At 45.5% G+C, this 72,089-nt stretch overlaps 1 protein-coding gene across 1 annotated transcript; it reads left to right on the forward strand.

Moving 5' to 3' along the window:
* Positions 1–34,680: 34,680 nt before the first annotated feature.
* LOC136454862 (large ribosomal subunit protein uL6m-like) lies at positions 34,681–34,992 on the forward strand. The gene has a single exon (XM_066455115.1). It carries the CDS (start codon positions 34,681–34,683, stop codon positions 34,990–34,992), a length of 312 nt encoding a protein of 103 aa, XP_066311212.1.
* The last annotated feature ends 37,097 nt before the right edge of the window (positions 34,993–72,089 follow it).

The raw sequence follows: 72,089 nt of genomic DNA on the forward strand, positions 1-72,089 counted from the left end.
AACTCAACAACACAAATCAGAGACAAACTTGCACGGCACAATGAGGCTATAGGACAGGGAATATATGACGATGTATATTTTTTTGGCTTTTTGTGGACTATAGGTAATGCAAAAACGGTAATAATCTAAAGGGGGAAACAAAGTTATACCTAACGGGCAACAAGGTCTCTGATACCACTTGATGTGGACTAGGCCCGATCTTCCAAAAGGTATGATAGCATCGATTGGTGGAGACTCGACGTTCATGATCTAGGCTTCGAACCAAGATTGATTCAGACCCCCACAACCGTTACACCACTGCTCCGTTGGTTATCAACCACGCGAACGCGATTGACCTCGCCGAGAAGGCTTTCTTGCAAGCGAATCGAGAACACATGCAAGAACAGGATGATCGCAATCTGAAATTGCAAATAAATATGAGGCTTATGAAAACGAGAAAGAGTTCAAGTCTTTATTCGAAAGGACTAATCGCCACAGGCGAACAAGATCTAGAACTAGGGCCCTGGTTCACAGCAAGCGGCCTTGGCGGCGACAGTTGTAGCAAAACGATGTCTGTTTCCCGAGGAATTCAAGAACTAAACAAAACCCAAACCCTAAGGAGAGCGACGACTGCTATTTATAGAGTCTTGGGTGTCACCCCCTGGACGTGCCCCTAATGGGCCCAAACACGATACACGGTCCAACGGACCAAAAGACGGTGTCGCAGCACCCTGGCAGATTCTGGATGCAGACTTGTTTCGATGATTCCTGTTGATTCCGTAGGTCTTTTGATGTGAAACAAATTGGGTTGGCTTCCTTATCCAATTAGCTTTCCATCCATATGTGGATCATTGAAAACGGAGTCCAGATGCGTCTTGGGTGACCAATTTATGGCAGACTGGTCCTAGAACCCGAGACAGACTCGAACTTGAGTTGCTTTGGGCCTCCACCTCGGGGACTCGAACCGAATTAGCCTCGGACCTCCTTCTTGACTTGGACACCCTCGCTGATCTCCTTGGTCTCCATATGGTTCTCCAAGCATGGTCATATGTATGGAGGTCATGTCCTCATCAAGAGGTACATTGACTTACGTTGCATAAGAAATCACTTAGCAAACGGAAAGTGAGTGTGCGTTTTGCTAAAATTTTGCGAATGCCGCTATATTCCAGCCGGAGTGAACATATAAGCCGATGCATGCATCATGATAATAGAATTTTGCTAAAAACTAAATCCCCCTACACGTATAATTTAGATTAGTAAATTGATAGGATAAATTAAAAGAATGCTTTAATAAATGTCTTGTCTTTTCTCTAATCCCTTGCTTCTGATCTAGAAGGTTGTCCTAAGTGGTTGGTTCCTATCTCTTACAGATGAATCTGAGGTCCAGACGCAGGAGCACCAATGCTGGGGCGGGCCATGGTCTTGGCGAAGGCCAAGGTAAAAGTGGTCGGGCCAATGAGCACGGTGGGGAGAGCCATGAGGCTCCACTTCTGGCTCCTCCTCCACCACCACCACCACCTCCGATGACTCATGCAGAGATGATGGCGGAGCTATTGGCTACTTGTCGTGAGTCAGCCCATGCCATGGAGCTACTAGCACAAGCTGTCGGTGGCTTCGCCTATGGTGGTCATGGGGGCAATGGTGGGAATGGGGGTGGTGCCTGCGGTCATGAGGGACCCTGCTCGTATCAGGATTTTCTAAATATGCACCCACCCACATTCACACCATTGGCTGAGCCCCTAGATGCGGAGCATTAGCTTTGCATTCTGGAGCAAAAGTTTCTGTTGCTCACTGTGACTGATGAGCAGAAAGTGCGCTTTGCAGCACAATAGTTGTTGGGGTTCATGAGTGCATGGTGGGATACCTTCAATGCCATGCAGCAACCAGATCACCGGGTGACCTAGCAGGAGTTCACCGCAATATTCAGAGAATTTTATATTCCTGCTGGTGTCCTCAACAGGAAGCTGACTAAGTTCCTAGACCTTTGGTAAGGTAGTATGTTAGTGATGGACTACGTCAATAAGTTCAATCACTTGTCCCAGTATGCTGGAACTTATGTGGATATAGATGAGAAGAAGAGGGACCGCTTCTATCGTGGCCTCTCTTGTAGCCTTCAGAAGGAATTGTATATTAAGAACTATTAGACCTTTGGGGCAATGATGAATGCTGCCATCACCATGGAGGGCTTGCAGAATGGAAGTGGAAGCGGGTGGTTACTAGGTCTTCTAGCCACCCCCATACTCAGAAAGTACTAATTGTTAGGCGGGTGCCCTATCAATCATTAGGCGGGCATTCATTTCGATAGCCCCAGCAGACTTTTTAGGCTCCTTCCACGTAGTACCGTGCACCTACTTAATAGGTGCAACATAAGCACCCCAAGGATAGTAGTCCCCACCTCGTCTAGGACATGGAAACAAGCTAGGTGCTTGTTTCAAATGTGGCAAGGATGGCCACTATGCCTGTGAGTGTCCTCAAAACCAGCCAACCCAGTCTGCTCAACCATTGGCTAACTCTAGGCTAGTCAAGCGGACAGTGATCAAGAATAAAGTGCTAGTCAGCCGATCGGGACAGGTAAATTTCACAGAGACTGAGCAGATATTGCAAAATGAACCAATGATGGTTGGTATGTTCACCATTGATTCCCATCCAGCTTATGTGTTGTTTGATTATGGTGCATCACATTCATTTATGAGCATGGGATTTGTAGACCGACACAATATACCTATTATGGCTATACCGTTTGCCTATAGAATCTATACTCCGGGTGCGCAGATGTGCATCAATACTCTGACGGACATAGTGAGCTTAGTATTAGCCACTCACACCTACTGTCTCCAGTTCATGGTGCTGCTTGGGCAAGGCATTGATGCAATTCTTGGGATGAACTAGTTGTGGGTGTATGGGGTAGTCTTGGATCTGAAGCAAAGAGTTGTGGAGTTACGACTTCCTTCTTCTGAGGATATGATGTCTCTTCTTGTACTCTTAGATCCAGTCTTACCTATTGCTACTCATGCTGAAGCCTCTCCTAATCTTATCTCTATTCCGATAGTATGTGAGTTCCCAGATGTCTTTCTTGTAGATCTACCTAGGTTGCCACCAGAGAGAGAGGTGGAATTCTCCATTGAGTTAGAGCCTGGTACTGCTCCTATCTCCCAACACCCATACCACATGGCTCTGAAGGAATTGGCTGAAATGAAGAAGCGGTTGGAAGAATTATTAGAAAAAGGCTTCATCCGTCCTAGCTCTTCACCATGGGGTTGTCTAGCCATTTTTTGTGAAGAAGAATGATGACACTCTTCGGATGTGTGTAGATTACCGCCCTCTTAATGTGATAACCATTAAGAATAAGTATTTGTTGCCCCACATAGATACTTTGTTCGATCAACTAGCCAGTGCCAAGGTGTTCTTCAAGATTGACCTTCGTTCAGGCTATCATCAGATTAAGATTAGACCATAAGATATCCCAAAGATAGCTTTTCTACTAGATATGGGCTATATGAATACCTAGTCATGTCCTTTGGTCTCACCAATGCTCCTGCATTCTTCATGTACTTGATGAATTTAGTCTTTATGCCGGAGTTGGACAAGTTTATTATGGTATTCATTGATGATATCCTGATATATTCCAAGAATGATGAAGAGCATGCCCAACACCTTCGGATAGTACTGGCTCGATTAAGGGAACATAAGTTGTATGCTAAATTCAGCAAGTGTGAATTCTGGTTAGATTGAGTGTAGTTTTTGGGGCATGTTTTGACACCTGATGGTATCTCTGTTGACCCTAGCAAGGTGCAAGATGTGCTAAATTAAAAGTCTCCCAAGTTAGTGCACCAGATTCGTTAGTTCCTTGGTCTAGCTAGGTACTATCGGTGTTTCATTCCAGATTTCTCCAAGATAGCTTAGTCGATGACCAAGCTGCTCCAAAAAAAAGCCAAGTTTGATTGGAGCCCAGCCTATGAAGAAGCCTTCCAAGTTTTGAAGACATTTCTGACCACTGCTCCTATCTTGGCCCAACTAGATATTGACTGACCCTTTGATGTATATTGTGATGCCTCGAAGATGGCGTTGGGATGTGTGCTGATGCAGGATGGACGTGTGATAGCTTATGCTTCGCGCCAGCTAAAAAAGCATGAAATAAATTACCCCACTCATGATTTAGAGCTGGCTACTATGGTCCACGCTCTAAAAATTTGGAGGCATTATTTGTTGGGCAACAAAGTACATATTTTTACAGATCATAAGAGCCTCAAATATATTTTTACTCAGTCTGAGTTAAACATGAGGCAAAGGAGATAGTTGGAATTGATCAAAGATTATAGCTTGGAGGTACATTATCACCCCAGAAAGGCCAATGTGGTAGCTAATGCCTTGAGCCAAAAGTCATTAGGTTGAAGAAGTACCTTTGTCTCTCAACCATGTAGAGGTGCTGGCTCACATTGCTTTGACCTCAGAATTGCTGGAGCAGATTATTTTGAAGCAAAGGCAAGATACTTTAGAAGTTCCTCACATCAGGAAATTTATTGCTGAAGGGCGTGGCCCTCAGTTTAGTATTGATGAGCAAGATGTTGTGAGGTACAAGGATAGATTGGTGGTTCCATGAAATGAGGAGCTGAAAAGGAAGATTTTGAATGAAGCTCATCTTTCAAAATTGTCTATCCATCCGGGCAGCAACAAGATGTACCATGATTTGCGCCACTTGTACTGGTGGTCCAACATGAAGCAGGACATCACCTAGTACATCGCGGAGTATGACAATTGTGGGAGAGTTAAAGCAGATCATATGTGTACTCCGAGATATTTGCAGCCATTGCCTATTCCTGTTTGGAAATGAGAAGATATCTCCATGGATTTTGTGGTGGGTTTGCCCCACACATCCAAGGGCTATAATTCTATTTGGGTCATTGTGGACCGTCTAACTAAGTTTGCTCATTTTATCTCGGTGGACACCAGATATGTAGCCAGGAAGTATGCTTAGATATATTTTGACCGCATTGTGACCCTGCACGGAGTTCCCCTTACTATCATCTTTGATAGAGGGTCAGTCTTTGTCTCTCATTTTTGGGACCAACTACAACAATGTCTTGGTACTCGTCTCCTCAGAAGCTCAACATATCATCCACAAACTGATGGCCAAATAGAAAGGGGGTGCTCGAGGACATGTTGAGAGCTTATGCCATTTCTTTCCCTAAAAAGTGGGATGAATGCCTGAAGTTCGCTGAGTTTTCTTACAACAACAGCTATTAGGAGAGCATTCGTATGGCACCCTTTGAAGCTCTATATGGAAAGAAATATAGGACACCACTCAACTAGGTTGAAGTGGGAGACCATGGGTACTTTGGACCTAATTTCATCAAAGAGGCTCGAGAGCAAGTAAGCATTATTCAGAGTCACTTGAAGGCAACTCAAAGCCGACATAAAGCTTATACAGACAAGCGAAGAAGGCCCTTGTAGTTTGCAGTTGGGGATTATGTGTACCTCAAGGTGTCTCCTATGAGAGGGGTGCATCGGTTTGGTGTCCATGGCAAGCCAGCCCCTCGATATGTGTGTCCATACAAGGTGTTGGAGCAGTGTGGCCCAGTTGCTTATCGTCTCTAGCTTCCCGATATTTTATCTGTGGTACACAATGTGTTTCATGTATAGCAATTGAAGAAATGTTTGTGGGTTCCAGATGAGGCTGTGGAAATTGAAGGGCTTCCCCTCTAGCCTGATTTGACTTATATTGAGCACCCTGTAAAAATCTTGGATGAAAAGGAAACAGTGACAAGGAACAATGTGGTGAAGTTCTACAAGGTGCGGTGGCAAAACCACTCAGAGGATGAGGCCATGTGGGAACAAGAGAGCTATATATTGAAGCATTATCCCCACCTTCTCTTTGGTCCTGATAGGTAGTTACGTTGAAATGTATTTCCAATCTCCTTCCCACACTAGGCACATGAAATCTTGGGTCGAGATTTTGTTTTAGGGGGGTAGACTTGTAACACCTTCGGTGTTACACTATATAGTCTTTTGCTAAAACACTACATGAGCATCATACTTATGTGTAAATGTATGAAATATAATGTGTAAATCAATTCCCGTGACTCGAAACGTTCATCAGAAACACAAAACGAATGTTATAGTTCATGTCGCGTTATGTCACTTAGGGTTCTAAATGAATTTTTATTGAACGAGAATGCTATAGAGCACATATTTGGCACTTTAATAAAGTTTGTAGCGTAAACTTCATAGGTGGCGGTGAAATACTTGCGGCCGAGAATGGGGTTCGCTAGATGGCTTACTTAATAGCTTGGAAATTGCATTCGACGTGAAACCGTTTAAGACTTAGCCGAAATTCCTAAGTCAGACAGCGCTTTGACGAAGCTAGATTTGAGAATTTTTGTAGGCGAATTGGATTAAGAAGTAGTGTAATTTCATGGTTGGTTTTAGTAGTTTGACATACTATCTCGAGCGTAAAATAGGTGGTGTAGCTATTGGATCATCGGGTTTGATTTTTAAGCATCTTTAAAAAGCGTGCAAGTCACGTTTTTGAATGATGCCAGCGCCTAGGCGCGGTCACCCTGATCGGCTCTCGATGTTGCTGCGCCGGCCGCCTGATGCACATGTGCACACATGCCCGTGTGTGTGGCTCTGCACTGCTGGCCACAGCCTCTTGCTACCACGCTCTGGCACACGACTCGTGCGCACACTAGAGTCCAACGAGCCTGGCCGCTCTGCCCACCATCGTGTCCGCCTGAGCTTTCTGCTCGCCATCGCCATCGTGTCGAGCTACGTCCACGATCGCGCTGCACTCCAACCGCCGCTCACACAATCACTGTTGTCACTGACCTTCATGGCTACATGTACGTGGGCTTGCCCCACCTGCCTTTGCCATCACGTCCGTGCTCGTGCATCGCCACGTTGCTGCCTCCTCGGACCGGCGTCAGTCACTATGGTGCACAGTGCCTAGCCGCTGTCGTCTTGCGGGTCATGGCGCTACGGTCGCATGTCACCGTGCCAGACTTTTATGTGCACGTGGAGCCTTCACCGTCGTATTGCCATCCTTCCTCAATCAGTGGCTGCGCTACGCCAAGCTCCTCGTCATGTCGCCTTGAATGTCGTCGCACTAGCCGACCAAGCCACGACAAGGCAAACCCACAGAGATAGCCCCATCTTCATAATTGCGTGCGTCTAAAGTTTGATTTGGAGTCTAGCATCGCTCCAAGACTGCCACTGTTGCGGCCGTACGATGTTGGGGTGTCAATTTGAGTTTTCCCCATCGCCGGCTGCCATAAGATCGAGTTGAATTGTCCATCAAATTAGCTTGGTGTAGTCCACCTCTTTCCAATTAACTGTGCACCTAGCTAGCCCTGTTAGTTAGCCAACGATTGGGGTCATCCTGGCGATCTTCCATCCTACAGTGAGGTAATGCGGAGCATTCTCCTCACGGCAGTCCACCATGGTCGTCGAGGCGGGTGCTCGGCCAAGGCGTCGCTCCGTGCTCCATTGTTTCAATTGAGCGGTGCATTTGCGTCGTGTTGACTTGGTTGCCTCACCCATGTAACAATTTCATTGGCGGAGCAGCGGGTCACCAGGGACACCATCGCCATGCTGGCCATGAACTAGAGCCACCCCACGCTCGTGGCCAACCACTTTGCCGAGCCCTGCGACTTCGTCCAGGCCATCCTTCACGTATCTGGTGAGGCACTTTAGCTCCTAGGGTAGCGGTAGAGTCGTTGGGCTAGGTTAATTTGCCAGTGCTGGTGTCACCATGGCCAAATCCCTTCATGGTGCGTGGCCACACCTCTGTGCAGCACCAATCATGGTGTTTATTACCTCTATCGAATGCGCTTGTGATGAGGAGTGTCATGGTGGTAAGAATCAAGGCCATGGAGGTGCGTGCTCGCCGGCGTTAGGCTAGAGGGGCCACAGCCTCTGTTAAGTTGTAGCCAGGGATTTTGTAATGTGAATTTGAAGCAAGCTGAGGGGTTAGTGAGAGTGTCAGTGAGAGGGAATAAGTAGTAAGGGCTGCAGGTTCATTTAGTTGAAAGTCGGGGGCTCTTTTTCATAAACATCGGCGCGCGCGGGTCTTCCCTTCGTGGGCCGAGCCGCGTTGGGCCACGCTGGTGCGTCGCGTGCACGCGCGTGCTATGCTAGAGTGGGCCAAGCCGCTCGCGCCCTGGGCCACGCGGTAGATTAGGTTTTCTATTTTCTAGTGAAATTATGAATGTTTATTCAATTTAGTTTTGAGCTGAACTTTGAAAAATAATAGTAAATTCTATAGATGTCCAAAAATGGTGAAACAAAATTTGTTAGATTCACAAAAATGATATCTATCTATTGATATAGTTAGTTTATAGTTAGCTATGATAATGATAGGTTCATAAATTCAAATTAGAAAGCTTAGTATTATGTAGCTTAATATTTGTAGGAATTTTTGTGGCAAATTGATGGTAGCTTTAGCCATGAAATTTTTATAGTAGGTTCATTAGATTATTATATACTCACTGTAATTTTTGTAGCCCTAGAGTAGGTGGATAAATAGTGTAGCTAGTACTCCTTGTTTTAGCATATATAGAGTAAATTGATATTAAGAGTAAGAATACCTTTAGTTGTTAAGATAGCATATGTCATGCTTCATACTTGTTAATGGTAACTTAGCACCTTAGTCGGTAGACTCGCTTAGTAGCTTGCTAGATGTATTTTTATTTTAAGAGTTGTTGTTGCCGTATTACTAAGTGTTCCATCATCATTTCATGCATGTAGATCATGAGTTGGTAGAGTTCATGCCTACGGACGAACAGGACTATGAAGAGGTCATTGAGGAATATGAGGAGAAGATCCTCGTGCAGGAGGGAGCCCTAGAACCTTTTGGTGCTGACTTTGTTGACCCACCGCCTACCCAAGGCAAGCCCCAGTGCATAATCCCTATGTTTGAATAATCAGTGAATATATATGATGTGCATTTATGTTATAGGCATTTTATGGAAACTACATACATAGATATAACTACCTATGAGTCCTACTAGTATAGGGCGAGTAGCTGCTATGCTCAGGATTTCGGTAGCGTGAGTAACCTGCCGTTCCTCACAACAGGTGAAAATTATGATCACTCATGATAAAATGGTGGAAAGAAAAAATGGTGATCGGGTAGGGATATGGTTTGGATATCGGTGGGTGTAAGAGGTTGTGTCCTGCGGCCAATAGGGCATAGCTTGGTTATAGTTTTTCCCTGTCTGTGTTGATTAAGGATTGGCCGTTGCATTGGGCTCTAGGTAAATCACAGATTTATTATCCCGAGCACATACTTGGGTATGGGTGCAGGAAAGACTTGTTGCTCTCTTGTCATAGATTCCGGCTCTTTCTAGACTGACTGATTGAAGGTGGGGATGGTGGAGGTCCTTGCACCGCACTAAGTCCGGGACTCAGGAGCGGGGGCTTAGAGTCCAAGTTTGGACTGGGACATAGACCCCATGATAGGAGGGTGATGGTTGGTCCTGCTTGTGCCTGGGGTACAAGCGAGGCGTGTATTTTTGAGGTACCCAGCTAGGAGCATTGATTCGTGAATCACCGACGTTCCGATATGGCTTGTCTATGGCCTAGCACCGTAGTAAGAACTAAAAGTTGGAAGGTGATGAAATGAAACTGATTGCTCAACTCTTGCTTAAAAGTAGAACATGTGCTTACGTAGAATGGCTAGATAATAAATTAATCATGGCTACTAATAATAACATAAATAAGGACTCACTATTAGTATTGCTTTCTGCAAAAAGAAACCCAGCAAACCATAAAGCTTTGCATAATCCTTGGAGTCAGGAAATTATTCCCACTAGTCGAGTAAGTCTTGCGAGTACATTGTGTACTCAGGGTTTATTTACCCCTGTTGCAGGTTAAACTTGAGGAGTACCCGTTGTGTGAAGGATTCTTCTGGTGGGCATAGATGGATCCTTGTTCATTATCGCTAGATGTTTATTATCATTCCACTGTTTAATATTCCGCACTCTGGATTTTGCAATGTAATAATGAATTTCTAAGAACTCTATATGTATGAAATAGATTAAGTATTGTAACTCATTCTCATTATTGGATCCTTGGGGGAAAATGTGGATCTTTTGGGCTCTCCCTTGGGGTGTGCCTGATAGAACCCGCTCGCTATAACTTGCTTTTAGGGTGCTTAGTGTCTGGTGGAAGACGAGCCCCTCCATAAGTGCGTTATTTCAGGCGGTTCTGCCACATCCCAGAATAGATCAAAGTTATCCTTCACACTATCCTTCTGGAGTAGATTCTCGACAAGGTGTCGAGTACACCAATGATGGTGCAAAGATGCATACCCCTCTATCTGCTCTCGCATGACATTAAGTATACCCTAGTGCCTATTAGATATGATGCCAACCTCCCTGTTAGGGCCAACCACATGTATCCGGACTAGCCTCAATAATCATCCCCAACTGTCATTGTTCTCCTTCTCAACCAAAGCAAATGCCAAAGGAACCAACTTGTTGTTCACGTCATAGGATATGGCTATAAGAAGTGTGCCCTGGTATTTGCCAATCAAGAATAGACCTTCAATAGAGAAGATGGGACGACAGTGCCTAAAGGCCTCGACACACTGAGGGAAGCACTGGAAAGCATGAAAGAATATCTGCCTCCCATCTTTCCATGCATTTGGTTTTGGGATGTACTCATAATGCATACCTAGATTCACCACTTTGATTGCATTGAAAAGTACTGGCAGCTGCTCATACCCTTCCTCCTAGTCCCCATGTATCATCTTCCACGCTCGCTGCTTAGCCTTCCAAGCTTTACCATAAGTTATCACATAACCTCCATACAATGCCTCAATGGTCTTGATAATTGTCCTAACCTTCATGTTGGGTTCTCCCTGCAATGAGGGTAGATGTCAACTGTCGATGCTTCAGTGTTAGCACAAGGTTAGCACAATTGTGTGGCCCAACAACTTTTGTGATCTTTCACTTTTCGGTGATCTTTTGCTTCCTTGCACAAACTCTCCATGAGCAGCATTCCTTGTCACACACAACTGTGTAACGACGCTCCACATATGAATGCAAGACCTTGTAAGGTCTCTTTCGTATCACTTCAAACGCCTGCAACCACCTCTTCAATGTAGGGAGGTCCTTGAAATACCCTACCCTTCTCAATTACCATGTTAGGGCCGGCCTTAGGAGCTTCTAGGAGCTCATCATCATGTCCTTCTGCACATGCCTGATCGGAATGAGCAAGATCACTGAACTCGTGAACTCTTAGATCATGGTAGCCTAGAAAGATATGCCTCAGCATCTCAACATCACTTTCTATTAGCTCTCCAACAAGACGATCATCATTAGAATCAAGAGCCCTTGCCATCTCATATGGCTCCAAATCATTCATTATTTCAACACTATTGGAGCCACAGAATCCATCTCCACAGTGCACTTGCGTAGCAACAGTGGGCACATCCACATTGTCAGGAATGTCTCCTGCAACATAAGTAGAAAAATGAGGAAAGAATGAGGAAGGGGGTAAGCTCCTAATAACCATGCGGATAATACACTTACTCGAATGATTCTGTGTCAAAGGGATCTCATGAGGAGGATTTGCCACAATATCATAAGTCTGACAAGCATCTCCAACTAGCTCATTAGGGGCAGATTGAGCATCAGGAACCATAGGTGCAACCTCTACATCCATATCAGGTTCTAGGACGGGAGGGTTGAAGTGTGCCTACTGACCCATTGGTGGGGAAAACCCATGAGGGATGGGATCAACTAACACCCGATGCACAACCATGTCCAAACTTTGGAACTGGCACTTCATAGCCGATCTCACATAGTTCTCCCACTGGTCTGCACACCCAATTGGGATCATCTTCCTTAGGATGTTGGGAGGGGAACCTAGGTGAAGTACACCCTCCACTGCGATGCCATCATCATCATCAGCTCCATGGAAATGTAGCTCCTCACAAGCCCTTGCAACCAACTCACTATCGGTGCAGGACCCATGGGATACCCCGCAAGGAAGGGGGAAGATCTAGTCTAACTAGGATTCTTCCCCTATAATCTTAGTAGTAGTATTATTCTGTAATCCTACTAGGAACTCTCATTGTAAACTGACTAGGATTCTGACCTCCTGGCTATATAAAGGAGGGCAGGGTTCCTAGGGACAAAAACAACACAACACTTTACAATCAATCCAATGCAAAGGCTAACGCCGACTGGACGTAGGGCTATTACTCAAACAACGATCGAGGGTCCGAACCAGGATAAATCGACTGTCTCTTGTGTTAACCATCGAGTTCTGTATACGTTGAAGCCTGAACATACTGCCCTAGGTACCCCCATGGTAGGCTATCAGTGGTCAAACATCGACAGCTGGCGCGCCAGGTAGGGGCTTTCGATGACTTTGTATCCGAGAGCTCGATGGACCTTGACAACATGATCTTCTCGATAGGATCAACCTTCATCTTCGGCTCATGGATCTGCGAGGCGGATGACAATGGCAAGCTCCAAAGCCATCTCTTCAAAGATTCGAATTACTATGAAGACCTCTCTATTTTGGTGACTACGATAGATCAGCTTGCTGGAAGATTCACGCAGCTCGCGATGTCCGATCTAACTCAGATTTCACGGCTTCACGCAGCCGATTCAAACTCAGGCTTCGCTTTCGAGACGGAGTCTTATCCGAGTTCTTTTGGAAAACCGAGTTCTTTTTTGATAAGGCTCCGGAACACGACATCAACCTATCAAGAATACAACTCAGAGTACACTTAGAGTACTTTAAAGAAGACGGGTCCTTTTCTGTTCGGTCTCGACAACATGGCAACATCTTATCGGGCATAGCTCGAAAGATCCCTTAATCCAATGCTTGGAATACCACTGACAGGAGCTCAGGAAGGTCTCATACTAACCGTAACATCTCAAGACTGCATCATCCACTGGCCAGGTTCTGTTCCTGAGGATAGCAGTACCTAGCTAGTTGACACAACAACGACAATAGCTCTACCCTACCAAGAAGGACACTCAATCTATGACCTTGAAGCCTCTACTGAAGTTATCAACAACTTTGATAGTACGGAAACCAATGCCGATGATAGAACAACTCACGCTCGAGAAGTATTCATGATTCGCCGTCCTAGATCACCATTGGTCCCCCTAGAAGCGCCTGACATTAGGTCTTTAGATGAATCTGAGTCCAACATATCACCATTTACCCAAGGGCACGATGGTGAGACCGAGAGTCAGAGGCAAGCCAGAGAGAGAAAGAACAAATTGAAACAAGGACATCAACATCGTGCTAAGCAGCGTAAGGAAGCTTGGATCAGATATGAGTCAGACCTAGCTAAGTATAATAGAAGAAAATCAGAGCGAGAGGTCGAAGAAGGACGAGCGACGAATACACCCTACGATAAGATCCGAGAAGCACTAGAAGAACTTAGGGCGACTTCACATCCTAATGAAAAACAAGAACAGCTCCGGGACTTCCTCCGATCAACAGTCCTAAGGACGCACGACGGAAGGGCCCGCTCAAGACTACCTGATAGGTCAACATCTCATGAGCAGGAAGATCAAAATCAAAGGAAGTCTGCTTTCGATAGACTTGGACCAAGTGGAAGTCACAACAGAAAAAGTAAAAGAAACCATAGTCAAAACGACCGAGTCGAACAACCAAGAAAGGCCAGAAGCAAAGCACCTACTCGAACAGCCATGCAAAACTACTCTCACCAAGACAACAGTTGGCAAGAAGGGGGCGCTGAATCAAAATACACAGAAGCCAGAACGCATGATAGATTCCCCTGTTTTGCAAACATACTTGCTTTAATACGACTACCTCACAAGTTCAAGCCATCCAACCACTCCAAGTATGATGGCAAGACCGAACCAAGGCAGTGGCTCAGGATTTACTCGCAATCTATTGAATTGGCCAGAGGAGACAATGACATCAAGACCTTGTTCTTTCCCATGGCCCTAGAAACCATGCCCCTTCAATGATTTGACAAATTGAATCTAGGATCAATCAGAAATTGGGAGGACATGCAAAGAGCTTTCTATGAAAATTTCATGGGTATCATTACACACCCAATCACCCACACAGAGTTAAAAGGACTCAAGCAGAAAGGAGGTGAAAGTCTCAGAAATTACTATCGATGATTTGGTGAACTACGAGCTCAAGTACATGACATCACCCAACGAGAAGTAATCGAAGTTTTTTCTCACGGAATCATGGCTAGGTGGCAATTTCAAGACTTCTGCAAAGAAAACCCAATAAACAATGAAGAATTCAGATGAACAGTGGAAAAGATGATTACTGCAGAGGAAAAGACACGAGAAAGATTCCTAGATAGAAATAACCAAGACAACCCGGACAAGCAAAATCATCGAAACAACAGACATCAGGAAAGAAAATGTGGACCAGACAACATCATAGCAGTGACTAACAAATCAAGGAAGTTTTCCAAGCCTAGAAGGTATGACGACATTGAAAACATGCGTTGCATCTTGCACCCCAAAGGAAATCACACCATCAGAGATTGCACACCTTCAAAGATCGATACACAAGAAAAGATAGTAAGAAGAATACCAAAGAAGGCAATCAGAAAAAAGAAGAAGACAACCATGAAGACAAGGGATTCCAAAAATCCAGGGGGACAGTAGCAGTAATCTTTGCCGGGGTTCCAGATTCTAGAAGCAAACATCAAGAAAAGCTAGCATTACGAACCATCATGGCAGCAGAATCGGCTACACCAAGATATCTCAATTGGTCACAGTATCCAATCTAATTTTCAAGAGAAGACTAATGGACTAGTGTAGGAAACACAGGCCATTACCCACTGGTTCTAGATCCAACTATTGCCGGTATGACTGTCATGAAAGTACTAATCGATGGGGGAGCCGGACTCAACATCATTTTTTTAGAAACTCTAAGGAAGATGGGACTACAACTCACCGGGATGACTACACCAACAAGCATGCCTTTTTATGGCATAGTACCCGGCAAGGCAGCAATGCCACTTAGACAAATCACTCTATCGGTTACTTTTGGGACTCCCTCGAACTACCGTACAGAGTTCACCAAGTTTGAAGTTGCAGACTTTGATTCATCATATCATGTAATCCTCGGGCGCCCAGCACTAGCAAAATTCATGGCGATACCACATTATCCGTACCTATTGCTTAAGATGCCAGGACCTAACGGTGTCCTTTCTCTTCAGAGTGATTTGAAGCGTGCTTTTGACTGCGACGTTCAGGCAATCCAAATTGCAGCAAAAGCACAGGCTACCGATGGAAGAAAAGAAATAGCCATTGTTGCAGCAGAAATGACCCCAGAAGAGCTAGAGATACCGGCTAAAAACCCAGCATCCTAGCACCACCAAAAGAAGCTGACGTCAAGCAAATCGACCTAGGCACCGGTGATCCCTCCAAAACGACAACCATCAGCACCCACCTGTCGGCAAAATAGGAACTCGCGCTCACCAACTTTATTCAGGACAACAAAGATATATTCGCTTGGAAGCCGGCCGACATGCCAGGTGTCCCAAGAGAGTTGGCTGAGCACAGAATTGATATCAATGAAGGCTCCAGGCCTACGAAGCAATGACTACGACGATTCTCACCCAACAAGAAGGCAACAATTAAAAAAGAAATCACAAAGCTAATGGTAGCCGAATTCATCAGAGAAATCCTCCATCCAGATTGGCTAGCAAACCCAGTTCTAGTACAGAAAAAGAATATGGACGAGTGGCGCATGTGTGTCGACTACACTGATATCAACAAACACTGCCTGAAAGATCCATTTGGGCTATGACGCATTGATCAGATAGTTGATTCAACAGCAGGATCTGCCCTATTATCCTTCCTTGATTGCTATTCAGGATATCACCAAATCGCATTAAAGGAACAAGACCAGAGCAAGACATCTTTCATCACTCTATTTGGTGCCTACTGCTACAAAACCATGTCATTTGGACTCAAGAATGCTGGTGCCACATACCAAAGAGCTATCCAAACGTGCCTTGGTGATCAAATCGACGAAAACGTAGAGGCATATGTGGATGATGTAGTAGTAAAGACAAAGAACCCAGATACACTAATTGAAGACTTAAGGCAAACCTTTGAAAACCTAAAAAGATGGAGGTGGAAATTGAACCCAAACAAGTGTGTATTCGGAGTTCTTTCAGGACAACTGCTTGGATTCTTGGTCAGTCATCGTGGAATCGAAGCGAGCGCCGAACAAATTCGAGCCATAACAGAGATGGGCCCTCCTCGAAGTGTCAAAGATGTGCAAAAGCTAACAGGCTACATGGCGGCCCTTAATCGTTTCATATCAAGACTCAGCGAAAAAGGGTTACCTTTCTTTAAACTACTAAAGAAGATAGACAAGTTCGAGTGGACAGAAGAAGCCAATGAAGCTTTCAAGAAGCTCAAGGCATACCTCACTTCCTCACCTATTCTCACACCTCCAAAGAAATACGAAGACATGATGCTGTACATTGCGGCAACTTCTACTATGATCAGCACAGCGATTGTCGTAGAAAGAGAAGAAGAAGGGTGTGTATATAAAGTACAATGCCCCGTATACTACATCAGCGAAGTACTATCAGAATCAAAATTCTGGTACCCGCATATGCAAAAACTACTCTACGCCCTCCTGATCACTTCACGCAAGCTTCGCCACTATTTTGAAAGCCACAAGATTATCGTGGTGATAGATTTCCCACTCAGAGACATCCTACACAACAGAGACACAATAGGGCGCATATCTAAGTGGGCAGTTGAACTTTGTGCTCTCAATATCGATTTCACCCCACGGAAGGCAATTAAATCTCAAGCCCTAGCTGATTTTGTTGTCGAGTGGACAGAAATTCAACAACCTATGTCAAATACCATCCTTGATCATTGGAAGATGTACTTTGATGGATCACTCAAGCTAGGCGGAGCCGGTGTAGGCGTTCTCCTCATTTCTCTAGACGGAAAACAACTCAAGTACGTCCTTCAGATATTATGGCAAGCTACAAACAATGAAACAGAATACGAAGCCCTCATCCATGGGCTACGAGTGGCAATTACCCTCAGAATCAAGCGTTTACTCGTTTACGACAATTCAGCAGTAGTCATCAATCAAGTCAATAAAGATTGGGACTACACCAAAGAAAACATGGGCGCTTACAGTGCTGAAATACGAAAGCTCGAAAAACATTTTCAAGGATTAGAAATTCTACACGTCCTGCATGATTCTAATATTGCGGCAGACGTCCTCGCCAAGCTTGGATCGGACAGGGCAAAGGTCCCACCCAGTGTATTCATAGAGGAGTTATCAGCTCCCTCTATCAAACAATCCAGTGAGATAACCCCTGAAATCTCAGCTAAAGGTACCTAGATTTTGGTAATCACCACTTCATGGACCTAGGTTTTTATTGATTACATCAAAGAGAATAAGTTGCCAGCGGAAAAAGAAGAAGCTACCTGAGTTGTTCATAGAAGCAAGAACTACATCCTAGTGGGAAACAAACTCTACATAAGAGCCGTATCATCAGGAGTACTCCTAAAATGTGTCTCATTTGAAGAGGGCAAAGAGATCCTAAACGAAATACACTCAGGTTACTGTGGAAATCATGCCTCTTCAAGAACACTAGTCGACAAAGCATTCCGCACCGAATTCTACTGGCCAACCGCTTTGAAAGACATAGAAGAACTTGTCAGAAGATGCAAAGGTTGTCAAATGTTCGCAAGACAAGCTCATGTGCCAGCTCACAATCTCATCTGCATCCCACCCGCTTGGCCTTTCTCCTGCTAGGGGCTGGATCAAGTAGGACGTCTCAAGAAAGCAAAAGGCGGTTTCAAGTACATCTTCGTAGCAATTGACAAGTTCACCAAGTGGATTGAATACAAACCACTCGCAAAATACAGCGCAGCCAAAGCAGTCGAGTTCATCCAAGACATTATGCACCGCTTCGGCATGCCCAATCGAATCATCATAGATTTGGGTTCTCCCTTCACAGCCACAGAATTCCAAAGTTGGGCATAGGACTACGGCTTCAGAATAGATTACGCATCAGTCGCACATCCAGAGGCCAACGGACAGGTAGAAAGGGCTAATAGACTCATACTAGCCGGATTAAAACCAAGATTGTATGAAGAACTAGTGGACTATGGATCAAAATGGATTGAAGAATTACCCAAGGTCGTATGGGGGCTATGGACTCAAATAAGCAGAGCCACCAGATACTCACCTTTTTTCCTAGTTTACGAATCAGAAGTCGTACTACCTGTTGACTTGATCTGGACGTCACCAAGGATAGAACAATATGACAAAGAAGAAGCAGAACAAACCCGAAGATTAGAGCTCGACAATACAGAAGAAGTCAGAGTAAATGCTACCCTTCAATCAGCAAGATACCTCCAAGGATTAAGACACCACTACAACAAGAATACCCAGCCTCGATCATTAAAAGTCGGAGACCTAGTACTAAGAAGAATACAAAAAAATGACGGACGCCATAAACTACTCAGTCCATGGGAAGGTCCTTTTATCGTCACAAAAGTCACCGGACCAGGCACATACAAGTTGATAACTGAAGATGGAAAAGAAGTCAACAATACATGGCACATCAGCCAGCTAAGAAGATTCTACGCATGAAAATAACTCAAGGAAGAATATATATACAAGCCACAAGACATCAATGTTCATGATCAATAAAGATGGTGCTCCTCGACAACATATGTACTATTATGACTTATCAATGTTCTTGATCAATAAAGAAGGTTCTTTCTCGACAACATATGTCTTATTATGGCTTTCCCCGAGTTGTTTCCAATGAGCATACTGGCCGAGAGCAAAAGAGCTAAAAAGATCTTGAGCCCGCCGATGAGGGTAGCTAATAAGCTAACACCCGAACCAAAAAGCAAAATGGCTGAAAATACGCCTGAGCATACCAGCCAAGAGCAAAAGAGCAGAAAAGATGCTTGAGCCCGCCGATGAGGGTAGCTAATAAGCTAACCCTGAACCAAAAAACAAAATGGCTGAAAATACGCCTAAGCATACTGGCCGAGAGCAAAAGAGCCAAAAAGATGCTTGAGCCCGCCGATGAGGGTAGCTAATAAGCTAACACCCGAACCAAAAAGCAAAATGGCTGAAAATACGCCTGAGCATACCGGTCGAGAGCAAAAGAGCTGAAAAGATGCTTGAGCCCGCCGATGAGGGTAGCTAATAAGCTAACACCCGAACCAAAAAGCAAAATGGCTGAAAATACGCCTGAGCATACCGGCCGAGAGCAAAAGAGCTGAAAAGATGCTTGAGCCTGCCGATGAGGGTAGCTAGTAAGCTAACACCCAAACCAAAAAAGCAAAATGGCTAAAAATATGCCTGAGCATACCGACCGAGAGCAAAAGAGCTGAAAAGATGCTTGAGCCCGCCGATGAGGTTAGCTAATAAGCTGATACCCAAACCAAAAAGGAAAATGACTAAAATTAAGCCTGAGCAAGACCCTCCAGCTCCTTGTTCCAAATACCAAGAGGCTCAGGGGCCACACTCATAAGATCCCAAGAAGCGCTACACGGTTTCGCTCAGGAAAGCACTCAGACAACGTTTGTACCTACTCGGCAGAACCTGAAGGAACAAGATGAGGCTTCCAGAACTCAACCATGAAGTGCTCGGGGGCTGATTGTTGATCCTAGGATGTTTTTTGCAACCAGGGAAAGGACCAAATGATGACCACATCCTGAGTTAAGCCAAAAAGAAGAAGCTGAAGATACTTGAGATCGCCGGTCCTAAGTCTTTTCAACACTAACAAGAACACAAAGATCTATACTAAGTTGTTTACACGGCACAAACGAAAGCCAAAAAAGCACTCAACAGATCAAGAAAGTTTGTCAAGACAATGATCTACCTAAACTAGATTGTTTACAAGACAAAGAAATACAGGCAAAGTTGCTTACAAGTCATAGACAAAAGCCAGACAAGCACTCATCAAATCAAGAAAGTTTGTCAAAACAACGACCTACATATACCGAGTTTTTTCATGGCACAAATGAAAGCCATAGAAGCACTCGACAGATCAAGAAGACATCAACAAAAAATAAAGAATCTTCATTCAATCTTCATTCAAAAAGAAGTTTAGTGTTCTATTACAGAAGCTGGAGCACAAAGGTCAATTACATCAAGCATTGTCATCAGGAGAAGAGATATCAATGTTAAGATTATCAACAATCCTCCTGGCTAAATCTTCGTCCTCGGGCTCCACCTTCTCAACAGCATCTAGGTATTCTTGACTCTCGGCTTCATCAGCAACCTTAGATAAAGGAAACTTCGGAGAAATAACCTGGACCTAGGCAAGAACATTCCTGGTACACAGTTGGGCGCACCTCTTCACAAACTCCTAGAAATGGGTCGACACTTGGGGAATAAACTGAGCCCAAGATTGACCATCATCCGCGGAAGTTCGGAGAAGACCGGCTACTGACCGAAAGGATTTCCACAAAGCATTCTAGTTCTTAGTAGCCGTCGCCAGCTTGCTAGTCAAGGCTTCGATAGTTTTTTAGGCCTACACAAGATCTCTGTCAGCTCCACACCTAATCAACTTAGCAAGCATGAGTTCTTCTTCAGCTCGAGTAATTACCTCCTCAGCCTTATTGTGGTTAGTACGAACAAGTGTCTTTATCTCCTCGATACCCTCCGAGAGCTTCTGCTTTTCAACTCAGAGAACTAGGCCAGGCAATAAAAAAACAAGTCAGCAGAAAGGCAAGTTTGAATACAAAAGGAAACAAAAAAGAACTCGCAATACCAGTGCACTCTTTCTTCATGGTCTCCACGTTTTTCAAGGCCTCTTGGATAGCTGCATCCCTCTGCTTTTTTGCCTCAATTACCTAGTCATGGAGAGCCTTCTCCTCCTTCTGATGCGTCTGACGCTCGATCTCCAACTCAGCCCGACAGAGGTCAAGCTCTGCCTTTAGGGTACTCACCTCAGAAGACAACTTTTTCTTGTTTTCAGACGAGAAAAAGAAGTCGGTATGATCATAAGAAAAAGACTGAGCAAAAAGAGAGAGAAAAACAAGACATAAGGACAGAAGAAAAATGAACATCCAAAGAAAGAACTTTAGAAAAACTTACCTGGAGCTTTCCCCAAAAGAAGTCACAAGGGTCGATAGGCTTCCCCAGGCGGCGGTTAGCTCTAACAACCGATGAGTAGCATCAAATTGATGCAACACATCATCATCCAAACACGGAGCACCGGTACCAAGAGAGGCAGAAGGAGAAGCCGGCACAGGCAAAGAAGGAAGAACCAGGGCCATATCCTAGGAAGCCCCGGCTACCTCCTCAGATGGATCCACTCCCATGGCCACGGTCACCCCCGGAGTTAGCAGATCCAAAGCAGCAAGATCACCAGGGGGCCCCGTCTTCCTCACGACCACCTCACCAACCATACTTTTCGAGTCCTTTGACTCAGTACGTGGGGGCACACCAGAGGGCTGACAAGAGGGCGGCTGAGGAATAAGAGAAGGCGAGGGTCTGCAAGATGATAAGAAAACTCAACGATAAGAATATGAGTCAGGAAAAAGAAAATAGAAGCAAAGAAGCATGACAAGGAATCACTCACTCAGCTACCCTCTTCTTCAAAAAACCAACAGAGGACCTAAGAGGGGGAACTATAGCGGCAAAAACATCACCACCACCCTACGACGAGAGCGGCACGGCCAGTACTGGAGCCCCAGAAGAACTCGAACCCGATGATCGCTTACTACAAGAGAACAAGACCAAAGTCAAAACAAAAAGAGGGGTTCAACAATAGGAAAACAAGAAAAGAACTCATCGACGAGTAACGAGGGCAGCATCATCATCCTCTTCTTCCTCACTCTTGACCAAGGCAACCATAGCACCAGCTAAAAAAGGACAAAAGTACTCAGTCAAAGATAAAAACAAACAACAAAAGGATAGAGCGTATTAATATGCTCACCTAAGAGCATGCTAGCTACAACTAGAGTACCTAGATGAGTACTCGACTGGCGAGACTTCTTGGTAGCAGATGGAGCAGAAGAAGAACTATCCGCTCGCCCCCTCTTTCCAAAAGTACGAGGAGCTCGAGGAACTGGACGAGGAACATACTCTACATATACATCAAGGTTTACGGAAGAAACGCTAGGAAATATTGTGGTGGTCTAAAACTTACTGGTCAAGGACGCCCCTAGCAAGACTACCCCCAGCCTCCACATTTGCAGGGAAATCATCAAGGGGAATTGGATCAGTAAAATTACGCCCCAATTCCTATAAAAGAGTAAAACAACAAGACAAGGAAGATTAAGCAAAAAGTGGATACAACAAAAGACATTCAAAAGTACCCACATAAGAAAAGAACAACTCACAATAGGGGGCGGGTTGTTAGCACTGTACTCAAGGACAGCAAGCAGGACGACGCTTACTCCTTTCAGCATCTTCTAAAGACGCTCGAACACCTCCTCATCAGTCAACTCAAGGGCAGGGACCATACGAGAAGGGTCCTCTGCCCCAGAGTACTCAAAACCATAGTTTTCTCGCTCCTTCAGAGGTTGAACTCGGCGGCGAAGAAAACTAGAAATAATCCCAAAGCCGGTCAAGCCTCGTTGTTTCAGAGTACAAATCCTCTCAAGAAACAGCTTGATCACCTAGACCTCAGTCGTCGTCACATGGTTCTTTTCCCATCGGTCATTAACCAAGGGACCAGATCCAGAATGAACGGAAAGAGGAGGAATCAAGTTGGCGGCATAAAACCAGTTAGCACGCCAATCCCTCATAGAATCAACCAAGTTATAGTCAAAGAATTTGCTCTTAAGACCCTAGCGAAACTGAATCCCACAGCCACCAAGAACATTGGTGTCATCGCGGTGGGGTTGTGGCTTCAGGCGAAAGAAGTAACGAAAGAGACAAAGAGAAGGAGGAATTTCAAGGAAAGTTTCACAAAGATGAACGAAAACAGAAAGATGAAGGACATCATTGGGAGCAAGATGGTTTGGGCTAATCCCAAAATAGTTGAGAAATCGGTGAAGAAAAGCAGAAGCAGGAAGGCAGAGACCGGCATGGATAAAGCAGACAAAAAGAATAATCTCACCAGGACCTAGAGTAGGGACCCGATGCTCGCCTGGAGCTCTCCAATCAGCAATATCCTTGCTCTGAATCAGACCATCGCTAATGAGCTCGCGAAGCTGATCTTCAGTCGTTGTTGGAGTGGGCCAGACCTTCTGAACAGCCCTCATGGCCATGAATTCTTGATTTTCAATAACGGAGAGCGATGCTTCCTCGTCGACAAAGGTCGCCTAGGACTTACTCGCCGACTTCTTCCTGCCCATATACTAGCAAAAGCAATGGGGCACTAAGAATCGAGAAGACTCAGACGGCAGCGCTCAGATGACGGCAATAATGACGGCGATGGAAGTTTGAGGACTAGGGTTTCAAAGGAAAATTAGGGCAGTGAGGAAGAAGAAGAGGAAAGGCCCTTAAATAGATTTTACACAAGTAAAAACATGGCCCACCAGGCCTGTTTTAACACAGCATGAGGACACAGCGGTCCATTTACTAACACAGCTAAAATGATGGACGACACAAATCTACACAACGGTACAGTTCAACGGGCAGATTTTAGACTTATCCATTCAGCACCATGGCGGAGTTATCATATTGCTACAAAAAGAACTCATCAACCATGAAGTAAAGAAGGGTTACCTCACAAAGAACGCAATAACCCGGTCCTTATAGAAAGAACTCAGGAATCTCATAAACAACCGGGACTTCAGGAGGATAAAGAATAACAACTCAGAAGACAAGATTCTTTCCATTATAAATGGTTTCAAAAAATAGAAGATTACACATCTTATAAGACCCAACGAACTCGGTACTACGACAAGCAAGGTAGTAAAGAGGAACCCGGATACGGCTAGGCTCTGGAATGACTACGTGTTCCAAATCGCTACTCGGTAGAACAGACCGCTCTCGGCTACACTATTTTCTTCAAAGGACGGACGTAGTGCATCTAAGGCGGAAATCAGCAGCACGGCGGGACAACATGGAGCAGAGAAGGCTGGCAGGCATCTGTCTACCCAAGTCCGATGTGATGCTAGATATGGTGTTGATCTGCACCGGACAGTCTTAGGGTAGGCGATGAGGATCAACCCAGAACTATCAGATGAAGGAACGCATCCCACATCACAAGACTCCCTCCGACTACCGCCACGGACTTCCAAGTACAATGTTGCTGTGGGATTAGCCTACCTCTAATCCCTATCACAAGACTCCCTCCAGCTATGGCAACATACACAAGAAATGCAAAATACACCCGGAGGCTGCTCTACTTTACAAACTACCATATTCATGACTATGGAGACTTCAGACCACGCAACAGAATGCTCGATGAATCAAAACAGCACACAAGGAGGATATTTATAGGCCAAAAGAAGCGGTGCACATGGACTAGGAGCACCAACAGAACAAACCTAATAAAGGACACAGTGAAAAGATATAATTCAATAAAAGAGGACTCAGGCGTGAAGGAACAGTACTCAAGAACGAGCATATTCTGAAGAATATACCAACACTGTACAACTTGTGAACAAACAACATTTACTATCACCCACCACCATATAACTACATCTGACAACAGTAGACTACCAGAGAACATGCCAAGAACCTATATCCAAGTTCTTTTTGGATAAAAGAACCCAGCAAGAGGCTCGGGGGCTACACTCAGTGAGTGCACTTTTTCCTTCAAAAAAGCGCACATCACTCAGAAGACTTCCTCAAGACAGTAGTTTTTCAAACAACATAAGATTCAAGACCCTTCAACTTTTTATTCCAAATAGCAAGAGGCTCGGGGGCTACACTCAGTGAGTGCACTTTTTCCTTCAAAAAAGTGCACATCACTCAGAAGACTTCTTCAAGACAGACCACTTCAAGACCACACGACAAAAAGAACCCGGACATGGCTATATCCGAGCTCTTTTTGATAAAGAACCCGGGTATATGCTCAGGAGCCCTTCGATAAAGAATCAGAGCGATTTCAAGAGAAGACCCTCCAGCTCCTTGTGCCAAACAGCAAGAGGCTCGGGGGCTACACCCAAATGAGAGTACTTTTTTCTTTAAAAAGGTACACACCACGCGAAGATCTTACGAAGCGCTACACGGTTTCGCTCAAGAAAGCACTCGGACGATGCTTGTTCCTGCTCGACGAGACCTGAAGGAACAAGATGAGGCTTTCAGAGCTCAACCATGAAGTGCTCGGGAGCTTATCGGTGCGGGACCCATGGGATACCTCGCAAGGAAGGGGGAAGATATAGTCTAACTAGGATTCTTCCCCTGTAATCTTAGTAGTAGTATTATTCTGTAATCCTACTAGGAACTCTCATTGTAAACCGACTAGGATTCTGACCTCCTGATTATATAAAGGAGGACAGGGTTCCTAGGGACAAAAACAACACAACACTTTACAATCAATCCAACGTAAAGGCTAACGCCGACTAGACGTAGGGCTATTACTCGATCAACGATTAAGGGTCCGAACCAGGATAAATCGACTGTCTCTTGCGTTAACCGTCGAGTTCCGCATATGCTGAAGCCCGAACATACTGCCCCGGGTACCCCCGTGGCAGGCTATCGGTGGTCAAACATCAACACTCACTAAATGGTGGCTTCACATTGAATAACACAGGCACACTTTACATCTCAACAAACTCAACATATACATAGCGATCTCTTTCCATGGTGTCTCCATGATATATGCTCACTAGGTTGTTCATCTAATAGTTCAAACAAAAATTGAAATACAGTTCTTTTAGTCCAAAGTAGCTGCTATATAGTACCTCTCTAATAGATACTAACCAACTACACCCTAAATAACTATGTCACTAGCTATCTAACTATATTTATCTAACTATATTTATCTCACTAACTAAATCAACTAGCTATCTAATAACTATATCTATGTACATATGTCACTAGCTATTTAACTATATCTATCTCACTAACTAAATCAACTACCTACATCATCAAATTTACTAGAAACTACCAAATAATTAAAGTAGCACCACAATTCAAGCTAACTAAGTACCTACATTGCATATTTAAAAATTTTATCTGTCCAAGTCAATGCAACGACGGCGAGGTCGCGTTGCACTGGGAGCAGGGGCCGTGTCTCGGCCGGGGTTGTCGGAGGTAGCGCCTATGCACGCGGCGGACGTGGCAAGCCGAGACGGATGAGGCCACGCGGGCCGGGAGGGACGGCGCGCGGTGGGCGCGGGACGGACGGCGCTCCGCGCGGCGAGGCGGCGCGAGCGGGCTGGGGCCGCGGGCGACCGGCACGGCGGGGGCCGGTGCGGGCGCGGGGGCCGGCACGGGCGCGGTGGCCGGCGGGAGCGGGCGGCTGGGGCTACGCACGGCGACGGGCGCGACGGTGCGGCAGCGCTGGCTCGGGAGCGGTATAGAGAGAGGAAGAGATAAAGGAAGGGAGGGCCCATACGTAAGACGGGGCTCGACGTCCATAACCACGGCGTCAAGCTCGGCGTCAAGATCTATGGCGTCAATCTCGGCGCCAAGCTGCCTGCCAAGTCACCTCCACATCTGCGTCGAGCCTAAGACCTAGACGCCAGAATCTATGGTGGCGAGACGTGTAAGCTTGGCGTCACCAACGATGACGCCGAGCTAAGAGTTTAGATTTTGAAATCATATCTTCGGGGATACATATGTAAAAAAAATTTTAAATAAAGGACTAAAAAACAAAAAAATCGGCCGTTTGGAACCCAGCCACGGGCTAACGGCCCCTGCTGTCACGTCACCACGTGTTGCACCATAAGCACACCTGGATGTAAACGGGACGCCTTCGAGCCTTTCGGGACGACGACGCTTGGCCGCTGCACAAGAGTGAAGAGGCGGCCCGGCGCCCCGGCGCTGGCGGCTGTCCATTTGCCTCCGCCAGGGCAATGCTGACGCCTGACGACAACGACCAGGTGTGTGTACCAACTTCAGTCATGCAAATGGAGTGGAGTACTCAACTAAAAAAACGAAAAAAAAAAATTCAGTGTGCTAGCCTGCTTGGACACAAGCCCAAGTTCTCCTTTTACTAGATCGATCACCAACACATCGAAGGATTTCATACTAAAAAAATAAATGCTGAAGCTTCACAACTAGCAGTCACAGCAACGCCAACCACACCAGCTTGTTTCAAGCGCGAAGATGGCTGGCAATTCTTTTGGCTCCGGGCGAGCCACTGTGTTCGGTTATTGAGCGATGGTTGGTTGGTGCGTTCTGCTCCGGACGGTTACCGACCCAACGCCGCGGAATCGCCTTTCCCGTGGCCGTGGCTACCCCAACCACAACTACACGCGGATTTCACAGAAAAAGCTTATTAAGTTTAGAAAATACATAGGAAAGCTCTGCGTTTAGCATTTGCCATAGCCATACGTTTCAACAGCAAATCTGCAAATGGGACCGAGTTTAAGAAATATACTATATGTAGTCAAGGTCTCAAGGAGCTTAAGTCAAGACAACTTGACTTTTGACAATTTCATCGCGCGGACTAAAACCGTTGAGAGCTTTAGGGAGTGCAATTTTGGCAAATAATCTAAAAGGCGAGAGTTTTAGTCAAAAGCTTTCGCTATGTCACCCACTCTTTAAAAATTAGCAAAAGATCACATCACTCTGAGTCACACACACACAAAAAAAAGATCACATCACTCTGGACTTATTTCAACAGCTCAAGTGTTCAACGCATACTACTCTTTTTTTTTTCCAACGCTCCAAAATCTAACATCAGCACAGAAAAGTAGCAATAACTCTGGAACTTGGAAGGCACGTCTCTACTTCGGTGCTCCCCAATTATCTGCAGGGAGTTACATCGAAAGATGGTTTGCCTTTATTTACTACTATTACTATCTCGGTCCCAAATTATAAATCATTCCAACATTTTGAAAAGTAAAAGCATCTCAAGTTTCACTAAATTTATATAATTAAATAATAACATTTATAATACCAAATAAGTATTATTAGATCCTTTATTAATTATATTTTATAGTATATCTATTTGATGTCAAACTTGAGATGTTTTGACTCTCAAAAAAAAGTTAGAATGATTTATAATTTGAGATAGAGGGAGTACGTATTTCTCTTAACACACGAAAGTGATAATTTTAGTCGATTAAACATTTTCAGCAGCTTGACACCTAATAATAAGAAAAAAGATGCAACTTTTTTTTGTTAGGTTGCTGAGATGCAGAATTTAGGGCCTGTTTCATTGAAGTACCGGGTGAGTTGTGTGGCAAAAACTGTTGTCTGATAGTTTAGAAAAAATATGTGTGGTTAGATGCATGTGCCTGACTACGCTAACCAAACTAAAGTGACTTTGTATTATATATATAAGACCAATCTACATTGTTATAGTCTGCATATGGAGATGAATTATTTGTTTTAGTCTTTTTTTCTAAGTTCATAGCATTATTTAAATAATTAATTTTGTTATATTTAACTAGAGTGGAGCATGAAAGGTTAAAGGAAATAATTGTTTTTTGGCAAGTTGTCTCGTCGAGTCCATATGACTATGTACATCTATACCTAATCTATATCTATATCTCTATATATATATATACCTCTATACTTAATAATAAAGAGGTAAAATTTTTAGTTATTTTTTTCGTCCACCTCTCCCTAACTACCTTCGTCCATCTCACCCTAACTACCGGTAATTGAGAGTTTCTTCCGTCTAGACTTAAATGACCGTAGATAGTTAGGGCAAAATAGATCTCTCCGAGCCAGAATAAACTGAATAGGAATAGGAATCTTAATTCATATAGAAAATAAATTATACAAAATCTTATTTTACTTTCTATATAGCAAAGCGTCTCTTTCAACCCGACTTTTTACTTCCCATACATAATACGTCCATGTTACATTAATGCCCGTACAAGAATACGAATACGACTCAAGCTCGTTGTGCAATCAATTATTACGTACATAATTTGCCTGTCCGTCCGGCCGCTCGTGTGGGTGAAATGAAAAAGGGTAAAGAAAATAAGAAAAAAAGTATTTATGTATTTTAGTGTTTTCCATAGCCCGGATAAGTTGCTTTACCTCCTTGTTCCATTCTGACAAACACCAAGTCCTTCCGACATAATTGCCTAGGACACTAGCAGCAACACTCTTGCCTGTCTGCTGGATCGAGCACTGAATTCAGTTTTTCAAAACAACTTAAACTTATAAAATACATAATAATAAATCACAAATATACTAAAAAAAGTAAACCAATTTTATTTGGTTTTTACAAACTAGATCCATACGATACGTGTGATAAAAATCATGAAACTGGCTTCATATTTTTGTGCAATTAGATATGTAGATTTCATAATATGTACGTCTAAACCGCAAACCCATGTAGGTCACCGTAGACAAACTAGATCCATATGATACGTGTGATAAAAATCATGAAACATGTTTCATATTTTTATGTAATTAGATTTGTAGATTTCATAATACGTACGTCTAAGCCTAGTGAAAACCGTGCAACGCATGGGCACATATCTAACTTTGAATCAATCAATAATAAGCAAAACAATCCAAATCACATCACACCAAAAAGAAAAAAGAGAAGTGAGCAAACTGCACGGCTAAGAAGAGAGAGGCAGCGCTAGCACCTGCGCCGGTTGTGCTAGGCATGCCGGGCGTGCGCATGCACGTTCGACGAGTTAGAATAATGTCGGTTACTCGCAAAAAAAAGACTAATGACATGTTTGACTTATCTTAAAGCAAACTATTTGAGCTACCGCTGCTGCTGCTACAAGGTTGACATAAAAAAAATACTATAGGTACAGTGCTTTTCAGCAACTGTAGCCTAGCAAGAAGCAATTGTTGCGCTAGCATTGAACGTCTCAAGCTCACCATAGCCGTCGCGAGCGTTGCCCCAACCATACATATATTCTTCAACAAAAACAACGATCAAATCGAAGGCTCGTCCGGACTAGGTATGCTCTTTTTTTTCACGCGTCCCTGTTCGAACTGGTTTCGTCCGTTCTTTTTCTAAACTTTATAAGCATCCACTTCAATCGTCAGTTTTCAACTTCTTATTCGAATTTAGTCGTTCCCCGTAAATATCAATAATAATGTAATAAAAAATATAATAATATTATATGTCTTTAAGCCCTTGACCTCTTCTTTAAGAAATATATTTTTTTCATCACCAAACTATTGGTGGTACAGTTCTAATTAAAAATAAAATGTATCTTATTGTTACAACCTTGCTTAGCCGATATGGTTCATTCAATCAAACCGTGGACTGAAATCTTAAGTTAGTTGTTCAGTTTAGTCTAACAAATATCTTTCCAAGCATAATTCTAGACGAAATTTTATACAGAGTAAAATATAAAGATGTATGTATTATTTCAGTCCTTGTTTTTCTTAAATGTCGTTTGGTACTTTTTTCTCCCGTCACAACGCATGAGCATATTTGCTAGTAATAACAAAGCGACAAAATTTCTGTCTTTTTTTTTGTCCTATTAGGTCTGCAAATATGCTGAAATAAATTTAAGAGCATTTCTGTCTTAAATGTCCTAGTAATAACGCATGAGCATATTCTTAGTGTATACCTATAAATTTAAAATAAGAGCATTTTTAGGTCTGCAATTTAATTGTAATGCTGCTGCAATTTTCAGGTAGACAGGTACTAACCCCTTCAATCCCGCTCTAATTTCTTTCACAACCAGAAGAGCTTGATGTCAAAGATAGGATCCTTGTAGCCATCTTCTGTAAAGCTGGTGTTTCAGTTCTATACAGCCGCCATCATGATGCTGAAATAAATAAAAACACCTCTATTAGTTAGTAGCCACTTATTGTTAGATGAAAACAACAAACAATCATGTTGTAATCAAATTTATTGTAAATCCCTACTTGCATCACTTTGTCACAGAGTTTGCACTTCACCTTGTCCTTGTTGTTAGCATCAACAAGAACCCCATATTCCCATCCCACATCATCTGAATTCCTTCTCAGTAGATTCGCTCCCTCAGTGTTCGCTAGGCATACATTCAGATTCAGAGCACTGATCAGGCTCTCTAACATTCAGTCATTTAGAGTAGTCATTCAGAGCATTCAGGCATCTAGAGTATTCAGCTTCAGAGCAGGGGGAGGGGAGCAGCGAGCAGGGGAGGGGACTGACCTTGGGGCTACTGCTTAGGGAGGACCAGAGGACACCATCGGGGAGGGATGCGCTTGCGGGAGTGTCGACAAAAGATGCTCGGCAGTCCTCCGAGGGGTATCCCACGAAGGTAGATTGATCGGTGAAGGTACGCGTAATCAGGAACCGGATGGTGACACAAGGCACAGAGACAGCGATTTAGACAGGTTCGAGCCGTCTGATCGACGTAATACCGTACGCCCTATGTCTTTGGTGTATTGTATTGAATATGAGATCTATAGAGATGTCGACTAGGGGACCCCTGCCTCTCCTTATATACTCTGGAGGGGTAGGGTTACAAGAAAAGTATCATATTTGGTACTATACAATATCTTGCGGTGCACATCGACCAGTGCTGTGCACGCCTTGATCTTGTGGGCTAGGCCACCTCCGATGGTATGTCCCATGTCTTGTCTTGTGGATACCGGGGGCCATACCCCCCACAGCTAGTCCCCGAGCCTGACAGTAGGTGACGTAGTCACGTGGTGCTAGGGTCAGAAAGTAGAAGAAAGGCAGAAGACCGGCCGAGCAGGCAACCAGTCCATGGGCGGACCCTGAATTGAAAAGCACACATTCACCGCAAGGTGAAGTGTGCCCACTTAGTCTCCGAGCCTGCTAAAAGATGAAGAATGAATCTTGTAGCAGGATCAAAGAAAAAGAAGTCTGAAAGCTTGTCGACGCCGTCTGACATGCGCGTATCAAGACCCCAGACGTGCTACCCAAGATCAGCACCCTAATCCGAACAGCATAGAATAGCTTGATAGCACACCGATGAGACGTAGAAAGATCCGACCACCAAGGGAGTTCTTGGCGTAGCTGGCGATGTCCGAGCACCGAGGAGTTCCCAGCGTAGCTGGCGATGCCTAAGCACCGAGGAGTCCTCGGCATAGCTGGCGATGTCCGAGCACTGAGGAGTTCTCGGCGTAGCTAGCAATGTCCGAGCACCGAGGAGTCCCCGGCGTAGCTGGCGATGTCCGAGCACCGAGGAGCCCCCGACATAGCTGGCGATGTCCGAGCACCGAGGAGTCCCCGGCGTACCTGGTGATGTCCGAGCACCGAAGAGTTCCCAACGTAGCTAGCGATGTTCGAGCATCGAGGAGTCCTCGGCGTAGCTGGCGATGTCCGAGCGCCGAGGAGTAACCGACGTGGCTGGCGGCATCCGAGCACCGAGGAGTTCCCGGCGTAGCTAGCGACGTCCGAGCACCGAGGAGCCCTCGGCGTAGCTGGCGATGTCTGAGCACCGAGGAGTCCCCGGCGTAGCTAGCGATGTCCGAGCACCGAGGAGCCCCCGGCGTAGCTGGTGATGAAACACGAGCGATGAACAGTCTGGTCAACTGGTTGGCGGCGAAGTGAGCATTGAGTAGAAGCGACCGACGAACAGTCCAATCAACTGGTCGGCGACGAAGTCCATGAACCTAGTGGTCCGACCAGTTGATCGGTGGAGAAGTCCGAGCACTAGGTGGTCCGATCACCTGGACGATGATCCTGCAATACAAATATGTAGCACGGGTAGTACATGATGTAAAAATATATGAACTCCGGAGAAAAATCAGCAATGGCGATAAAATAGCGTATGTAGCTCGACGATCAGTTAGTGTGAATACTTAGTGTTATTCTGAAGATGTATTTATATTTAATATAAACCGTCTGACCAGTTAGTGTGTAGCTAAGTCTCCATCCCTAGCTAGCTTGTTAACCATAACGCGGAGCGCGGAGCCCGTGTGCGTGTAGGAAGAACAAAACGTCACTAAGGAGCCGCTGCCGACCACCCATAACGTAGAGGGCAGACGCTCGTGCACGTGTAGGGAGGAGCCGGAGACAAGGCCGTCTCTAGGGACATCCGAGCGTCAACATGACTGTTCGGGGGTTCGCCTTAGGCTTAGCTGTATGTCATCTTTAAAATGGTATACATGAAAGAAAATCGTTTGGAGAGCAAACATGGAGAAAACAGCTCAGAGAAATATTATAACGATATACGAAGATTGGAGAATATTTAGAAGAATATTAAAGGTGTGACTTAGCTTGATTCATGACCGAGTTGAGGAGTTGTTGAGCCGTAGTATCCAAGTAAAAGGATGTGGGCTCGATGGCTCGCTTGATGGGTTTAGACGGTTTGACGTAGTTGGACGAGTGCGCGAAGTCATAGTCGGGCGAGTACGTAGAGTCCTCGTCGGACGAGTGTGTGGTCGAGGCAGAGTCGGCGAGAGCTAGGACCTGGGAATCGGGGTTGTACTTGACAGGACGGAGTCGGTCGGGGCTGGACAGTGCTGATGTGCACATCGATCCGCCGAGATGCTGTCGCGTGTCGATGTACTTGCAAAACGCTGCACACCAGCACCTGAGCGATTTGTGCCATCTTGTTGCATGCCCGCATGCAGCCACGTCTAGATGCAAGTTTCATCTTGATTAGTTTGCGTGGCCTGTACACGCGCTCCTTGTTGGTCACGACAAATGATCCTTGATCACCGAGACCCCGAATTGGAAATTCTTGGTGCGGTTGAGGTCGTCATGCTCCATGTCGTTTCCATGTTGAACGCTGCCGCCGATTCGTTGTAGGTGTTGTTGAAGGAGGCCGTCGCAGCAAGATGAGTTGCCGCAAACGACGTTGGTCTTGAGGTACGCCATCTGGTTCGTCATAGATCGGCACGCACAGCCCCTACCTGGCGCGTCAACTGTCGACAAAAGATGCTCGGTAGTTCTCCAAGGGGTATCCTACGAAGGTAGATTGATCGGTGGAGGTGTGCGTAATCAGGAATTGGATGGTGACACAAGGCGCAGAGACAACGATTTAGACAAGTTCGGGCCGTCTGATCGACGTAATACCTTACGTCATGTGTCTTTGGTGTATTGTATTGAATATGAGATCTATGGAGATGTCGACTAGGGGACCCTGCCTCTCCTTATATACTCCGGAGGGGTAGGGTTATAAGGAAAGTATCATATTTGGTACTATATAATATCTTGCGATGCACGTCGACCAGTGCCGTGCACGTCTTGATCTTGTGAGCTGGGCCACCATTGATGGTGCGGCCTATGTCTTGTCTTGTGGATAACGGGGGCCATACCCCCACAGAGAAGGGTGCGCCGACGGAAAGACGAGACCAGCAGGGAGGCGCTTCCAGGCGAGGTGCAGTGCGACCGGCGGGGAGGCGCTTCTAGGCGGGGAGGAGCTTAGGGACGGGCCCCGGGGAGGAGCTTCTAGACGGGGAAGAGCGCGGCCTGCGGATCCACCTGCCCGGCGCCGACAGGGAGGAGCGCGGCCGTTGGGAGCAGCTTCCTGGAGGGGTCGCAGGCGGAGGTGGGTGAGCGGCAGCGGCCGTCTGAGAGCAGGAGAAGCACGAAGCAGGCAGGCGCGCGTCCTTTTCCCGGTCTCACTCTTATCCTTCCCGCGCAAGGCTTCTTTTCCCGTGCCCGAAGCCAGCTGCGCGCGCGCTTTTCCTTGGGGGCGGAAAATTTCGCACGCTCGCCTGAGATAAGTGTGCGCCCAAAGTCTTACCGTTGGAAGAACATAAGTGTGCGCCCAAAGACTTGCTGTTGGAAGAGCTCCTCATTTATCGCCGATGGAAGCCAAGTTTTTCCGTTTTCTGAAGCTTGTCGGGGTCGGCTTCAAAGCGAGGTCAGAGAGCCAAGGCCGCGAGCTGTTCCTGAAACTGGGCTGCAGCCACGAGGTGCAGTTCACCGCTCCCCCAGCGGTCCGTGTCTTCTGCTTCAAACCCAACATAATCTACTGCACTGGCATCGACAAGGACAGGGTGCACCAGTTCGCCGGCGTTGTCCGAAGCTGCAAACCTCCAGAGGTGTACAAGGGGAAGGGGGTCCTGTACATTGACGATGTTATCAAGCTGAAGTCCGGGAAGAAGCAAAAGAAGTGACATGACTCCAAGGCAGATCACCATTGTCTTTGGCTTTTAACCCCTCGAGACCCATCCTTGTTCACATTTGTAGTGATGCAGATCTTTTCTGGTTGCGTTGTGCTAAGCAGATCACCATTGTATTATCCTTACCTCAGTTGCAGGCAACACGATGTATGTGGGACATGTAATGAAGTTGTAGGACCATGAGTGGGAACAAGTTACCAGTTCCTTTTTGATGAAATCAGCTGGAACTTTGTCACCCCTGGCCACCGGCGTGAGCCATCAACGTGAGCAAGCAAGCGAGCTCGCCGGAATCGACCGAAGCACAGAGGAACCTCTGGCCCCTTTACTGTATTAAAAAAAGAAAAGGGCAGCCCCCGTGCATGTAGCTCCTGCTTGCGTAGGGTCAGAAGAAGGGTTTGACCACTTGGGTCTTTTTGTACGCAGTTTTTCCTGCATTTCTGCAAGACGCTACAGGTTCTCAATATAAAGGCTCATAGCCGACTGCCCCAAGGGCCCACATGTCATACTCTATATTATTACATAAATATGAAATGATGTCTCTTGGTCTTGAACACGCCTTCTGGTCTTGCCGTCTTCACTCCTGGGTTGTGACAGCTCCCCTCGTTGAAGAACCGGCTTGTCCCCAAGCCGGCGCATCCGAAAACCTCTGCTTGATGACGTAGTAATCTTCCCATGTCGTAGCACCAGATGGTAACCCTGCCCAAGACAGTAACACTTGAGGAATTGCAGTATTTACCTTTCTTGACCAAGCGTCGATCGAGGACACGTTCAGGTTGTGCGTCAGTTGCTAGCAGATCAGTGTGCATTGGCAGAGTGTGGAACACTGGAGTATGATCTGGATGGAATGGTTTGAGTTGGGAGATATGAAATACTGGGTGGATGTTGCTGTCTGGTGGAAGTTCCAGCTTGTAGGCGACTTTACCAATGCGTTCAAGGACTTTGTAAGGTCCAAAGAACTTGTAAGCCAGTTTGGGAAATGGCCTGTTGGCGATGGACGACTGAGTATACGGCTGCAGGCGTAGCAGTACCCGTACTCCCACTGCAAACTCTCTGTCAGAGCGGTTTCTCTCAGCCTGTAACTTCATTCGAGTCTGTGCTGGCTCGAGACGCTGCTTCAGAGACTGTAAATGCTTTTCTCGGTTATCAATCACTTGGGCTACTGTTGGAGAGATGTCATCAGAGACAGTAGGGCAGGCCCCCAGATTTGGATCATATCCATAAAGTGCTTTGAAAGAAGAGCATCCCAGTGAACTATGGAAGGAAGAATTGTACCATAGTTGAGCAAGTGAAAAGCCAAGATTTCCAATTCTTTGGTGAGTCCTGAACTGCACATCTCAGAAACACCTCCAAACACTGGTTAACTCGCTTTGTCTGACCATCAGACTGTGGGTGATATGCAGTGGTGAAGTTTAAATTGACTTTGTACCTCTTGAAGAGCTCTTTCCATAAATGGCTAACGAAAACTGTATCTCTGTCAGATACTATAGTTTCTGGTAGGCCATGAAGCTTGACAATGTTGTCAAAGAATAAGTGAGCAATTGTGACTGCAGTATAAGGATGTTTGACAGGTAGAAAATGAGCAAACTTAGTAAACCGGTCAACTACCACCAATATCACCGAGTAGCCTTCAGATTTTGGGAGCCCCTCAATAAAGTCCATGGACAGGTCTTTCCATACCCTAGCAGGTATAGGTAGGGGTTGTAATAATCCTGCCGGGTGAGCATTACTGTGTTTCGCCTGCTGACAGATAGCACATTGCTTGATATAGCTGTCAAGATCTCTTTTAATCCCTTTCCAGTGGAAATGCCTCTTCAATCTGTGATATGTTGCAATGACTCCTGAGTGACCGCCAATGGCACTAGCATGAAAAGCTGCTATCAGTTTAGTTTGCAAAGCTGAGTTATTGGCTATCCAGATGAGATTGTTTCTCCTGATCAATCCTTGATGCAAGTTGAAGCCCTTGGAGTTTGGGTTAACAATGGCGAGCTCTTGAAGAAGTTGCTGAGCTTTGGGATCAGTTAAGTAGGAATTTATCACCTCTCAAATCCATTATGGCTGGACAACAGAAACTGCCTGTAAAGTGTACAGGTGTGCCACCCGGGACAACGCATCAGCTGCATGGTTTTCTTTGCCTAGTTTGTATACAATCTTGAATTTCAAGTCCATGAGCCGGGTCATGGCTTTGCATTGGAGATCAGAATGCAGGTTCTGCTCGTTTAAGTAGGACAGGGACTTGTGATCTGTCAGGATGATAAATTCTTGTAACTGCAGGTATGGGCGCCACTTTTCCACTGCCATGATTAGAGCAAGGAATTTCTTCTCATATATAGATAGGGCTTTGTGTTTTGCTCCCAATGCCTTGCTCAAATAGGCGATGGGTTGTCCCTTCTGCATCAACACTGCTCCTATGCCTTGTGCACAGGCATCAGTTTCCACAGTAAACTGAGCTTTGAAGTTGGGAAGAGCAAGGACTGGGGTTTGTGTCATTGCTGTCTTGGGTTTGTCAAAAGCCTGCTGTGCCTCCAGTGACCATTGAAATTGCTTGAGCTTGAGAATGTTGGTCAAAAGTTTAGCTAAGAGCCCATACTTACTGACAAATTTCCTATAGTATCCTGTGAGTCCAAGGAAACCTCTAAGCTCTATCATAGAGGATGGTGTAGGCCAGTTGAACATATCTTCCACTTTAGTTGGATCTGTTGCTACCCCTTGTCAGAAATTATATGTCCCAAGTACTCAAGACTAGACTGGGCAAAAGTGCACTTGGACTTCTTGAGATAGAACTGATTTTGTCTTAGTGTTTCCATCACTTGCTGTACATGTTGCATATGATCATCCCAACTCTCACTGTATATTAAGATATCATCCAAGAACACTAAGACAAAATGCCTAAGGAATGGCTGAAGGACTTGATTCATGATGCACTGAAATGTAGCTGGTGCATTAGTGAGGCCAAAAGGCATGACCTTGAATTCATAATGTCCTTGATGGGTATTGAAGGCTGTCTTGTGCTCATCTATGGGTAGCATTTTAATTTGATGATAGCCTGATTTCATATCAAGTTTTGTGAAATATTTTGCACCAGCTAACTCATCTAGTATTTCTTCAATGATAGGCATAGGAAATCGATTCTTGATTGTCATATCATTTAGCTTTGTTAGATAATCTACTGCTTCCTTGTGTGAACACACAGCAAGGGAAGGCGGCGCCGAAAAAGCCTCCTGCTGTGGTATTGTAGCCGCTGCAGAGGCAGGCGTCGAACGGCTCACCTGCCGGACTATAGCCACATGCAGGGACAGGCGCAGAAGTCAGTCCTGCTGTGTTATCTAGTTACTGTTGCAGCATGTGCGCTGTACTAGGAATAGATGGATAGAGTTGTATATATAATTTGTCACTGCAACTCAACAAAGAGAGTTCAGTTTTGCCATCTCCTATACAGGGCTCCTGCCAACGCTGGCTTATTAGCCCATAGGATCACTGGCTCAGGTGAGTCGATCACTCACCAGTCTTGCCGAGCACGGCCAAGCACGACCGAGGCTATCCGGACACACACACTATGGCTAAAGGTAGAAGAAGAGGGAGAACAGAGTATACATACACAGTACAGGCAACAGCGTTGGCCAGAGTCCGGTATAGGAGATGGCAAAACTGAACTCACTTTGTTGAGTTGCAGTGGCAAAGTATATATACAACTCTATCCATCTAGTCCTAGTATAGCGCACATGCTGCAACAGTAACTAGATAACACAGCATGACTGACTTCTGCGCCTGTCACTGCATGTGGCTACAGTCGGCAGGTGAGCCATTCAGCGCCTGCCTCCGCAGCGGCTACAGTACCACAGCAGGAGGCCTTTTCGGCGCCACCTTCCCTTGCTGTGTGTTCATACAAGGAAGCAGTAGATTTTCTAACAATTCTTCCCCTAATCCTACTGCTATCCCTTGTAACCCCTCCATGCCGATCATCTCCTTCAGCTCCATAAGTCGAAGACGTCCAAGCGGCTTGGTGAGGACGTCCGTGAGTTGCCGACCAGTTTCGACGAACTCAATGACGATCTGCCCTCCATCGACACAGTCCCTGAGGAAGTGGAACTTCACGTCGATGTGTTTGCTCCGGTCGTACAGAACCGGATTCTTCGTGAGGGCGATGGTGGGCTGGTTGTCCACCATCAGTCCTGGTGGGTGAGCTTCCACACCGGTCAGCTCGCCCAGCAGCCGATGCAGCCACACAACTTGGCACACCGCTGTGGTAGCCGCTACGTACTCTGTCTCGCACGTAGATAGCGCCACGACCTTTTGTTTCAGCGACAACCATGAAATTGGAGCCGACTCAAGGAAGACGAGCACGCCAGAGATGCTCCGTCATCCGTCGATGTCCCTCGCCATGTCTGCATCGCTGAACACTATGAGCTGCAGCCTACTCCTGCCGGTCTTTGGAAAGATGATCCCATGATCTACCGTCCCCTTGATGTAGTGTAGTAGCTGCTTCACCATAGCCCAGTGATCCTCTCTAGGATCCTCCATGAAGCGACTGACGTAGCCCACGACGAACGCAATGTCCGACCTCGTGTCTGACCGAGCATGAGTTCCTCCTTCCCCTGTCTCACCTCGATGCCGAGGTAGTAGGAGACTGCGCCGAGATCGCTCATTCAAAAACGAGCCGCCATTTCACACTTGAAGCCGTTTGATGTCCTCTGTGCGCGCACCGGTGACGATCAAGTCATCCACATACACACCGATGATGAGCTCCTCCCCCCATCGTCGCGTGTAGAGCGCGTGCTCGGTTACGCACCGCTAAAACCCAAGCTTGCCCAGCGTGGCGTCAAGCTTGGCGTTCCATGCTTGTGGGGCCTGCTGCAGCCCGTAGAGCATCTTGCGCAGTCGGAGCACCCTGTGCTCCTTTCCCTTAACGACGAAACCTAGAGGTTGCCTGACGAAGACCGTCTCTGCCAGCTCACCGTTGAGAAAGGCCGATTTAACGTCCAAGTGATGGACGCGCCAGTCCTTTGCTGCTGCCAAGGCTAGTAGCAAACGGACCGACTCCATGCACGCTACTAGCGCAAAGACCTCCTCAAAGTCGATGCCCTCACGCTGAACAAAGCCTCGAGCGACGAGGCATGCCTTGTGCTTTACAATGGCGCTGAGCTCATCCCGCTTGACCTTGTACACCCACTTGTTTTGCCATCTCCTATACAGGGCTCCAACCAACACTGGTGCTTGTACTGTATGTATGCTCTGTTCTCCCTCTTCTTCTACCTCAAGACAGTGTGTGTGTGGTCGGACAGCCTCGGTCATGCTCGGCCATGGTCGACAAGACTGGTGAGTGGTCGACTCACCTGAGCCGATGATCCTGTGGGCTAACAAGTGGTATCAAAGTCGTACGAACATCATTGCCAGACTAACCGCTGGCAATGACGAATGGTTTAGAGATGGGCGACAGCAGTGGCACTACTGTGGCTACCCAGCCATGACTAGAGGTCGTTGTTCGCACGGTGTAGGAGGTCAGTGGCACTAGTTGTCCGACGCTGACTCACACCAACTATGGAGAGTGGTCGGTGACCATGAAGGTCAAGCTCAGAGCCCGACGACTCTAGAATGCTGTTGACAAAGGCACCGATAATGAGGAAGATCACATGTCAGCATTGGAGGCTGTCCTCGTTGCTGTACCGGTGGAGTACAAGGAGCCATTGGGGGCAAAGAGCTCGGCTAAGGAGGCGTGGGAGGCTATTGCGGTGATGCACGTCGGTTCCGACCGCGTAAAGAAGACGATGGCCCAGCTTCTGAAGCAGGAGTACGCCAACCTCAAGTTCAAGGATGGTGAAATGGTGAAGGACTTCTCTCTCTGTCTATAGACACTTATCAGCAAGCTAAAGAGCCATGTGTCACCATCAACGAAGAGGAGGCAGTCTCCAAGTACCTCCACTCCGTGCCAGCAAAGTACATCCAGATCGCTCTCTCCATAGAGACGATGCTGGACTTATCCACCCTCACCATTGAGTATGTAACAGGCCGTCTACAGGCGATGGACGAGCACCTAGAGTTGGCGACAGCAACGAAGGACAGTGGCAAACTGTTGCTGATAGAGAAGGAGTGGGCTGCTCGGAGGAACTTTGGGAAGGCAGCCTCCTCTAGCCACGGTGGCGATGGCAAGCACCGCGGCAAGGCTTCTTTGGAAAAGAAGAAGCAGGTCGACCCCAACGCCTGTCGGCGCTGTGGGAAGATGGGCCATTGGGCACGAGAGTGCCCAAATTGCAAGCAGGAGAAGAAGGATGAGGCTCATCTGGCGTAAGCTAATGATGATGATGAGGCCACTATCCTGATGGTGATGTTCTGTGCACTACACGACGTCGAGGCCGAGGAGAAGGAAGAGGCGACGACGGTAGAAGGACCTAGGAAGGCCCTGAAGGCTGTCAACCTCAACAAACCATGCGCCCAAGTCCACCTTGGACATGTGGGCGCCGACCAGGAGCAGCGGTGGTATCTGGACTCTGGTGCCAGCAACCACATGACAGGCTTCAAGGCATCCTTCTTCGAGCTCGACGATGATGTTACCAGTACGGTGAAGTTTGGTGATGGCTCACGGGTGGAAATCCAAGGGCACATCACCATCATCTTCAGGTGCCAGAATGGGGAGCACCGCGTGCTAACGGATGTATATTACATCCCACAGTTGTGTTCCAACATCATTAGCATTGGTCAGCTAGATGAGCGTGGTAGCGAGGTACTGATCAAGGACGGAGTCCTTAGGATCAGGGACTAGGAGCAGCGACTTCTCGCTAAGGTGAAGAGGTCCCAAAACTGGTTGTACTTGCTCGACCTAAAGGCAGCAGCAGGTGTGCCTGGCGGTAAGGCACACTGAGGAACCATGGATATGGCATGCCTGGTTTGGACATCTCAGCTTGGACGCGCTTGGTCGGCTAGAGAAGATAGTCCGAGGGCTACCCCACATCAAGCACGGAGGCAAGCTATGTGATAGCTGCCTGCCCGGGAAGAAGAGGAGGCTACCATTCCCAAAGGCGGCCAAGTATCGCTCGAAGGATGCTCTCGAGCTCGTCCACGGTGACCTCTGTCAGCTGATCATGCTAGCTACAAACGGTGGTCGATGGTACTTCCTCCTGCTCGTGGATGATTGCAGTCGCTACATGTGGCTGCAACTCCTGACAAGCAAGGACGAAGTGGCGGCGACGATCAAGAAGTTCAAGATGCGCGTGGACGCCGAGAGCGGCAAGAAGCTCCACATGCTGAGGACTGATCGCGGTGACGAATTCACTTTGGTGGAGTTCACTACATACTGCGTGGATCAGGGTGTGGTGCGACACCACACCATGCCATATTCACCACAACAGAATGGCGTGGTGGAGAGGCAGAACCAGACGGTGGTCGGCATGGCTCGATCCATGATGAAGGACAAAGGCATGCCGACAAGGTTCTAGGGTAAGGCGGTGACCACGGCGGTGTTCATCCTCAACCGCGCTTCAACTAAGGCCCTGATGGATAAGACGCTGTTCGAAGCTTGGTATTGGCGCAAGCCGAGCGTGTCCTTCCTCCGGACATTTGGCTGCATCGGCCATGTTAGGAACACGAAGCCGAACCTCACTAAGCTGTAGGATAGGAGCACATCGATGGTGTTCCAAGGCTACGCGGAGAGTACCAAGGCATACCGGCTCTATGGCCCATGCGGAGACAAGGTGCTTGTCTCGCGTGATGTCATGTTCGATGAGAAGGCGGCTTGGGACTGGACCAGTCCAAGCATGGGGAAAGCTGGCGGCTTCATTAGCACCTTCATCGTCGAGCACCTAGTCATCCACGGTGGTGGATGTAACACCCTAGGTGTTAGCCTTGCATAAATTGACTTACATTGCATGAGCATCGAGCATTCATATATAAGCTTTTACAATTGGAACATGTGATTGAAACATATGCAGCATTGCTTGTTATTTTATGTTTCCTTGTATATATGCATATGATCATGAGTGAATACATGTAAATGATGGATGTGAGTCACTAAAACATATTAGCTACACTTATGATGACTAGTGGAACAATGTTCATGAAGATCATTTTGTCTAATTAAGTACCTAAGTGATGCTATGCATGTTGACCTAGACAGCTCTATGTGTAACCAATGCATGAAATGATTGTGTGACCTTACAAATAGCTTAAACATGTTTAGAAGATCATTATGAACAACTTTGGTAATCATGGTTAGGGCTAAATTGGTCACTAAGTCCTAGTTCATGTATAAGCCATCTTTTGAATGTAAGGTGTTTGACCAAGTTTGAACCATATGATAGAGACCTTGCATGGAGGTGGTCACTAAAGAAAAGTTGTAGTATTTGATAAGGGGAACAACTTTTATGTTTGGGTCAGACTGGTTTAGCTCCTAACATGCTTGAATTAGGCTCACAAGATTCAACAATTTACTGTTTTCAACACTTAGAGAAATTTTCTAAGTCATATACCCTGACAGTGCTGACAAGCTCACATTGGTGATGATATTACTTGGTTTTGGTTGAGATTTAGCACATGATTCTTTAAGAGCAATTGGAGCTGGTACATAGGTCGACAAGTTTCATTTAGATTGTTTGCACTATGGAGCTAAGGATTTTAGTTTGATTGCTTTGAAATTGCATCGTCAGTCGGTCTGTCATAGCGCTGATGACTGAAACGAACACCTTCGGTGGCCGGCGACGAGCATGATCCGCCACACCTTCACTGCCACCACCTAGGTCATTAGACGCGCGCTGCTCCATAGAACATGTAGGTTCAATTGTCTCCGCTGGCGAGCTCACCGGCGACGAGCTATGGCTGGTCCGCGTTGAATCCGCGGCGCTGCCCTGTTCTATTTCACTGACACGTGGGGTCGACTGATATGCGGGTCCCAGTTGTCACTGACTGTGGAGCTTTGGGATAGTTCATTTATTTCCTATTTTATGTCCAACTTTGAAAAATGGATAAGTTGAGCTATAGAGATCAAAATATTGTGAACCAAATTTTGTAGTGTTCCTTAGGAAGTGTAGTATTTATGAAAAATATAATATTAGCTTTTGTAGTAGAGTTTCTAGAAGTTTTAAAATGAAACTTGAAATGTGTTTTTAAATGTATGTAAACTTGTTTAATTTATATCTAGAGTTCATGTGCTCCAAAAATTATAAAATTTATGTGGTGAGCTGTTCTTGATAAGTATAAGCTCTGGTAAAAATTTGAGTGCCACAACATGAATAGATTTTTAGTTATAGATTTTCCTTTTATCATTATGTGATTCTTGTATGAATTTTTATAAATTATTTATGAATCCAATACTCATGAAATTTATTGGAGGTTGTCCTAGTACCATATGGACGCTAAGAAAAATATAAGATCTGTTGCTTGACACTTTTCACTAGGGTTACCTATTTATGCTATTTTAAGCCTTTATGCCTTGTCATTTTTGCATAGGATGTTTTACTTGGTAAAATGGCATGAAACTTTTACAGTAGTCTATTGGTAGCACTAGTAAGCCACTGTAAATGTTTGAGAATTTATGATGCACCTTTAGTATATGTTTATTATTTACCCTAATTATTTAATTATATTAATAAAGGCATTTAAATAATTAGATTGTGATTAAGCATGATGTTTTCTATGGTTCTTATGATGCATAGCAACTGTTGATGTCAATGGTAAGGCTTAGAAGCCATTGATGGTGTACAAATAACTAATTATCACTTTATCATTCAAATACAAGACTGCATGTATAGTTTTGATTGTGTGGATTATTTCATATGGATAATGGTCTCTGCTGTAAAACTTGTTAATAACAAAGTTGTATATAACTTACTAATCTACCTTGTGTTAAATTTTCACAGCCATAGGACTCAAGGTTTTTGAGTTCTAGCTGTTACAAGTTGGCTATCCAAAAGGTTTACTTTCTGGATAGATTTGATTGAATGATTTGTTTGCCCTACATAACTCTTGAATCATAGTGAGAGTATTAAAAGAAAGTTGTAGATAATTTTATACGCTTTCCAGAAAGTACAAGATCACCGCATTTGGATAAGTAGAACTTTAGTTATGAGTAAAACAAGTAGCTGCTGTTTTGCAGTATAGTAAATGCATTGTTGAAGTAGTTGATTAAATAATCAAGAAGAGATATGCACATACTCAGTAAAATATGATGCACTTGTTATTACTTTAACACCATGTTGTTAAGAATGCTTACAAGAATCCATTCATCATGTATCACCATACTATACTTGTCAACATGTATGCATTCGCAATATCTTATGCCATACTCATGCATCTAGGATCGATAGAGGAGATAACGTTGCTGGAGTTCAACGAAGGAGAGGAAGGGGACCAGCAGGAGATTCCTCAAGCCGCAACTCCTGAAGGCAAGGAGCAGACCCCAGAAGAGCTTCTAGAGTGCCCTGACCACCGCCCCACTTCCTTTCTGAAAGGCAAGCCCTGGAGCATTCTAAGTCTACTAGTATTTTACAAAATATTACTCAAGTCCTTATGATTGATGCATTAGGTTATAAGAGTTAATTAGAACCACTTGATGCATATAAATTCCTTGTCCAGAAATACTACCTTTAACCCTATATAGGTCCAAGATCGAGTATATGCTTAGCCATGCTTAGATCGGTAGAAGTCGGGTGATTTCCTATCACCTGCGAGATATAGGTGGATACCGAAGCACGGTTGGCTATATTTGCTATCGTGGAAAAGAACCATGGGGTAAAAGTAAATCAAGACCGGGCGGATTCTATGGTAGGTTGACTCATGTGATTCCATATGTGTCGATTAAGGACCATACCGTTGTTGGCACTTCTGACAAGATGGAACACATGCCTATCACTTAGCTGGCCGGATGACTCGTTCCGACCACGAAGCCGAGTAGCTCAACTCAGGCCGGGCCCCGCTCTATAAGAGTGCGCACTCTGGATGGTAGTAAGGATGTGTGGGGAGCTAGACTAAGCCCAAGGGCAAGCTAGGCCTGAATGTCCTGGCATTTGGTTGTCCCTAATTGTGCGGCGCTGGGTGAACCCACGAAATGTGTACCTGAGTTATACCAAAGGTGACCTAAGGTGACTATTGATCTGGTCTGCCTGAGTTTGTGTTAGGAATAAAATTCCCAGCTGGTTGAAATTGATTCGAATCACCGTCTCTTTCGGATAGTGAGAAACTTGGCTAGCCCCAACATCGTAGTAACTGTATTATGGAATATGATGGTTCGGATAAACATGGAATTACAATACCTGCTATGGTTACTATTGTATGCTCTTAATGATATACCACATGTTTGGCACATGATAGTTGCTAATTTAGAGATGGATGTACATAAATAACTTAATAACGGAATTATAATTTTACAATTGAGTTAATCGCTTTCTATGCAAAATATTGTCAAGCTATCTCTATTATACAGCCTTGCATTATCCTTGGAGTCATTTTATTTCTGGTTTATGACAGGTAAGTCTAGCTAAGTACCTTCTTGTACTCAGGGTTTTATTTCCCATTGTTGCAGATGGCACTGTTTATCATGGTTATTGCAAGAGTTGCTTCTATCCCGCTGTGGATGAGGAGTAAGCCTTGGGTAGGCTTCTTTATTAATCCTTCTACCTGCTTTTGTGGACTGTGATCGTATGTTGGCACTGTATTAAACTATGTTGGTAAATGCTATTTTCAAACTTAATTTGCTTCCACTTTTATCTATCAAACTTGGTTTGTAATAACTTTGTTTCATACTCTGATGATGGAAATGTATCTATGAACTTTATGTAATATGTGACATGTATGTTGAATCATGTACGATCTTGGTTGTTGTGAATCGTTTATCGAGACCCGTCGTGGTACTCGACGGACTATCGAGTTTATATGGGTTCAAGTATGACAGTGCGACCGCTTGCGGGCTGCCATTGTACTTGTGCTCTTATAAATTGGTCGGTTCTATGATAGCTGACATCAGAGCAAGATTCAACGTTAATTCTCATATGTGTATTTAAAACAAAAGTTTTTGTTTTCGAAAACCCTTTCTAGCAACTGATAGCTATATAAATTGGTATTTGAAATCTAAAGTGTGCTAGTGATCACTTTCCTTATGCCCAAGTTAAGGACTATTAGGTGGCTATTTAAGTACTAACTTGGGGGTTTTAATTTCGTCGTCCATACGGCGTGCTATTGTATGGATGCCATTCACTAGAATGGTAATGTATGGATCAAATGTCTCTACGCTAAGGTAAGTTGATGAGTGACATGACCGCAAGATGTGAGCATGCGGTCGGGGAGAGTTAGCTTTGGTACGACTATGTATGCATGCTTGCATGTGTATGTGGTGCGTATTTAATTGTGGGTATAAACTGTTATCGAGTAGCTTTGATATGGAAGTATATGTATGGGTATACATATATGGAAGTATTTAGATTTACATTCTGCATATTTAATTATGGGATGGGCTGAAATGAAACTTTTATGCAGGTACACTAACAACGAAACGTGTAGCTCGACTAGTTACGCTATATATGAGAGAATGTATGTATGCCACCGTATATGTCGTTAGAAATAAGTTTTCCTAAGTTTGTGAGGACGTACGGAATGAGCATGCATCATGATAATTATCATTCAAATAATTACATTGTTCCTCCCCTTATAAATTTCTTATTCGGTTATGTAACTCTTATCCATTATGGCCTTATCTCACAAAGTTGTACATGTTGATGGTACAGATGGCAGCACCAGTTGGATGTGAGAATTTCCTGATGGTTTTCGGAACGCCTACTCTACTGTGGAGAGTTTTGCACTTTGCGGGGTACCATGAACTGCCCCTTTATCATTGAAATGAAGAGTACTTGGAGGGACAGCCATGGTACGAGGTGCAGCTAACTATACCAGCCCACACACAGGCACCCTTCTGGCAGGAGTGGAAGGCGGAATTAGAAGGGAAAACTCCTTGGGAGGCTACCCAAGTAGTAGCCTTTGAGGTTTTGAGTCAAATCTGTCAGCAGCATGGGGATGCACTTAGCGATAGTGCCACGGGTATGTTTCCTTGGGTGGATCCATCCACAGCAATATGGGAACAACGCAACCACAATGCATTGATTAGAGACCGGGATGAGCGGGCCAATAGCTCTAGTCCCGCCATGAGTGCCATGTTTGCGGTGATGAAGATGTTTTGTACGCGCCAGGACACTAGGGATTTCTGGCAGGAATCATACACCACTTGCATGGACAAGCTCATGAGAGCTGAAGCCGCACAGCATAAGCTCAAGAAGTGTGTGCGCAAGCATATGAAAGCCGCAAGTAAAGCTCGATGGGAATCTAACCAAGCCTATGTAGCTTTTGGCCATCTCCATACCCAAATGGAGCAAGTGGATCAACAGAGGGTAGCAGCCCAGGAAGCAAGAGCTGATGATCAAGCATTGCTTGTAGGACTACGGGAGCAGTTGGAGGCTGCCCGTGCCAAGGTGTCCATAGCTATACGCCAGTGAGACACAGCAAACAACTGTGTCGCTGCAGCAAGGATAGAACGAGATAGGCACCGTGACATGAGTAATGTGCAGGACCGTGCTGAAAGGGGCTTACGTCAGCAGCTTGCACAAGCTCAGCTTTGAGTAATGGACCTTCAGCATGAGGTGCATTATTTGAACAACTAGCTGAACCCAATCCTTGATGGGGAAGAAGATGTTCCTAGTATGGAGGAAGATGAAGATGAGGACGAGGAAGAAGTGGAGCCTGAGGAAGGAGATAATCCTATCTCTGACCTCGATAGTGATCATGATGAGGATTAGATCGCCTAGTACTTAGTAGAAATGCTTGATGTTTCATCGCTGGTTATGTAATGGACCTATAGTTTGAATTTGGTATTGGTGATTGGACTATCATGTAATATTGTTATTTGCATGACTATCGCATGTTTGGTTAAACGCTAATGCGAATTCTAGTTAATTTATCAGTGATCATAATTTGAATGTTAACATGCTATGAGTCCGATAAGTGATCAAATTGGTGGTGTCATGTTGTGAGCATGAATTATTATGCCTCTATTTTTATTGTATGAATTTGAGATTGTCTCCAGTAATTTCAGTTTGGCATGATTATAAATTCATCTGCAATCTCTTGACATCAACCAATAATCGCTTATTGTTGCAACTTCATAGATGACTTGCACCCGTGCAGGAGCTAGTAGCAGCCATGATGGCAATGACAGTGACTTACCACCACTGCCACCGCCGTCTGCTCTAGAGTTCTTTGCCTAATTCTTGGGAAGTCAAAGGACAATGGAGGAAGCTCTGCGCCTCATTACACAGAACACAGCTCGTGGCCACCCACAACAACAAGGGCCTGAGCCTAATCAGCACAGTACCTTCAAGGAATTTCTGGATACAAAGCCTCCTATCTTCAAAGTGGCAGAGGAACCACTATAGGCGGACAAGTGGCACAACACCATTGAGCAGAAGTTTCGTCTACTAAGAGTCACCGAGCACCTGAAGGCTGAGTATGCGTCCCATCAGTTGCAGGGACCAGCAGGGATCTGGCGGACACATTTCTTGTCCTCTCTACCTGCTAATGCGCGAGTAACATGGGAGTAGTGCAAGTTGGCTTTCCGGGGGCATCACATTCCCCTAGGCCTAATGCGCATGAAGGCGGCTGAATTTATGAGGCTCACCCAAGGGACAAAGACCCTCATAGAATATATGCATGTGTTCAACAACCTGTCCAGGTATGCTCTAGGTTTTGTTGATACCGAGGAGAAGAAGATATAGAGCTTCAAGCGGGGTCTTAGCACCAAACTAATGAAGACCATGGCCAATTCCAAGTGCACCACCTATAACGAGTTTATTAGTGATGCTTTGACCTAGGAAAACCATAACAATATGCATGCGGCAGCTAAGGGCCGCAAGAGGGCAATTGAGGTAGGTGCCTCTAGATCTGCACAGTCCAGAGCTCCTATCATAGCTAGGCCACCATTTTGCCCGCCTACACCTAAGTTCAGGCCTCCACCCCCAAAAGCTCAGAATGGTAGGGCTCAGAGAGTGTTCCGTAAGGCATTCACCATTGCCTTACCTAAAGGAAATGGCGGTCAAGGAAACTCCATAGTACCTAGGAGTAATCAACCTTGCTACAACTGCAATCAAGTGGGTCATTGGGCCAAGGAATGCCCCCACCCTAAAAAGAATGGCAATCAGAATTAGAACAATCAGAGGCAGGCAAACTCAAGGGCACGTCCAGGATACGTGCACTATACCGCTGTTGAGGAAGTGCCCGCTGGAGAAGTTGTCACGGCTGGTATGTTTCTTGTCAATAAGCATCCTGCTATTGTTTTATTTGATTCGGGAGCTTCTCATTCATTTATGAGTCAAGCATTTGCATCTAGACATGATCAGAAAATTATTGAAGTAAGCAAGGGTGGTTATAATATAAGTTCAACTGGGGCTACTATTTCTACAAATAAGATAGTCAGGAACGTGCTCATCTCTATATTAGAGAGGGAGTATACAACAGATTTGATAATATTGCCCGGGTTATCCATAAGTGTAATCTTAGGCATGAATTGGATGAAGGATCATGGTGTTCTCATTAACACTAGCACTCATACTATTATGTTGAGAGAACCTAAGGGAGGAAATGCTTTTCTAGTACCACTCTCCTGAAACTTTGAACTCCAACACTTAGCTTGTGCTATCCAAACCACTACCCTTTGTGATATCCTAGTGGTTTGTGAGTTTTCGGATGTATTTCCAGAGGAGTTACCAGGTTTACCACCTAATAGAGATGTGGAATTTAAGATTGAGTTAGTGCTAGGTACGGCACCTATCTCGAGAAGACCTTATAGGATGCCACCAAATGAGTTAGTAGAACTTAAGATTCAGTTACAGGATCTATTGGACAAGGGTCTCATTCAACCTAGTTCATCTCCGTGGGGATGTCCAACATTGTTTGTAAAGAAGAAGGACAAGTCCCTGAGAATGTGTGTGGATTACAGACCACTCAATGCTGTGACCGTCAAAAACAAGTACCCGTTGCCCCGCATCGACATCTTGTTCAATCAGTTGGCAAAGGCAAAGGTATTCTCCAAGGTTGACTTGAGATCAGGCTATCATCAGATAAGATTAGGCCAGAGGATATACCTAAGACTACTTTCTCCACTCGGTATGGCTTATATGAGTATTTGGTTATGTCTTTCGGACTAACGAATGCTCCCGCCTACTTCATGTACCTGATGAATTAGGTATTCATGCCCGAGCTCGACAAGTTCGTGGTCATGTTTATCGATGATATATTAATTTATTCGGAGAACGAGGCAGATCATGCAGAGCATCTGAGGATTGTTCTATCCAGATTGAGGGAGCATAAGTTGTATGCAACGTTTAGCAAGTGTGAATTTTGGTTGAGTAAAGTGCCTTTCTTAGGTCATATCTTATCAAGAGATGGAATATCTGTAGACCCATCAAAAGTATAAGAGGTCATGGATTGGAAGGCCCCGACTTCGATTCATGAAGTTCGGAGTTTTCTAGGGTTAGCAGGATATTATCATCGTTTCATCCCAGATTTCTCAAAGATAGCTAAGCCCATGACTAGGCTACTTTAGAAAGATGAAAAGTTCAATTGGACACCAAAATGTGAAGCAGCTTTTCACACCCTCAGGACTCTGTCAACTACAGCTCCTGTCTTAGCACAACCCAACATTGAGAAGCCTTTCGATGTATTTTGTGATGCATCAGGTATAGGTTTGGGGTGTGTGCTCATGCAAGAGGGAAGAGTTATTGCATATGCTTCTCGGCTGTTGAGAAAACATGAAGTCAACTACCCCACACATGATTTAGAACTTGTAGCAGTTGTTCATGCATTAAAGATATGGAGACATTATTTGTTGGGCAATATATGTCATATATACTGACCACAAAAGTCTCAAGTATATCTTTACCCAACTAGAGCTGAACATGAGACAACGAAGATGGCTAGAGCTGATTAAGGACTACAATTTAGAAGTGCATTACCATCCAGGGAAAGCTAATGTTGTAGCTGATGCACTCAGTCGGAAAACTCATTACAACACTGTAGAAGCATTGTTGGAAGATGGCTTCAATTTGTTACATCCTGTTGTATTGCACAATATCACTACCAGTTGTTCACTTGAGAGCAATATCATAGAGCTGCAGCAGACAGATGTAGGTATAAGTCACATCAAGAGAAAGATGCAAGAGCAAGAAACCAAGCATTTCAGATTGGACGAAAGGGGGGTACTATGGTTTGAGGACCGACTTGTGGTACCGAAAGACTGTGAGCTTAGAAATCAAATTCTAGAGGAAGCTCATTCGTCCAAATTGTCTATCCATCCGGGTAGTAGTAAGATGTATCAAGATTTGAAAACCCATTTTTGGTGGACTAAGATGAAGAAGGAGATCGCAGCCTATGTCGCTAGGTGCGATAACTGCAGTAGAGTAAAAGCGGTTCATATGAAATCTGCTGGGTTACTTCAGCCATTGCCTATTCTAGGTTGGAAATGGAAAGAAATTAGTATGGACTTTATCACAGGCCTTCCAATGACACAGCAAGGTCACGATTCAATATGGGTCATTATAGATCGTCTTACCAAGTTAGCACATTTTATATCTGTGAACATAATGTATCACGTGGGGAAGTACGCTGAGCTGTATGTTTCTCAAATCGTGAGACTACATGCAATACCTAGGACCATAATCTTAGACCGAGGACCACAGTTCATAGCTCATTTCTGGGAACACTTACACCAGGCCTTGGGGACTAAATTGATCAGAAGTTCGGCATACCATCCGCAAACTTTAGGACAGACAGAGCAAGTGAACCAAATCTTATAAGATTTGTTAAGAGTTTGTGTTATATCTTCCAAAGGTTCATGGGAGAAATGGTTACCTTTAACTGAGTTCTCCTACAACAACAGTTAGCAAGCAAGCATCAAGATGGCTCCGTTTGAAGCCTTGTACGGCAAAAAATGTAGAACTCCATTGAATTGGATTGAGCCCGGTGAAAGGAGATACTTTGGTATTGACTTTGTCAATGAAGCTGAAGAACAAGTGCGTATTATCCAATAGCATATGAAGGCAGCTCAATCAAGATAAAAAAGTTATGCTGATAAAAGAAGAAGGCCACTGACTTTTGAAGTGGGTGACTATGTATACTTGAAAGTATCACCCATGAAAGGGGTGAAGAGATTTGGAGTGAAAAAGAAGCTTGCACCTAGATATGTAGGGCCATATAAGATTATGGAACGGAAAGGGAATGTTGCTTATAAGTTACAACTTCCACCAGAGATGAGTGCAATATTTGATGTCTTCCATGTTTCTCAGTTAAAGAAATGTCTTCGTGTACCGGAAGAAGCTATTGCCCCCACCAACATAAAACTTCAATTGGATTTGACCTACAAAGAAAAGCCAATCCGAGTGTTAGAAAAGATGGACAGAGTAACATGAAGTAAGATCATTAGGTTCTATAAGGTGGTGTGGAACAATCACAGTGAACAAGATGCTACGTGGGAACAAGAGGATTATTTACGAGAAGTTTATCCCGCCTTTTTCTAAGAATGGTAGGTCTTGCAAATCTTGGGATGAGATTTTTATAAGGGGGAGGGACTGTAACACCCTAGGTGTTAGCCTTGCATAAATTGACTTGCATTGCATGAGCATGAGCATCGAGCATTCATATATAAGCTTTTACAATTGGAACATGTGATTGAAACATATGCAACATTGCTTGTTATTTTATGTTTCCTTGTATATATGCATATGATCATGAGTGAATACATGTAAATGATGGATGTGAGTCACTAAAACATATTAGCTACACTTATGATGACTAGTGGAACAATGTTCATGAAGATCATTTTGTCTAATTAAGTACCTAAGTGATGCTATGCATGTTGACCTAGACAGCTCTATGTGTAACCAATGCATGAAATGATTGTGTGACCTTACAAATAGCTTAAACATGTTTAGAATATCATTATGAACAACTTTGGTAATCATGGTTAGGGCTAAATTGGTCACTAAGTCCTAGTTCATGTATAAGCCATCTTTTGAATGTAAGGTGTTTGACCAAGTTTGAACCATATGATAGAGACCTTGCATGGAGGTGGTCACTAAAGAAAAGTTGTAGTATTTGATAAGGGGAACAACTTTTATGTTTGGGTCATAGACTGGTTTAGCTCCTAACATGCTTGAATTAGGCTCACAAGATTCAACAATTTACTGTTTTCAACACTTAGAGAAATTTTCTAAGTCATATACCCTGACAGTGCTGACAAGCTCACATTGGTGATGATATTACTCGGTTTTGGTTGAGATTTAGCACATGATTCTTTAAGAGCAATTGGAGCTGGTACATAGGTCTACAAGTTTCATTTAGATTGTTTGCACTATGGAGCTAAGGATTTCAGTTTGATTGCTTTGAAATTGCATTGTCAGTCGGTCTGTCATAGCGCTGATGACTGAAACGAACACCTTCGGTGGCCGACCGGTCAACAAGCGCTGCCCGCCGCATGGTGGCCAGCCATGGCTGCGTGCACCATCTGGAGGCCATACACCGACGCTGGGCTCGCTCGTCAGGCCTCGATGGCTAGCACGCCCTCAGCGACTCGTTTAAGTCACCACCACGCCGGTTGTTCGCTCTCACTCGCCTCCTCACACTCCCTTGCTCACTGCGCTCGCCACCGCCGTTGCAGACGCTCCACCGAGCCCACCTACGCTCACCACCGCCACATTCTCCAATCCATTGCGCCCACAGCTCCACCTCATTCTGCTCTACCTTTCCCGCATTGCAGCGTCCACAGCTGCGCCATTGGTAAGCTGTGTTTCGCCTTGCACCACCACGAGTGTGCCTTTGCTGGAGCTCCGCCATGGCCATCGCCGTGGCCATGCTTCGTTGGAGCGCCTCAAGCCACCTAGGATGCCTAAATAGAGTCGCCTGGTCACCGTGATGTTGTAGCGTGCCCCACCTAGCTTCACCGTGGCCGGTGATGACCGGCGCACCGTAGAGCAGTGCCACCATGCCGCCTTGGCCGGCGACGAGCATGATCCGCCACACCTTCACTGCCACCACCTAGGTCATTAGACGCGCGCTGCTCCGTAGAAACCGTAGGTTCAATTGTCTCTGCTGGCGAGCTCACCGGCGATGAGCTATGGCCGGTCCACGTTGAATCCGCGGCGCTGCCCTGTTCTGTTTCACTGACACGTGGGGTCGACTGATATGCGGGTCCCAGTTGTCACTGACTGTGGAGCTTTGGGATAGTTTATTTATTTCCTATTTTATGTCCAACTTTGAAAAATGGATAAGTTGAGCTATAGAGATCAAAATATTGTGAACCAAATTTTGTAGTGTTCCTTAGGAAGTGTAGTATTTATGAAAAATATAACATTAGCTTTTGTAGTAGAGTTTCTAGAAGTTTTAAAATGAAACTTGAAATGTGTTTTTAAATGTATGTAAACTTGTTTAATTTATATCTAGAGTTCCTATGCTCCAAAAATTATGAAATTTATGTAGTGAGCTGTTCTTGATAAGTATAAGCTCTAGTAAAAATTTGAGTGCCACAACATGAATAGATTTTTAGTTATAGATTTTCCTTTTATCATTATGTGATCCTTGTATGAATTTTTATAAATTATTTATGAATCCAATACTCATGAAATTTATTGGAGGTTGTCCTAGTACCATATGGATGCTAAGAAAAATATAAGATCTGTTGCTTGACACTTTTCACTAGGGTTACCTATTTATGCTATTTTAAGCCTTTATGTCTTGTCATTTTTGCAAAGGATGTTTTACTTGGTAAAATGGCATGAAACTTTTACAGTAGTCTATTGGTAGCACTAGTAAGCCACTGTAAATGTTTGCCCTACATAACTCTTGAATCATAGTGAGAGTATTAAAAGAAAGTTGTAGATAATTTTATAAGCTTTCCAGAAAGTACAAGATCACCGCATTTGGATAAGTAGAACTTTAGTTATGAGTAAAACAAGTAGCTGTTGTTTTGTGGTATAGTAAATGCATTGTTGAAGTAGTTGATTAAATAATCAAGAAGAGATATGCACATACTCAGTAAAATATGATGCACTTGTTATTACTTTAACACCATGTTGTTAAGAATGCTTACAAGAATCCATTCATCATGTATCACCATACTATACTTGTCAACATGTATGCATTCGCAATATCTTATGCCATACTCATGCATCTAGGATCGACAGAGGAGATAATGTTGCTGGAGTTCAATGAAGGAGAGTAAGGGGACCAGCAGGAGATTCCTCAAGCCACAACTCCTGAAGGCAAGGAGTAGACCCCAGAAGAGCTTCTAGAGTGCCCTGACCATCGCCCCACTTCCTTTCTGAAAGGCAAGCCCCGGAGCATTCTAAGTCTCCCAGTATTTTACAAAATATTACTCAAGTCCTTATGATTGATGCATTAGGTTATAAGAGTTGATTAGAACCACTTGATGCATATAAATTCCTTGTCCAGAAATACTACCTTTAACCCTATCTAGGTCCAAGATCGAGTATATGCTTAGCCATGCTTAGACCGGTAGAAGTCGGGTGATTTCCTATCACCTGCAAGATATAGGTGGATACCGAAGCACGGTTGGCTATATTTGCTATCGTGGAAAAGAACCATGGGGTAAAAGTAAATCAAGACTGGGCGGAGTCTATGGTAGGTTGACTCATGTGATTCCATATGTGTCGATTAAGGACCATACCGTTGTTGGCACTTCTGACAAGATAGAACGCATGCCTATCACTTAGCTGGCCGAATGACTCGTTCCGACCATGAAGCCGAGTAGCTCAACTCAGGCCGGGCCCCGCTCTGTAAGAGTGCGCACTCTGGATGGTAGTAAGGATGTGTGGGGAGCTAGACTAAGCCCAAGGGCAGGCTGGGCCTAAATGTCCTAGCATTTGGTTGTCCCTGATTGTGTGGCGCTGGGTGAACCCACGAAATGTGTACCTGAGTTATACCAAAGGTGGCCTAAGGTGACTGTTGATCTGGTCTGCCTGAGTTTGTGTTAGGAATAAAATTCCCAGCTGGTTGAAATTGATTCGAATCGCTGTCTCTCTCGGATAGTGAGAAACTTGGCTAGCCCCAACATCGTTATAACTGTATTATGGAATATGATGGTTCGGATAAACATGGAATTACAATACCTACTATGATTACTATTGTATGCTCTTAAAATGATATACCACATGTTTGGCACAGGATAGTTGCTAATTTAGAGATGGATAGACATAAATAACTTGATAACGGAATTATAATTTTACAATTGAGTTAATCGCTTTCTATGCAAAATATTATCAAGCTATCTCTATTATACAGCCTTGCATGATCCTTGGAGTCATTTTATTTCTGGTTTATGATGGGTAAGTCTAGCTGAGTACCTTCTCATACTCAGGGTTTTATTTCCCATTGTTGCAGATGGCACTGTTTATCATGGTTATTGCAAGAGTTGCTTCTATCCCGCTGTGGATGAGGAGTAAGCCTTGGGCAGGCTTCTTTATTAATCCTTCTACCTGCTTTTATGGACTGTGATCGTATGTTGACACTGTATTAAACTATGTTGGCAAATGCTATTTTCAAACTTAATTTGCTTCCATTTTTATCTATCAAACTTGGTTTGTAATAACTTTGTTTCATACTCTAATGATGGAAATGTATCTGTGAACTTTATGTAATATGTGACATGTATGTTGAATCATGTACGATCTTGGTTGTTGTGAATCGTTTATCGAGACCCGTCATGGTACTCGACAGACTATCAGGTTTATATGGGTTCAAGTATGACAGTGCGACCGCTTGCGGGCTGCCATTGTACTTGTGCTCTTATAAATTGGTCAGTTCTGCGACAGTGGAGACGCTAGGGAAGAGGTGCCAAGCACTCCGGAAGGGGTGCCGAGCACTATAGCTGTAACACCCTCGGTGTTACATTGTACTGTTTTTGCTAAAACACTGCATGAGCATCATACTTGTCTATGGATGTGTGTAATATAGGGTATAAAGTAATGTACATAACTTAAAACGTTCATTGGAAACATGAAACAAATGCTACATTTCATGTCACTTTATATCGCTTAGGGTTCTAAGTAAATTTTTATCAAACAAAAGTGCAATAGAACGCTTATGCGAGATTTTGATATAGTTCATAGTGCGAACTTCATAGGTGATGGTGAATACCCATGGTCAGGTACGAGAGTCACTAGCTAGCTTAGTGGGTAGCTTGGAAACCGAAAGTGACACGAATCTGAACGAATGACGTAGTCGTTTCTTAAGTCGGAGAGGTGTCGACGAAGCATAGTTCGGGCATTTTTAGAGGAGGATCGGGATAAGTCATGGCATGGTGTTTTAGCTTAGATTGATAGCCCTATATACCCTCTAGAGCATAGAACAACTGGTTTGGCATTTGGAGCATCAGGTTTGAGTTTTGAGCCACTTTAAAAAGCATGCACGACACATTGTTCATCTCCGGGCGCGGTCACCACCTTGGCTCAGCCTAGCACCGCCGCTGGCCTACCCAGCACGCTGTCGCGCCAGCCGTGTCCCCACTACCGCGCCTATCCAAGCACGGTGCACGCGTGGCCCCTGCGCTGCCGCGCTGGCCGCCTTTTCGCCCCATTTTGGCGTAGCTCGTGTACGCCGTACGCGCCCTGACGCGCTGCCCGCCCAACGTTGCCACTCGCTGGCCGTCCGAACCGATGTCGCCACTCGCCTGAGCATGCTCACTCGCACCGCCTGCATGGCCTTCACTGCTCCCGTTGACGCAGCGCAGCTGCATGCGCATGGGACGGCTGCCTCACTGCGCCTCACGTCCGTATCCGCTGCCACGCTCAACGCCAAGCCAAGCCATCCTAACCTCCCTGTTTCGTAGTCATCGTGTCGCTAGAACCGCCCCCTCCGATTTTGCCGTAGTGAAGTCACCATAGTGCAATTAACCCTGCCCTCGGCTCTGTGGTGTATCTAGATGCATAACCGACCCCACCTCGTTGTTTATACCGCTGCATAGTGCCCCAATTTGGGATTGTCGCGCCACCGGGTCCTTAAGACCGGATGGGTATGCACCATCGGTAATCCACGTATCATGTGCATCTCTTGGCAATTCCTTGCACCGCTAGCCTTTACTTCAGCTGCTAATTGCCCTGCTCACCTCGGTCAAAGCTTTACCGTCGCCTAGCATTCCCTGACGCGACCGTACCATCACCATGCGCCGCTGCACCGTCCGTACACACGTGGCCAGCACGGCTTGGGCCATCTCTAAATGAACCACCACCTCGAGGGGTTCCATGATGAGTGACTTGAACTCACTAGCTAACTCGCTTGCGCTATTTTTGTTGTCACTCACCGGAATGCCCCTGCCGTGGCTGTAGGGTAACCGCCGACGTGGTTCGACCTCGCTGTAGTGTCCCGGTTCATGTTTCCTTCGCCCGGCGCGTCGTGTTCGCTCCTAGGTAAGAGTCGGCTCGATAGTTAGGGAGGGGAAGGTCTGTTGTGGCCGACGTATGCCACCAGTGCTAGCACCGTCATGCCGGAGCGCGCACGCGGGTGTCGGGGGTATCACCGTCGTGAAGGTAGGAAATTCCGAGGGCGTAGCTATAAAATAGTAGACACGCGGAACAGTGTGGTTAGTGCTCGAGTGATTATGGGATAGTCCAGGGGCATTTCTGCATTTTTACCAGCGCGCGCGGATCCTTCCTACCACGGGCTGTCGTCTTGCTGGGCCACGCCTGTGCGTGGGCCACGCTGCGTGTGCGCACGTCGTGTCATTGTGGGGCCAGCCACGCGAGTTGGGCTGCAAGTTAGGAATTGGTTTATTCAATTTCTAGTAAAGTAGAAATGCTTATTTAATTTAGTTATGAGTTGAACTTTGATAAATTATAGTAAATTCTATAGATGTCCAAAAATAGTGAAACCAAATTTGTTAGGTTCACAAAATTACCATCTACATGTTAGTGTAGTTAGATTACAGTTAGTTGTGTCAATGGTAGGTTCATAAATTCAAACTAGATGGCTTAGTATTATGTAGATTAACATTTGTAGGAATTTTTGTGGTAAATTGGTGTTAGCTATAGCTATAAAATTTTTATAGTAGGCTCACTAGATTATTAGGTACTTGCTGTAAATTTTGTAGTCCTAGAATAAGTTGATAAGTAGAGTAGCTATTATTTTTACTTTATCGTATGTAGTGTAAATCAGCATTAGGAGTAAGGATATCTGTAGTTGCTATAATAATGAATGTCGTACTTCATGCTTGTTAATAGTAGCAATAGATAACTTAGTGCCGTGGTCGGTAGCACTAGCTTAGTTGTTGGACCGATGTACTTTCATTTTAAGAGTTGTTGTTGCTATGTTACTAAGTGTTGCATCATCATTTCATGCATGTAGGTCACGAGTTAGTAGAGTTTGTGCCCGTCGATGACCAGGAGTATGAGGAGGTGATCGAGGAGTACGAGGAGGAGATCCTTGTGTAGGAGGGAGCCCTGGAGCCTGTTGGTGCTGACCTTACTGACTCGTCGCCTGCCCAAGGCAAGCCCCGGTGCATAACCCCTATTTTAATGATCACTGAATATATATATGGGATGTGCATTTAAGTTCCAAGCATTTTATGGAAACTACATGCATAAATATATCTACCCATGAGTCCTACTAGTACAGGTTGAGTAGCGGCTATGCTCAGGATATCGGTAGCGTGAGTAACATGCCGTTACTCGTAAATAGGTGATAAAATATGATCACTCATGATAAATTGGTGGAAAGGAAAATGGTGACCGGGCAGGGATATGGTTTGGGTATTAGTGGGTGTAAGGGGTTGTGCCCTGTGGCCAATAGGGCATAGCTCAGTTACACTTTTTCCCTATCTAAGTCAATTAAGGACCGGTCATTGCATAAGGCATCGTGGGCAAGTCACAGATCTATTGTCCCGAGCACATACTTGGGTATGGGCGCAGGGAAGACTTGTTGCTCTCTTGTCATGGATCCATCTCTTTCTGGACCAACTGATTAGAGGCGGAGATGGTGGAGGTCCTTGCACCGCACTGAGTCCGGGACTCAGGAGTGGGGGCTTGGAGTCCAAGTTTGGATGGGGACCTAGACACCCAGGACAGAAGGGTGATGGGTTGGTCCTACTTGTGCCTGGGGTACAAGCGGGGCATGTGTTTTTGGGGCACCCAGCTAGGCACATTAGTTCGCGAATCACCACAGAGTTGGTTCGACTTGCTTCGTGTTTAGCACCGTAGTAAGAACTAAAAGTTGAAAGGAGAAGAAATGGAATTGCTTGCTCAACTCTTGCTTGAAAGTAGAATAGGTGCTTATATAGACTGGTTAGATGATAACTTAATACGGTTGATAATAATAACATAAATAAGGACTCACTATTAGTATTGCTTTCTGCCAAAAGAAACCAGCAAACCATAAAGCTTATCATATTCCTTAGAGTCGGAAAATTATTCCCACTAGTCGGATAAGTTTTGAGAGTATATTGTGTACTCAGGGTTTATTTACCCCTGTTGCAGGTAACGCATGAGAAGTACCCTTGTGTGGAGGATTCTTCTAGTGGGCTCAATCGGATCCTCGTTCCTATCGCTAGATATTTATTTTAAATTCCGTTGTTTATCATTCCACACTCTGACATTTGGTATTGTAATAATATAATTTTAAGAAAACTCTAATGTTTGAAATGGACAAGTATTGTAACTCATTCTCATTATTGGATCCTTTGGAAAAATGTGGATCTTTCGGGTTCTCCCTTAGGTTGTGCCCGACGGATACCGCCCGCTGTAGCTTGCTTTCGGGTGCTTAGTGTCTGGTGGAAGACGAGCACCTCCGTAAGCATGTTATTTTGGGTGGTTCTACCACAGTTGGTACCAGAGCCAATAATGATTATGAGTTTCATCACTCTTTTTCAAAACTTAAAAATTTGACCAAGAAAAGCTTTGCGAAAAGTAGGATGCGATTACATTATGTAAATAAATATAAGCCCTAGTAATATGGTCTATCTAGGATAGCGGCACAGGTCTTATCTAATCAGTTTTCTATAGGTACACTGACTTATTTCACGTAAGAAATCGCTGAGTATACGGAAAGTGAGTGTGCGATGTGCCGAAAATTTTACGAGTGCCGCTATATTCTAGCTTGAGTGAACGTATAGGCCGAAGCATGCATCATGATAATAGCATCTTACTTAAACTAAAATCCCCCTACACGTATAATTGAATTAGTAAAGTGATAGGGCTAACTAAAGGAATGCTTTAATAAATGTGTTGTCATTTCTCTAATCCCTTGTTTCTGATCGGTAAGGTCATTCTAAATGGATGGTTCCTATCTCTTACAGATGAATCTAAGGTCTGGACGTGGGAGCACCAGTTCTAGGGTGGCTCACGGTCTTGGCGAAGGCCAGGGCGAGAGTGGTCGGGCCATTGAGCACGGCAGCGGGGGGGGGGGGGGGTCAGGAGGTTCCACCTCTAGCTCCTCATCCTTTCCCGCCACCGCCACCACCAATGACTCATGCTGAGATGATGGTGGAGCTATTGGCTGCTCGCCAAGAGTTAGCCCATGCCATGGAGATAATGGCACAAGCTGTTGTGGGCTTCGCTCGCGGAGGCCACGGGGGCAATGGTGGGAACGGGGGTGGTGTCCGCTGTCCTGAGGGACCCTCCTCTTACCAAGACTTCCTCAAGACCCACCTGCCCACATTCACACCGTCAGATGAGCCCCTGGAGGTGGAGCACTAGCTTCGCATCCTGGAGCAGAAGTTTCTATTGCTCGATGTGGCCGACGAGCAGAAAGTGCACTTTGCAGCGCAGCAGCTGTTGGGATCCGCAAGTGCATGGTGGGATACCTTTCATGCCATGCATCAACCTGATCATCCGGCAACCTGGCAGGAGTTCACCACTGCATTCCGAGAGTTCTATATTCCTGCTGGTGTCATCAATCGGAAGGTGACTGAGTTCCTAGAGCTATGACAGGGGAGTATGATAGTGATGGACTATGTGAATAAGTTCAATCACTTGGCCCAGTATGCTGGCATCCATATGAACACTGACAACAAGAAGAAGGACCGCTTCTTTCACGGTCTCTCTTCAATCCTTCAGGAGAAGCTGTACACGATGAACTATCAGACCTTTGGGGCGGTAATGAACGCCGCCATTGCCATGGAGGGCTTTCAGCAAGAGTCTCATGCAGAGTGGAAGAGGAAGCGGGTGGCCGTAGGGTCTTCTAGCCACCCTCACACTTAGAAGGTATAGGTTGTCCGACGAGGGCCCTATCAATCATCAGGCGAGCCTTCATTTCGGCAGCCCTAGCAGACTTCTCAAACTTCCTCCACATAGTACCATGCACCCCCACAGCAGGTGCAGCCCCAACAACCTCAGGGACAGCAGGTCCCACCTCGTCAGGGATTTGGGAACAAGCTCGGTGCTTGCTTCAAGTGTGGCAAAGATGGCCACTATGCCCGGGAGTGTCCCCAGAACCAGCCAGCTCAATCCGCTCAACCATCAGTGAACTCCAGGCTTGTCAGGAGGACCATAATCAAGAAGAAAGTGCCCAGCAGATCCGGCCAGGTGCATTTCATAGATGCTGAGTAGATTTTGCAGCAGGAGCCAGTGATGGCTGGTATGTTTACCATCGACTCCCATCTAGCTTATGTGTTGTTTGATTCTGGTGCATCACATTCCTTTATGAGCATGGGATTTATAGAGCGGCACAACTTACCACTTATGGCTATACCGTATGCCTATAAGATCCATACTGCGGGTTCACAAATGTTCATCAATACCCGAATGGATACAGTAAGCTTGGTATTAGCCACTCATACTTACTGCCTACAGTTCATGGTAATGCCTGGGCAAGGCATTGATGCTATTCTTGGAATGAACTGGTTGTGGGTGTATGGGGTAGTATTGGATATGAAGCAGAGGAGTGTGGAGTTATGGCTTTCTTCTTCTGAGGATAGGATGTCTCTTATTGTACCCTTAGATCTAGTCTTACCTATTGCTGCCCATGCTAAAGCCTCTCCTAATCTTACCTCCATTCCTGTGGTATGTAAGTTCCTAGATGTTTTCCCTGAAGATCTTCCTGGGTTGCCACCAGACAGAGAGGTAGAATTCTCCATTGAGCTAGAGCCTGGTACTGCCCCTATCTCTAGATGCTCGTACCACATGGCTCCAAGGGAACTAGCAGAAATGAAGAAGCAGCTGGAAGAGTTGATGGACAAAGGTTTCATCCATCCTAGTTCTTCACCATGGGGTTGCCCGGCTATTTTCGTGAAGAAGAAGGATGGTACTCTGTGGATGTGTGTGGATTACCGCCCCCTTAATATGGTAACAGTTAAGAACAAGTATCCTTTGCCTCGCATAGATACTTTGTTCGACCAGCTGGCCGATGCCAAGGTGTTCTCGAAGATTGATCTTCGATTAGGCTATCATCAGATCAAGATCAGGCCACATGATATACCAAAAACAACTTTCTCTACTAGGTATGGGTTGTATGAGTACCTAGTGATGTCTTTTGGTCTTACCAATGCTCCTGCCTTCTTCATGTACCTGATGAATTCAGTTTTCATGCCAGAGCTGGATAAGTTTGTGGTAGTTTTCATTGATGACATCCTGATCTATTCCAAGAATGATGAAGAGCATGCCCAACACCTTTAGATCATACTGGCTCAACTAAGGGAGCACAAGTTGTATGCTAAATTCAGCAAGTGCAAATTTTGGTTAGATCGAGTGCGGTTTTTGGGGCATGTGTTGACACCTGACGGTGTATCAGTAGATCCCAGCAAGGTGCAAGATGTGTTGGATTGGAAGTCTCCCAAGTCTATGCACCAGATTAATCAGTTCCTTGGTCTAGCTAGATACTATCGGCGTTTCATTCCTGATTTCTCCAAGATAGCCCAGCCAATGACCAAGCTGCTCCAAAAAGAAGCTAAGTTTGAGTGGAGCCTAGCTTGTGAAGAAGCCTTCCAAACTCTAAAGACATTTCTGACCACTACTCCTGTGTTGGCCCAACCAGATACTGATAGGCCCTTTGATGTGTACTGTGATGCCTCAAAGACGAGGTTGGGTGTGTGCTTATGCAAGATGGGCGTGTGATAGCATATGCTTCGCGCCAACTGAAGAAGCACGAAGTAAATTACCCCACTCATGACTTAGAGCTAGCTGCTGTAGTCCACTCTCTGAAGATTTGGAGGCACTATCTGTTGGGTAACAAAGTATATATTTTCATTGATCACAAGAGCCTCAAGTATATTTTCACCTAGTCTGAGCTGAACATGAGGTAGAGGAGATGGTTAGAATTGATAAAGGATTATAACTTCGAAGTCCATTATCACCCAGGAAAGGCCAATGTAGTGGCCGATGCTTTGAGCCAAAAATCACATCAGGTTGAGGAAACAACTTTGTCTCTCGACCATGCTGAAGTGTTGGCTCACATTGCATTAACCATAGATTTGCTAGAGCAGATTATTCAGGAGCAAAGGGAAGACCCCGAACAAATTCCGCACATCAGGAAATTGATGGCCGAAGGGCGTGGCCCTCACTTTAGTGTTGATGAGTATGGAGTAGTGATATACAAGGATAGACTGGTGGTTCCATCCAATGAGGAGCTAAAAAGGAAGATTTTGAATGAAGCCCATCATTCAAAGTTGTCTATCCATCCTGGCAGCAACAATATCTACCATGATCTGCGCCACTTGTACTGGTGGTCTAATATGAAGCAGGACATCACCCGGCATGTCGTGGAATGCGACACTTGAGGTAGAGTTAAGGTAGATCATATGCATACTCTAGGATATATGCAGCCCTTGCCTATTCCTGTTTGGAAGTGGGAAGATATTTCCATGGATTTCATTGTGGGTCTACCCCGTACAACCAATGGCTATAACTCTATCTGGGTCATTGTGGACCGTCTCATGAAGTCTACCCATTTTATCCCGGTGAAGATTTCATATTCAACCAAAAAGTATGCTGAGATATACCTTGATCAGATTGTGACCCTACATGGAGTTTCCCTTACTATCATCTCTGATAGGGGATCAGTTTTTGTCTCTCGCTTCTAGGAGCAACTCCAGGAGTGTCTTGGGACCAGTCTCCTCCGTAGCTTAGCCTACCACCCCCAGACTGACGGCCAAATAGAAAGGGTGAATCAGGTGCTTGAGGACATGTTGAGAGCTTGTGCCATTTCTTTTCCTAAAAAGTGGGATGAGTGCTTGAAGTTAGCTAAATTCTCTTACAATAATAGCTACCAAGAAAGCATCTGCATGGCACCATTTGAAGCTCTATATGGGAGGAAGTGTAGGACACCACTCAACTAGGTTGAAGTGGGAGACCGTGGGTACTTTGGGCCTGAATTCATCAAAGAAGCTTGAGATCAAGTGAGCATTATTCGGAGTCACTTGAAAGCAGCTCAAAGCCGACAGAAGGCTTATGCCAATAAGCGAAGAAGGCCCTTAGAGTTTGTAGCTAGAGATTATGTGTATCTCAAGGTGTCTCCTATGAGAGGGGTGCATTGGTTTGGTATCCATGGCAAGCTAGCCCCTCAATATGTGGGTCCTTATTAGGTGTTGGAGCAGTGTGGCCCCGTTGCTTATCGTCTGTAGCTTCCCGATATCTTGTCTGCGGTACATGATGTGTTTCATGTCTCCTAGTTGAAGAAATGTCTACGGGTGCCTGATGAAGTGGTAAAAATTGAAGGGCTTCCCCTCTAGCTAGATTTGACTTATGTTGAGCATCCTGTCAAAATCCTAGACGAGAAAGAAAGAGTAACCATGAATAGTGTGGTAAGTTCTACAAAGTACAATGGCAAAACCATTCAGAGGATGAGGCCACATGGGAGTAGGAGAGTTACCTATTAAAGAATTACCCCCACCTTCTCTTTGGTTCTGATAGTTAGTTGTTGCACCAAAAATGTATTTCCTACCTCTTTCTCACACTAGGCACATGAAATCTCAGGTTGAAATTTTGTTTTAGGGGGGTAGATTAGTAACACCCTCGGTGTTACATTGTACTGTTTTTGCTAAAACACTGCATGAGCACCATACTTGTCTGTGGATGTGTGTAATATAGGGTATAAAGTAATGTACATAACTTGAAACGTTTGTCGGAAACATGAAACAAATGCTACATTTCATGTCACTTTATATCGCTTAGGGTTCTATGTAAATTTTTATCGAACAAAAGTGCAATAGAACGCTTATGCAAGATTTTGATATAGTTCATAGTGCGAACTTCATAGGTGATGGTGAATACCCATGGTCGGGTACGAGAGTCAATAGCTAGCTTAGTGGGTAGCTTGGAAACCAAAAGTGACACGAATCCAAACGAATGACGTAGTCATTTCTTAAGTCAGAGAGGTGTCGATGGAGCATAGTTCGGGCATTTTTTGAGGAGGATCGGGTTAAGTCATGGTAAGGTGTTTTAGCTTAGATTGATAGCCCTATATACCCTCTAGAGCATAGAACAACTTGTTTGGCGTTTGGAGCATCGGGTTTGAGTTTTGAGCCACTTTAAAAAGCATGCACGACACATTGTTCATCTCTGGGTGTGGTCACCACCTCGGCTCGGCCTGGCACCGCCGCTGGCCTACCTAGCACGGTGTCACGCCAGCCGCATCTCCACTACTATGCCTATGCAAGCACGCCGCACGCGTGGCCCCTATGCTGCCGCATTGGCCGCCTTTCCGCCCTGCTATGGCGTAGCTCGTGCACGCCTTACGCGCCCTAACGCGCTGCTCACCCGACGTCACTGCTCGCTGGCCGTCCGACCATTACTGTTGCTCAGTCCACACCGCTGTCGCGTGCTTGGCTTGAAACTTGTGTGCACACACGCACGCACTGGGATCTAGCGGGACTGAATGCTGCCTCCTCCATCCCATCCACCTATGCCACTGCTCGACGCCGCGCCTGCTTGCGTGTTTGGCTCATCCAAACCGATGTCGCCACTCGCTCGAGCACGCTCACGTGCACTGCCTGCACGGCCTTCACTACTCCTATTGACACAGTGCAGCTACACGCGCGTGGAACGACTGCCTCACTCAGCGCCAAGCTAAGCCATCCTAACCTCCCTATTTCGTAGTCGCCGTGTCGCCGGAACCGCCCCCTCCGATTTCACCGTAGTGAAGCCACCACAGTGCAATTAACCCCACCCTCGGCTCCGTGGTGTATCTAGATGCACAACCAACCCCACCTCATTGTTTGTACCACTGCATAGTGCCCCAATTTGGGATTGCCGCGCCACCGGGTCCTTAAGACCGGACGGGTATGCGCCATCAGCAATCCATGTATCATGTGCATCTCTTGGCAATTCCTTGCTCCGCTAGCCTTTACTCCAGCTGCTAATCGCCCTGCTCACCTCGGTCGAGGCTTTACTGCCGCCTAGCATTCCCTGACACGGTCGTGCCATCGCCGTGCACCGCCGCACCGCCCGTACGCACACGGCCAGCTCGGCTCAGGCCATCTCCGAACGAACCATTGCCTCAAGGGGTTCTGTGGTGAGTCACTTGTACTCACTAGCTAACTCGCTTGCGCTGTTTTCATTGTCACTCACCGGACCCCCCCCATGGCTGCAGGGTAACCGCAGACGTGGTCCGACCTCGCTGTAGTGTCCTGGTTCACGTTTCCTTTGCCCGGCGCATCGCGTTCACTCCTAGGTAAGAGTCGGCTCGGTAGTTAGGGAGGGGAAGGTCTGCTATGGCCGGCGTATGCTGTCGGTGCTAGCGTTGTCGCGCTAGAGCGCGCGCGCAGGTGTCGGGGGTATCACTGTCGTGAAGGTAGGAAATTCTGAGGGCATAGCTGTAAAATAGTAGACACGTGGAACAGTGTGGTTAGCGCTCGAGTGATTACGGGATAGTCCGGGAGCGTTTCTGCATTTTTACGGCGCGCGCGGATCCTTCCTGCCACGGGCCGTCGTCTGGCTAGGCCGCGCCCACGCGCGTGTCGCGCCGTTGTGGGCCGAGCCGTGTGAGTTGGGCCGCAAGTTAGGAATTGGTTTCTTCAATTTCTAGTAAAGTAGAAATGCTTATTTAATTTAGTTATGAGCTAAACTTTGATAAATTATAGTAAATTCTGTAGATGTCCAAAAATAGTGAAACCAAGTTTGTTAGGTTCACAAAATTATCATCTACATGTTAGTGTAGTTAGATTAAAGTTAGTTGTGTCAATGGTAGGTTCATAAATTCAAACTAGATGGCTTAGTATTATGTAGATTAACATTTGTAGGAATTTTTGTGGTAAATTGGTGTTAGCTATAGCTATAAAAAATTTATAGTAGGCTCACTAGATTATTAGGTACTTGCTGTAAATTTTGTAGCCCTAGAATAAGTTGATAAGTAGAGTAGCTATTATTTTTACTTTATCGTATGTAGTGTAAATCAGTATTATGAGTAAGGATATCTGTAGTTGCTATAATAATGAATGTCGTACTTCATCCTTGTTAATAGTAGCAATAGATAACTTAGTGTCGTGGTCGGTAGCACTAGCTTAGTAGTTGGACAGATGTACTTTCATTTTAAGAGTTGTTGTTGCTATGTTACTAAGTGTTGCATCATCATTTCATGCATATAGGTCACGAGTTAGTAGAGTTCGTGACCGTCGACGACCAGGAGTATGAGGAGGTGATCGAGGAGTGAGAGGAGGAGATCCTTGTGAAAGAGGGAGCCTCGAAGCCTGTTGGTGCTGACCTTACTAACCCATCGCCTGCCCAAGGCAAGCCCTGGTGCATAACCCCTATTTTAATGATCACTGAATATATATATGCGATGTGTATTTAAGTTATAGGCATTTTATGGAAACTACATGCATAAATATATCTACCCATGAGTCATACTAGTACAGGTCGAGTAGCGGCTATGCTTAGGATATCGGTAGTGTGAGTAACCTGCCGTTACTCGCAAATAGGTGATAAAATATGATCACTCATGATAAAATGGAGGAAAGGAAAATGGTGACCGAGCAGGGATATGGTTTGGGTATTGGTGGGTGTAAGGGGTTGTGCCCTGCGGCCAACAGGGCATAGCTCGGTTACACTTTTTCCCTGTCTGAGTTGATTAAGGACCGGTCGTTGAATAAGGCATAGTGGGCAAGTCACAGATCTATTGTCCTGAGCACATACTTGGGTATGGGTGCAGGGAAGACTTGTTGCTCTCTTGTTGTGGATCCAGCTCTTTTCGAACCGACTGATTGGAGGCAGAGATGGTGGAGGTCCTTGCACCGCACTGAGTCTGGAACTCAGGAGTGGGGGCTTGGAGTCCAAGTTTGGACGGGGACCTGGACACCTAGGATAGGAGGGTGATGGGTTGGTCCTGCTTGTGCCTAGGGTACAAGCGGGGTGTGTGTTTTTGGGGCACCCAGCTGGGCACATTGGTTCGTGAATCGCCACCGAGTCGGTATGACTTGCTTCGTGTTTAGCACCATAGTAAGAACTGAAAGTTGAAAGGAGAAGAAATGGAATTGCTTGCTCAACTCTTGCTTGAAAGTAGAATATATGCTTATATAGACTGGTTAGATGATAACTTAATACGGCTGATAATAATAATATAAATAAGGACTCAATATTAGTATTGCTTTCTGCCAAAAGAAACCAGCAAACCATAAAACTTATAATATTCCTTGGAGTCAGGAAATTATTCCCACTAGTCAGATAAGTCTTGCGAGTACATTGTGTACTCAGGGTTTATTTACCCCTGTTGTAGGTAATGCATGAGAAGTACCCTTGTGTGGAGGATTCTTCTAGTGGGCTCAGTCGGATCCTCGTTTCTATCGCTAGATGTTTATTTTAAATTCCGATATTTATCATTCCGCACTCTGACATTTGGTATTGTAATAATGTAATTTTAAGAAAACTCTGATGTATGAAATGGACAAGTATTGTAACTCATTGTCATTATTGGATCCTTGGGAAAATTGTGGATCTTTTGGGTTCTCCCTTAGGGTGTGCCCGACGGATACCGCCCGCTGTAGCTTGCTTTCGGGTGCTTAGTGTCTGGTGGAAGACGAGCATCTCCGTAAGCATATTATTTCGGGCGGTTCTGCCACACCAGCGGCAGAGCCGAGCACTCCTGGGGCAGTGCCGAGCACTTCGGGAGGGATGCCGAGCACTCCAGGAGGAGTGCTGAGCAGTCCTGGAGGGATGCCGAGCACGCTAGGAGTGGCGCCGGGAGGTTCTGCAGTGGTGGCGACCACTCTAGGACAGGTGCCGAGCACTCCCGTGGTAGAGCCAAGAGGTCTTTGCAATAGTGCCGACCACTCCAAGACTGAAGCTGATGACTCCTACAGTAGTGCCGAGCACTGTAGGAGTAGTGACGAGCTGTCTAGAAGTAGTGTCGAGCACTCCAACCAGGGTGCCGAGCACTCTAGGTGCTGTGCCGAGCACTCCAGTGGACACAGGGAACTCCATCAACACTGATTGAGTTTGCCTCACCTCCAAGTGACATCACTGAGTTCATGGATGCCTTCCACGAAGGTGAGGAGGTGTGGTTCCACAGGCTGGACGACATCGTTGGTGGCACAGGGCCCTCAGGACTGGCTGGTCGGCTGCTCAATGACCAAGAGCTGCTGCTCATCAGTGTAGAGGAACCACCCACGTTCGCGCTGGCCAAGCGCGATGGAAACTAGCGACGAGCGATGCTGGAGGAGATGAAGGCGATCGAGGAAAATGAGACATGGCAGCTCGTCGATCCACCTCCAGGATGCTGTTCGATTAGCTTGAAGTGGGTGTACAAGGTCAAGCGGGACAAGCTCGATGCCATTGTAAAGCACAAGGCGCGCCTCGTCGCCCAAGGCTTTGTTCAGCGCAAGGGCATCGACTTTGAGGAGGTCTTTGCGCCAGTAGCGCGCATGGAGTCGGTCCATTTGCTACTAGCCTTGGTAGTAGCAAAGGACTGGCACGTCCATCACTTGGACGTTAAATCAGCCTTCCTCAACGGTGAGCTAGCGGAGACGGTCTTCGTCAGGCAACCTCTAGGTTTTGCCATCAAGGGAAAGGAGCACAGGGTGCTCTGACTGCGCAAGGCGCTCTACGGGCTACAGCAGGCCCCACGAGCATGGAACGTCGAGCTTACACCACGCTGGGCAAGCTTGGGTTTCAGCGGTGCGCAACCGAGCACACGCTCTACACGCAACG

This window comes from Miscanthus floridulus, chromosome 5 (assembly GCF_019320115.1).
Source record: "Miscanthus floridulus cultivar M001 chromosome 5, ASM1932011v1, whole genome shotgun sequence".
NCBI classification, from domain to species: domain Eukaryota; kingdom Viridiplantae; phylum Streptophyta; class Magnoliopsida; order Poales; family Poaceae; genus Miscanthus; species Miscanthus floridulus.

Coding starts and splice junctions, on each gene's coding strand:
- LOC136454862 (XM_066455115.1), top strand. CDS start 34,681: ATGGAAGCCAAGTTTTTCCGTTTTCTGAAGCTTGTCGGGGTCGGCTTC.